The 51,925-nt window shown below is 39.5% G+C and overlaps 2 protein-coding genes across 2 annotated transcripts in view; one reads left to right on the forward strand and one right to left on the reverse strand.

Annotated features, from left to right (window-relative positions):
- Positions 1-8,543, forward strand: part of LOC115607758 (acyl-CoA (8-3)-desaturase-like) — a 13,013-nt gene extending 4,470 nt beyond the window's left edge. The window contains exons 3-12 of the mRNA XM_030485400.1: positions 823-1,020; positions 1,419-1,520; positions 1,692-1,820; positions 2,840-2,900; positions 4,712-4,788; positions 5,610-5,707; positions 6,339-6,435; positions 7,242-7,321; positions 8,068-8,193; positions 8,383-8,543. Of these exons, the coding sequence (XP_030341260.1) occupies positions 823-1,020; positions 1,419-1,520; positions 1,692-1,820; positions 2,840-2,900; positions 4,712-4,788; positions 5,610-5,707; positions 6,339-6,435; positions 7,242-7,321; positions 8,068-8,193; positions 8,383-8,434 (1,020 nt within the window). The 3' untranslated portion in view covers positions 8,435-8,543. The remainder of the gene's footprint in view (positions 1-822; positions 1,021-1,418; positions 1,521-1,691; positions 1,821-2,839; positions 2,901-4,711; positions 4,789-5,609; positions 5,708-6,338; positions 6,436-7,241; positions 7,322-8,067; positions 8,194-8,382) is intronic.
- Positions 8,544-17,247: 8,704 nt separating this feature from the next.
- CAT (catalase) lies at positions 17,248-37,849 on the reverse strand. Its single transcript, XM_030481461.1, has 13 exons — positions 37,554-37,849; positions 32,222-32,393; positions 30,743-30,853; positions 29,201-29,331; positions 28,189-28,293; positions 27,019-27,144; positions 25,480-25,671; positions 24,402-24,554; positions 23,783-23,921; positions 21,679-21,809; positions 20,765-20,872; positions 20,072-20,158; positions 17,248-19,612 (listed from the first exon to the last, which is right to left on the reverse strand). Exons 1-13 carry the CDS (start codon positions 37,617-37,619, stop codon positions 19,547-19,549), a joined length of 1,587 nt encoding a protein of 528 aa, XP_030337321.1. The 5' UTR covers positions 37,620-37,849; the 3' UTR covers positions 17,248-19,546.
- Positions 37,850-51,925: the final 14,076 nt, after the last annotated feature.

A 51,925-nucleotide genomic window follows, 5' to 3' on the forward strand; every position in this document is an offset into this window, starting at 1 on the left:
CATAACCCCGCACTGCACACTGAAGTAAGATGTAACTCAGACATTAGAAACACAATGCAGAGGAGTCTGGCTATCCCAGAATGGCACGGCCACACTTCCTGTGCAGCTTGGAACCTCATGAACCCTCTTACCTTGGCCATGCCCTGCCTATTTCTCAATTCTATAGCTGGCCTTCACTAGGGTCTGTGTGTGCCTTGCTCCATGGAAACCCAAAATGATTGGGAAAGCAAGCTGGCAAGCTCCTTTGTGGGTTGGGCTGTATGAAGACAGGAATTAGGCTTGGGAAGCATCTGCAGAGCTGACAAAGACAAAGATGGGTTGGTCAAGCACCTTTGCTGTGATCATTTCTTCTTCCTTGGTGCTCACTAGCCTGAGGCCAGCTGGGTTCTAAGTGTCATTTTCATACAGACACTTAACCCTGTTAATCTCAGGAAGGGTAAAGTGAAGACATACATTCATCTATTGGAACCGGTCCAGAAGAGGAAGAACTTCACACAAAAGAGCTACCACAAGGTGGCATGCTACGTGCACATGCAGTACAACTTCCACTAGGCACAACTTCCATCTGAGCCCTACCTGCCGAGATGATGGAAGAAGCACCAAAGACACAGTCTTAGGAGTCTGGGGTACAGACATTGTGCTCTGAGGTGGCTGCCTCTTGCTCTGCTCTTTGTAGACACAGAGAAGCTGTGATAAAGTTTACTAACGTGCAAGCCCAGATCCTTTGCCCTTTCTCCCCTCCGTTGAAGTGGTCCTTGGCTGTTGAGGCTGCAGTGCTACACACTAGAAACAGAGAACATGTAACACTGGTGCTTCCCACAGAAAGTGCTGGTGAAAGACTTCCGTGAATTGCGTGCTACTGTTGAGAAAATGGGACTTCTGGAGCCAAATCAACTCTTCTTCTTCCTGCTCCTCGCTCACATCCTCCTGTTGGATACTGCTGCTTGGCTCATCCTCTTCTACTTTGGGACATCATTAATGCCCTTTGTTGCCTCTCTGGTGGTGCTGACCATTTCCCAGGTAAGCAACTAAGTCCACAGCATGTGCACACGGACTTGCACCAACCTTCATACACACAGTACTATTGCAGATATCTAGTCCTCCATTTCCTTACCTGACATAGTTCTTTGCTATAAGAAGCCAAACATTATACGGCATGTGTATACAGAAGATATAAACAAGGAATTCTGCATATGGGGAGCTCCCATTAATCCTAGTCTGAGATTCCTTCAGCAAGATATGTTCGGGGGGAAAGCCTTAAGAGTATCAGGATTTCATAGTTCCTTTCCAATTGTGACTTTGGAGCAGTGTCTGAGAAAGAGATCTCAATATTTCAAAGCAGAGGATGGATGTGGAACTGTCCTCGTCTCAATTCCTGTTTTTTTTCCCCTCCTATTGTTTTCTTTTCCCTCTTCCAGGTCCAGGCTTCATGGTTACAACACGATTTAGGACATCTTTCAGTATTCAGGGAGACCAAGTGGAATCACTTGCTGCATAAGTTTGTGATGTGTCATTTAATTGTAAGTACCTGACCCTGGAAAGTCTCTTAGATTTGATGGCTTTCCCATAAAAGTGTGTGTTCTGAAGACTCTGTGGAGGACAGCGAATTTAGCATTGGGCAAAGAAGGAGAATGGGAGCAGCTGGCTCTGAAAGCATTGTGCTTTTCAGACTTTGCTCTTCACTCAAACAGGGGGCATCAGCCAAATGGTGGACTCTTCTGCACTCCCAGCACCATGCGAAACCCAACTGCTTCCAGAAAGATCCTGATATTGATATGCACCCTTTCCTGTTTACTTTGGGGAAGAAGTTATCTGTGGAGGTCAGTGTGTGTGTGTGCACTCATGTAGCAGGAACTGAAAAGAACACCCTGGTCAGCAAAAAGCTGTACCATAAAGATCTAAAACTAAGACGTGATGACAGGTTCTGAAAAGAGATTGTTTTAATCCAGGTCTACTTTCTTCAGCCTTTGTAAGCAGCTCACAATTCACATTAAGTTCCTTTAAAGATTTCTGGAACAGCTGACAAGTAGTTGCAAATGAGTTAGACATGATGTACATGCATCATATATAGGGTCAATGTCCATCAGTAAAGACTATTCATGGTTATAGCACCTTAATGACCTGGCAGAACAACTCAATGGCCTTTATCATCATGAAACTGTCACTTAAATGTACAGAATCAGAGAAGAAAGTAGGGGGGAAGAGGAAAAGTACATATGACTATTTTTGACCAATAATACAACTTAGCCTTGAAATATCTAATATTTCACAAAATGAACTATGAAAGTGTTAAAAACACAAACCCAAGGAAATTCACCAGTTAAAATTCCCTCTATCCACCATCAAGATACCTATCATAACTTACAGGTCACACTGTTCTTTCATGGATGAAAGGTTCTGGCATAGTTTTCACTGCATCATTCTGTTCCAACCCAGGCAATAGCGGTATCTGTGACAGCAGTTTCCTTCCTACCACATATCAATATAGGATTTCCTTATGGGTTGCTATCTCTGTTCTGGCTTGTCATAAGTACATCTAGAACTACTTTTCAGCAACCATTTATTTTCTCTTACTGGAGAAAAATCTGATGCTTGCTTAACAGTTCATCTTTAGACTTTACAAAGCTGTAAGCCTTACATTAATGGAATGAGGGCTTATAGTAAAGGTGTATTATGTATGTAATCTAATAGGACAGGTACAAAGAGGGAACAGTAGGAATGAGGGTTGTAGGAAGTGTGCAAGAAGAGTGCCTCTCGGGAAGAAAGAATGGAAACCAGCAGGTTACCTGTGCAGTTTGCTTAGTTTCCACTCTAATTTTTTTGATGTTTCTTTCCACAGCTTGGGATCAAAAAGAAAAAATACATGCCATACAATCACCAACACAAATACTTCTTCATCAGTGAGTATCTTCATTCTCCTGAAGTACCATAAGGGATACTAATGGGGCTTGTAGGTCTTATTGTAGGACTTAAGCAGAACTAAGGTGTCCACATTAAGGAACATAATAATCTATTATTTCCATCTAATTTTTGGAGAAGTTGAAGACCTGAATGGATAAAACCCTGAGTAACCTGGTCTGACCAGTGCATAGCTGCTGTGCTCTGAGATCCTGAGCTTCTTTCCAGCCTGTGTTACCATATAAGCCTATGTGAGAACATGTTTCTGTGCCCTTTCTAACTTGAAACACATTATTTTGGTTTGGGAATTCCTAACCAAATAGTCTAAGATTGTTCCAGTGTAGAAAAAGTAGTGGGATAAGATTACCCCAGGTCATCTTAAAACTGGGGTGCCTTGCAAAGAGAAGTCTACATCTATTTGGATAGAGAAAATGGGAAAGACTCTTAACTTAGTAGTTAAGGAAGTTGGGAGAGTGAGAGGAAGGCTGCAGGGACTGTTGATGTGAGCTGGATAACTTATGGCTAATAAAGTGCATGGCTAATATATGGCTAATGAAAGCAACATTCACAATTTCTCCACCATCAGTGCCCTGATCTCCAGGCTCACCCCTGCCCTCTTTTTCCCACCTTAGCAAAGCTTTATTCCACTGGCAAAGCAGCGCAGCACAAGGCAATGTCACCTCATGTCTCCAGAATAGCCTGAAGTCTGCTGCTTAGGATGCTTGCCTGAAAAGTGGATAGTGTGACTTGAACCATAAAACCCAGCAGAAATGGGCACTTCCAAGGTGTGATTCATTCAACCTATTTTTGCCCTTGACCTGTGAAGATGGTAGGAACTGCATTCCAGCAGTGCTATTCTCTCAAGTCACTAGGCAGATCTATCATGGTTAGTTCAGATGTGCATATCTCAGATGTACAACTCAGAGATGCCTTGTTAAGGAAGGTGATCCTATCTCAGATCTTCCATGTCCTCCACAGTGGCTCTGAAAGATGTGGTATGACATTGGAACTCAGTAGTGATCAAATTTATATAATAGTCTGTGAGTTTTCGTTTGGTTTTAAGTATAAGTGAGATGTCCACTTGGAAGGTTGAGTTTGCGTTTGAGTTCTCACAACCTAAAAATCCATGGGAGGCAAGGGATTTCGTAGGTATTCCTATTGTTCCTCTCCTTTGACCAACAAATGGGGAGCCAAATAACCTTTCCGAAGCCTCTTCTCAAAATACTCCTCTGTGGCTGTCCATCAGTTAAAAGCCTAAAATGAAATCTCAGGTTTGTAACCACTATCAGGTTAATGGACAGACCTAGAAATGTTTAGAGATACTAAAGCAGCATTCTAGCCAGTATCAGTCAGTTGCTCTCTTGCGAAGTTGTTTACTGTGATACTCAAAAGGATTATTAAGTTTCTGGGGTCTTGTCCTCCTTATTTCTCAGGAATCTAAACACTCCTTTTTGTTTTCATTCTTCTCTGAAAGAAGCAGTGGTCATAGCTCTCCCTGAGGAAACAGAAGGCCATGTATTGAGAGGTGACATGAGCAGTAGCAAGCTGTCCTGCTGAAGAGCAGGAACTGTCCTCAATCAAGCTTCCGAGAGCTTCTTGTCTTACCTTCGTTTTACCTCTTGAGGTCAGCAGGCTCCCAAATTGCTCACTGATGCTCTGCAGTGGTGCATACTGGTACCATCCAGAAAATTCTACAGCCCTAAAAATTCTTGGGATATTCTCCATATTGAGTAACCATTGAAGGATCCTTTGCTTCCAGTTTATCTGTCATTCAGTCCATTACATTACCAATTATATGAATTCTCCCTTACAGCTCTGCCTCCACTCCTGTTTCCCACCTACTTCCACTACCACACGTTTTATATCGCATACACAAAAAGGTACTGGGCGGTGAGTATTGCTGCTTGTGCAACCAAGAAGGGGTCAGTTGTGGGCCTTCAACCCTTCCTCTGAACATGGAGCCAGTTTCTGCCCAGAGGTCAGCCCCTGCTGTGTGCCATTCAGTTAAGCCTGACAGTCCAGTCAGTTTTGTGCAGGGTTTTCAGTGGCTCTGCATACTTTCTGCTACAACCATTATGTTCCCAGCTCAAATACAGAGTCCTGAAAACAAACAGGCTGTTTTGGCTTTTACTGCTTTGCCTCATTTGCAGAACCATGGAGTGTACTGTCTCGTTTGGTTTGGGAAGCAAAATGGAAGGTCCATAGTGGTCAGGAACAGCAGGATGTGGATTTATAGCAACTGTTGTCCTTGATTTGTTAGCAGTATCCATATACTTGGCATTACTTCCTATGCAGGCACACAGAATTAGTGCTTTGTTCTTCCTTCTCTTATGTGTGTTATGCATGCAGGAGGACAGCAAATTCCAGCCACAATGAGATCATTGTTGGGCTACCACTTAACTCACTGTGGAGTCCTGGGCAATGATTTGAGACAAGTCTTCGAATCATGTTCCTGAATGCATAGTCATTTGCTAATATGTCAATCTACTTACTAGGCATAAATACTCACATTCATCTCTATTATAGCAAGCTGTGAAGAAGTACTACCAGCTTGTGTTAAATTGGATTGCTCTGGTTACAGTTTTACTCATTCAATTCAGCAAAAACCTGTAAAAGCTGAATGTAGATTGTTTTCTTGTGCGTATAACATGAAGCTTAGAAAAAGATTTAAGCAAATATAATTATTTTCTTGTTGTCTCTGGTTTTGGTAGGACTTGGCCTGGATGCTGACCTTCTACATCAGATTCTTTTTTATTTATGGATCATTATTAGAAATAAAGAGTCTCGTGGCATATTATTTTATATTCAGGTAATATGTCTTTAGAAGGTTCTTCAGTCTTTCTCTACATATTCTTTCCATTTGTGCCTGCCTTTCTCTGCCCTATCTTTCCACATTCTCCTCTACCATCTCATTTTCTGCTTAGTTCTTTAATTCTGAGTCTTCTGCTCAATTGCCAGTTCAAGTTTTATGTCACCTCATTGGCTCTGGAGCAAAGAGACTTCACTGTGTGCTGACCAAACTGAGAAATACCTGAAGTAATTCAGTGCTTTGGGTGTTGGGTCTGCTGCGGGTTAGATAAAAAGATCATTTAACGGGAACAGCTTAGTCTGGGCTTGCAAGTTCTCAGGCAGCACTGGACTTGTATGGACACTATGCTCTCCACTTGGATCATTTTACTGATACTGATCAGGTTGGTCCTTGGCTACAGACAAAATAAGATGAATACCAGGCTCCGCCAGTTTTATAACAAAACATTCAATAATCATGAGTTTCATAAGAAGTGTGAAACTTCCAGGTTTTGGAAGTTCTTGCAGGTGCTGAATTAGCAAGGCTGATGTTCAGCCATGTGTTTGTATGTCTAGCTATGCTGCTATTTCAGTGGCTTATCATTGACTTGGTTACCTGTTACTGAATTCTGGCCTCTTGTCTGATTGCACAGGATGATGGAGAGCAGCTGGTTTGTCTGGGTTTCACAGATGAACCATATCCCTATGGATATTTATTATGACAAGAATTTGGACTGGATGTCTACTCAGGTAAAACATTTACCATTCTTAAGAGTTGTGACCATACAGGTACAAATTCCAACCATAAGACAAGGAAGTCCTATTGCATTAAGGGTGAAAACCTGCCAGGAAGTGGGAAGTGAAGGTTAATAGGATAATGGTATTCAGCTATGGTAATTGCTATCCTCCTTTAGGATGACAGCAATGAGATGGTCATGGGCAATCTAAAATCAAAGCTAGGTCCCAGCTCTATTAAGGTGTCCCTGTGCATGGCAAGGGGAATGGAACTAGATGATCTTTAATGTCCTTTACAACCCAAACCATTCTATGATTCCATTTCCGAAATATACCCACCTCCTCGCTTATTGCATCATTCTGTCTTGGACCTTGTCCACTTACATGGAGATGGAAGTTTGTGTCCTGCTCTTGCTGAGCAATTCACACTAGTAGAATGCCAGTGTGATGTCCCCTCTTTTCAGAGGGAATTACTGGAGCCCAGCAGAACAGTCTGATCACACAGAAGTACTCTGCCATCTCTGCTTTTTCTGCAGACACAGGTTTGAGAAGACCTAGGAGGAACTTTTGACCATTCCCATTCACTCACAGGAGCACTGAGCCAGTTCCTGGTTTTACCATGATCCATGTTAGCCAGTCTATCTACATCTGCTGGTCCACAAAGCTGAAGGAGGATTAGGAGCCCTGGCTTGAGGTAGTTCAGCTTAGGCTAAAAGAAAACAGCAGAATAGAGTAGCACAGCATACTGTGCTCTTTAGACAAATGAGAAAGGCTGCAGTCACCAAGCTGTGCTGACTTTGCTTTCCTTTCCGTTTCCCTAGCTCCAGGCCACATGCAATGTTGAGCAGTCCCTGTTCAATGACTGGTTTACTGGGCATCTGAACTTCCAGATTGAACATCAGTGAGTATGCACCCCAAGAGAGACTTTTATTCCCTATTTAAAAAAAATAATTCCTTCTCTTTTTCTCTTCCCTACTCTTTTTTGCTCTGAATTCTGCAAATAGTTGTGGGGTACCAATGAGTTTGTCTTTTAAAAGACTGAAAACCCTAAGCAGAATCATAATGCAGTTCAAAACCTTCACTAGACCCGCAGGAAGGTGAGAATGCCTAGTGAAAACTGAACATGGGCAGGACTTATGAAATCATACAGGCAGCAACAGGGTCTATCCAGACACTAGTAATGCTTACAAGTAGTAGCTTGTAAGCATTAGTGAAAGTGTACATGCTAAGGCACCCTGATTATAGCCTGACACTATAGCTTAAGTCTACCTGTACTAACTGCTTACGCTATTACTCTAGAGACTGAGATATGCAGCTGAAGGATGGGCTCATCTGCTTTTCTGTGCTATGGAGATGGTTACTTCTGGAGAAAAGAGAGTGGGGAAGTAATTTCTTCCTGTTTATGGCATCACTTAATCTGGAGAAATGTTACTTCAGAGATGCTAGAGACAAATGTGGATAATAACAGAGGGGGAAAGCTGGAAAGTCGTATGAGTTACTTGTGCTGAAAGCACACCAACGAGGAAGAAGAACCAGAAGCAGCTAAAGACCCTACTCAGTCTGGGAAGTAGTAAAGAATGTGAACATATACAAGGCAGTATTTCTTATGGAGCACTGGAAGAGAATTTATCTGTCTCCTGTTCACAGCCTGTTCCCCACAATGCCAAGACACAACTACTGGAAGGTGGCTCCTCTGGTGAAGTCCTTGTGTGCCAAACATGGCATAGAGTACCAATGCAAGCCATTGCTCACAGCTTTTGCAGACATTGTGCAGTAAGTACAACACAGTGGCCAAAAAATTGCAGAAGGATGTAGGGGAGACTAGAATACTAAGAACAACAGTTGGATTATTCTTCTCTTACAAACCAACACACAAACCCTCCTTTCAATTGCCCTCACCAACATTCTCCTAAGTAACCCTGCATAATGTGGCCTCTTGTGCTTTCTCTTTCTCTCTCACAGCTCTCTGAAGAGCTCAGGAGAGCTCTGGCTTGATGCCTACCTACACAAATAAAAAGACAAGGCTTGATGGTACCAATCACAGCCTGCCACATCTTTGCATTCCCAGCAAGTTGAGGACCAGGGACCACAAGGGACTCTATGGCAGAAGAAAATGGATAAGAACTGAAGGATATGATTCCAATAGATATGAAGTTACTTGGATTTTACTTCTGGTCTTGCCTGGTGTTTTGGTTCAGATGTCTTGAGAGTGCCTCTTAGATGGCTCTGGGTGATGCCTGGACAAACCCAAAGCACTGACAAAGCCATTGTGCACATCAGAGGGCTCTCACAGACCACTGCAGGTCAATTAGTTCTAGGGTTAGTGTTGAGGTAAGGATTAGAGTAACAGCTAAATTTAGAGTAAGGTTTCAGAGTTAGTGTGGGGCATTGGCTTAGCCGGAACCCAGGTCCAAAACAGACACCCATTGACTAGGGTTCCCTCACAGGAGCAGCCAGGAAGGTATAAAACATCAGCTTACCCAAAGAGCTTTTGAAGCAGATCCAACAGCAGCTGGACTGCTGAGGCTTTTGTGCTTCCTGTTGTGATACAGGGAACATCCACTCCGTGATGGAGGAGGAAGGATGAGCACTCACTGCCAGCTGAGGAACTTATTTATCGGGTTTTTTGCTCATAGGTATATGAGTTATGGGTTAGAAGTTATGAAATCTTATGACCCGAGTGGTGGATAAGTGGATTCACATGGTAGAGCAGTCTAGGCAACAGGGGATTGAGCTCCTGCTTGCCTTGGGTTTTTGTCATATTTCTTAATGAGCTCATGAAATAAAATTTAAATCACAGAACAGATTGTCCTGTAACTTTGACAGATCCAAATGAACTGTGACAGTCACTGACCCTGACCCAAAACCCAATAGGTCTGAACCCAAACCCAATGGCCCTAACCTTCAACCTAACTCTAATAGGCCCTAACATTAAACTAAGCCTAACTGTAATGGCCCTAACCATAACCCTAACCCTGTTAGGCCCTGACCCTAACAGTAACTCAAACCCAAATAGGCCCTAACCACAACACTAACCCTAAATCTAACCCTTTCCTTAATGGCCCTAACCCAAACACCAATAGGTCCTTAACCTTACCTTAACCCTATCTCTGATGGCCCTAACTGTAAACATAACACTAACAGGGTGTAACATTAAGCATAACTCTAACCCTAACGACCCTAACCTTAACCCCAACCCCTAGCAATTATAGGCACTAACTCCAAACCCTGACAGTCCCTAACCCTAAAATCAACACTAATAGGCCCTTACCCCAACCCTAATAGGCCCTAACCTAAATCTAACCTTAATGGCTCTAATATTAAACCTAATCCTAATATATTCAGACAGATTTGAGATTTTTTTTTTTTTAACTAAATGAAGTAAAATAAATGTTTTACTTCCTATGCCTTAATACATACGGAGGAGTTTATGCTATAATATTTGGAGCTCATTCCTGCTGTAGTTACAGAAAATCACAGCATGTTTATAAGCATCCTAGGAAGTTTTGGGGGGCAGCAAGCTTCCTTGCTTCCCAGTGAGGTTTACATCTCTGGAAATGAACCTGAGAGTTGGGATCACAAATAAAATCAGGTGAGAAAGGTGGGACGAGAAAACAGGGAAAAGGGTAGAGCTGGATAGTTGCTTAGACAAGCTTGGCTTGCAGGAACAACAGTCATGTGAACTCATTATGATGCAAAGCTTCTTGCTCCAGGCTACGTCCTGGCTACCTTTTGAATCAGCATCACACAAGGTTGAGTGCTGGCGATTTGGACTCAAGCAAGGCCTTAAACTGCAAGGGAACCAGAGTACAGGATCCAGACTCAAGGTTTTAAGTGAGACACAAACTTTTGTCTGTCAAAGCTTACTAAGACAAGGCTTATTAAGCTCAAGCTTATCAAGGCAGTTTTGAGAGTTGAAAAGTAAACTGAATTAGCTGAGTGGTCTCAGATTTTGGCTCTGCCAGGCAGAAGGTGAGTCAGAGAAAGAGGCTAATCTGGGTGCTTTGAATCACCCTTGAAAGGAGGCAATATCTTTTCAGTAAACAGTAAGAGACCATGTTCTTTATCTGAAGTGAGTACGATGGGGAGTACATACTCAGACCCTGAAAGAGAAGACTGACTTTGGGAAAGGGGACTTTGGGAACACAAAAATTCATTTGAGCATAAGCAGTTAAGACTTTCTTACAATAATGAAAGTGATAAGGTTAATAAATAGAGATCTTTCCTGGTAAAAAAACAAAATATGAGAAAGCCTCTGATTAGATAATGAATGGACTTTGCATTGTTTGTGCAAGAATTGAATTACACGTGTCATGCTCAGCACTGACTTTTACTTAAAACCTTTAACCCAGTACAGTCAGACAGAACATGTAGAAGATTTGTTATTAAACCACTTTCTGCCTTGGAAAACATGCAATTCTGTTTAGAGGTTAACAGCACAAAGTACAATTCCCAAACCAGGAGAGTAAAAGAAGCGATTCCTGAAAACTTTGTGGGACTAAAGAAGGACTCGAATTGCTATCAGTTATTCACAAACACATTTCCACTATTTTAAAAAGCCTTTTAAAATTACCTTGAGTAATTGAAAATCATTTATGTGGGTAGATGAGAGGCCTGATTTTGAAGACCAGTATTTGATTTTTGGACCTTCAACATTATTTGGCTTCTCGTGCAATCTGCAGTCAGGACCTCTGTGAGTCAAAACGCAATTAGAAAAACAAAGAGCTGCAAATGTTTTCATCAACTGAGGACTCGACAGCGTGCAAATGAGGAAAAGTGTGCAAGAAGGTTGAGCAAGATTGAGATGAAGGGCTAAGTGGATAAATGCAAAATAAAGCCTAAGCAATATGGATCAACACCAGAGCAAATAGTTGTCGAATTTTCCCCAGATATCTTCAACCAATCTTATCAGTATGGTCAATAGTACAGGTTTAGATGAAAGGCTGCCTATATTACCTCAGGATGATATTTAATAACTTGGTGAGATTTTACAAGGAAGATATCACTGAGAGAACCAAGGAAGGAAACATACACAAACACATTACACAACCCAATAGAAAAGCATAAAACCAAAATGACTCTTACATAAGGTTATGGTACATGAAAACAGAGTGGAAGTAAAATTAGCAGCACCCCTGGATTATCTTTTCTAAATGTGAAGTTAAAACTAAAACAGGAGATGTTCGGGTTAGATATAAGGAAGAAGTTCTGTGAGACACTGGAACAGGTTGCCCAAAGAATTAGTAAATGCTCCATCCCTGGCGGTGTTCAAGGCCAGGTTGGACAGAGCCTTGGGTGACATGGGCTAGGGTGAGGCATCCCTGCCCATGGCAAGGTGGTTGGAACTCAATGATCTTAAGGTCTTTTCCAACCCAAACCATTCTATGGTTCTATGATTCTATATCAACTGGCTTATTCCGAAATACAGCCTTAATTCCTGCAACTCTGAAATGCAAATTCCATTAGTTTCCGACAATCATCTTGAAATCAGTGGTCTACAGTAGACAGTTTCCACTGAGAATAACACTGAGAGTTTGAATGTAAAATGAAGCATTTTTCCAATAAGTTCTCTCTGGAAAAGGGTATATTTTAAGAAATATCAGTGTCCATGACAAACTTCTTTTTATATATGGCACCTCATATTAATAACTAGATATTAAGTTAATGAAATACGCATATTCATTTTTGTCTGTATTATAAAGTTGAATGGTAAATAATAAAACCCCCTTAATTTTTAAACAAATGCTGTATCTATTAAAATGCTGACAGATCTTAGCCAAACTTATTACAGTATAATCACACCGTTTATTTCATGGAAGCGTTGAAAGTATGCCTCAGTCTTCAGAATCACAGAATCATAGAATCAACTAGGTTGGAAAAGACCTTTAAGATCAAGTCCAACCATTACCCCAGGACTGCCAACTTGTGCATATGCACTTATCAGATGCGGAACTTCACCAAAACACACTTGCAATTTACTTGTTTTAAATCTAAAGAAAGAGCAGCATTTAGGAAAAGTAATAGGGGTCCAAAGCAGTTTGGTCTCTGCACATATGTAATAAGCAGGGAAAAATGAGGAGTGATTTCTTCATTCTTGCTTTTCCAACTTCCTTCCACAAAGTTTAGGCATTGTCCAGACTCTGAAGACAAGAAGAGAGCTGTGATTAGGCAGAGGTACATGCTTTCATCTCCTTTGTATGTGCCAATTTTGATTTCCCCCTCTCATCCTGAGCTACACAAAAGGCAACACCAGGCTTATTGCCTTATTTAACTGGATTTAACAGAAAGATTAGAAGAAAAACATGCAAGTGAGGCAAAACATGTTAGGCTTCTGTTAAAGATTATGCCTTTAGGCAGAGCAAGTATTGTGTAATTTAAAGCAGCACTGGTTTAGCCAGCTTGCTTGCCAGGGTCTAGGCTCCTTCCACTTGAGCAAAGGCAGCTGGAACAGGTCATGCAGACCTCTGCTCAGGCAGGGGGTCAGCCATGCACCATTTGGGCAGACATTGGCTAAAGCACGCAACAAAAGATGGTGTTTGGTCAAACAGGCAATTTACTCATCATATTCTCCTTTGATCTATTATATCAAGACAATGCTAATGTGAAGAAACAATATGTTTAATTGAGTTGTTTTCTAAAAGTGAGCAGGAACCAAAAAGAAGGCTGGATGTGATCAACCAGGGTGAAGTAAGTGCAGAGGACTGAATAAAGCAAGCTGAACGGAAGGCAAGAGATGGGGGTTTGGGTTCAGGTCTCTCAGCGGTCTCTGCCTCCTGGACACCCTCACCCCCTCACAATCTTACAGACCACCACGGTATAAAAAAACAGGAGATACCAACTTCCACAATAACCCAGCTACCTGCTTCTTCACATACTTCCAGTGGCAACCCCAGCAGCATCTGAGAGTGAAAGCCAGGCTTTAAGCTGAAGACTCACCTAGCTACCACCGCAGGGAAGGCTGCCTTAAGGCTTTTGTATTTTCATTCTCTTTGGGGAGTGTTGCAACTGCAGCTTAGTCTGTAAACAGTATCTCCCATCATCCTTATTCCTCTAGAATTCTTACAACATCTACGCACAAGGTCAAAGATATATTCCTGAGACTTAAGGGAGGAAAACTGGAAAGAGATTATCCTTCTCCAGCTATTTATTTATAGAAGAGTGTATCCACTTGTATGTCAGTGCTGCTGCTGTCAACCCTGAATCAACAATCACTGTGAGACAAGGGTTTATTGCACTGGGGAGGGAGGGCAATCAATAAGAAATAACAAAGATTCCAATATTGGTCAAAGTTTTAAAATGGTGAAATCAGAAGCATGAACAAAGAACAAACACTGAAATTAACAGACACAGCAAATCTACATAAAACATTTGTGATTTATCACATACTACCAAACAGGAAATTAAGTTTTCCTTCTGACTTGTTCCATTATAGCTTTACAGTATTTGAGTTGAATCGAACTTTGATTACAGCAACCAACCTGCAATCAAAGTGCCTTTTATAGTCTTGTAATGATTTGAACGAGGTGGATGAAAATCAAGGTGAACATTTCTGAGGCTTTCAAGAAACTGCGAAGGCATTGTCTGCATGTTCTTCTGAAAACAAATGCAAAGTAACTGGTGCCTAATGTTTTCTTTCAAGGTAAAGAATCATAGAATCATAGAGCAATGAATGATACATTGCAAAGAGCAATGTATCATCATTTAATGTAACAGTTCAGGCTGCAACAACTAGGATGAAAAATGTCACAATATGTAGCAGTACAAGACCTCATTGCTTTGGTAAGCAGTATGCAAAAGTATTTCATTATTACTATTAAAACAAATACAACTATCAGTTTGCCTAGCTACAGTGTGTGACCTGAAAACAAATTGCAGTCCATCTCCTGAGGGCCTGTTTACTCTCAGACTGCACTGCAGTGAGATTGCCAAATGCACTGGGGTTAAAGTTTAACTTTGGGTGCAACCTCACCCTGACAAAGTTCAAGTTTTTCATCACACAACCAAATCATACAGGCTCTATCCAGGCTGTAAAAGTGTCACTGTTACCAGTGAACGGAGTATCAAGCTACTTCACTTGTTATTTTTACACCAGTGCTTTGTCATTTAGCCTGGATTAGCTTTCCTAGGGTGCATAAACATGGAAACATTGACAACCTTGTGCAAACACATGCTTTTTCAGGAATCTTCTTCAGTCTAAATGATCCATCCCCACAGCTGAAATCCTCCTGAACTAGAAGAGGACCTCAGAACATCTCATATGAGAGAAGTTTTCAAAGGAAAATTATATTGATACTTTCTTAATGTGTCAGAAGAGAAAGATGCTTTGCAGGTACCTTGAACAGCTATATGTAAGATGACAGTACAACACAGATTGCTGAAGTCTTTAGCTCCTAGTCCAGATTCAAGAGCTAAGTGAGAATTTAGCAATTGCTGACAGTGAAACCGCAAATCTGGCAAAACTGCCTTAATTTGATTTACAATCATCAAAACAGAGCCTTAGTTGTTTTCCTAGTTCTGCCCAAAATAGCCTTATGCAACTCAAGTTACACCCTCAACTTTAGCTGAGTCAAGGCTATGCTCAAGTCCAGCTTTGCATGTCATGATCACACAACTCTGAGTCCAAACAACAGTTCAGATCGAATCCTGTAATATTGCCTAGGAGGAAAGATCAAGCTTTAGCATTCACTGCATATCTTCACGTAACCAACCGTCAGTAAGAGATAGGAACATGCAACTTCTCACCTCTGCAATAGTGGTTTGAATCCTCAAACCCCACAAGAAACAAAACTCAATTAACATTTAACTTCCAGATAAAAATGGAACGGTTTAAAATGAAAGATTAAGGAGCCTCAACTAAAAAGATACATGGGTTCTCAGGCTTAAGACTAGCTTAACAGACCACAACCACCTCCTCCTGTGGTATTAGGTGAGGAAAGAACTCTTGCTTTCCTATAATTCTGTGGGAAAATGGTGACTCACATGCCTATCTAAAAAATCACATACCAGATCTCCAAATGATAGCTTTCACCACGCAATAAGCTAGCTGGGTTTGAGACAGAAAGTCAGGGCTTACTTTTTCCAACATGCTTAAAAGCAGTAACTATCTGATCCAAACCTACCTCACCCTTTTTCCCTGAAGAAGATTTAGAATCCCATACATTCATCTCTTGACACAGCCCTCTTCAACAAATGTCCACTGAAATTCTGGAATCTGCTCATGTTTTTTTGGCTACTCCAGTCCAAGTATTTTGGAAAAGGGAAAACAAACCTAGGAATAAAGGGGAATAGCCTATGAGAAGGAGAGGTGTTCCTGGAGAAGCTATAATTTCCAAACCATAAGTTTCAAATCAATTCCCAATTCCACTGTTACAGATGTACATCTAAATAGCAAGATGTTGAGCAATTCTCCTTTACATGTAACTGAAAATTGTATTGCAGCAACCTATCAAAGGAATATTTGATTTTACTTGAACAAAACACGAAGTGAAAAAACAAATGAGGTTGTGTCATGTCATGTAAACCTTCTTTTTCTTCTCACAGTAAGTAGCTGCAAATGGATTTATCATTTTGTTTATTAGAAGTAAGAGCATTATTGTTCTTCCAGTGCAGCCTAACCCTCTCAGCGCCCTTTGAAAAGGCAGAGTTTTACTGTATAACACTTGTCACGGGCAGTTTAACAGCACAGGCCATAGGTCAGTCCTTTAAACCCAACTACACTGAAATTGGGAGGTTTCAAAACAAAGGCAGCTGCAGAAGGTACATATGACCCACCTCACGCATTCTGTCTTCTCAGCATCACTGCACAAGATGTTTCCTCTCTCTTCCTCACTCCCTAGTGCTTGATTTTCTTTTCTGACATGACACCATCTAAATTTTAGCCTAACCTGTACTCTAAACTGGTATAAACTATAGTGAAATTTCTTAGTGACAATCATGTATGGGAATGGTCAGATAAAAGCCACTTGGACAAAGTTTATAAATAGCCGCCCATGTTAAACACTCTACTGAAACCTCCACATGTTCATGTCATGGTGTCGTCTCCACCTTGGGGTCAGTAGATGCACTTATCCACTATTTTGTAAAGGTTACCTTACAGTGAGTACACGGGTCCTTACCTGTGAAACAAGAAGTAGGGATTTAGGAACAAAGTAACTGCAGTAAGAAAAGCAGAACTGAACAGAACTGGTGGAATAAATCTCCACACTGACAGCTTTTAGCAAGGTAGCTTTGAGACCCTTCAAGGGCTGTATTTCAACTCCACATACTCTGTTCAACTATTAAGAACTGTCCTCCACTAAAATCTGGATGAACTGCAAAGAAAAACTTGGATAACCTTGTGACCATTCTGTAAATTGCCACCAAAGCGTTTAAATCAAAAATAACAAACGGTTCTTCAGTAAACAGGTGCTTCAGTAAAGCATCATCAACCAAATCCACAATAAAGCAAGACAGCAACTTTTTCCCATTCATATAGTACACACAATCATAGATGCTGCTGTACCACAGACATGAGCAGCATTCCCTTTTCTGAAGGCTTAAGAAATTAAAGAGAAGGTTCCTAACAAGTAATTTCACATATCAGAGCTGAGCAGGTTTTAGTGCTTGGACTCTACACGTGAATTCCAAGCATCAGCCTTGAGTTCAAGGCCTTTGCTGGCAGTCAGGGCCTGTGCAGGCCAGAAAATTCAGTTCTGAAACAGATACCAATTACCCAGGACTTCAACAGCTTCTGCAAAACCTCCAAAATAACAGATGAAACCATCAACTTCCTACATTAATATAAACTGTTTGAAAACATTCACACAGAAAACAGACATGCTGCCAAGAGATTTTTAAATTCAGTTTTATTTCAGAAATAAAAGAGGAAGACAACATAATTCATTTAGCAGACACAACCAAAATTAGATTCAGCCTTGCTCATTCTCTTACAAATCTCATTAGTATTCTATGTTCCAGGGACAAATATTCCCACCCATTCATGTGGCTCTTCCAGCTCCCACCTGCCTGATCAGGTAAAACCCAGTTGAACCCCAGAACAGTGTAGGCTATCAGTTCATATTATTTTACTGCATCTATATCACAGATAATTTTTCACAATAGGTTAGTAGATAAATGAGTTGAAGTAGCAGTTTTCTACAACTTAAAGTAACACCACTTTAGTAACTATTCTTTACTTATCTGCCATCACCTCTTGGAATACCACTTCACACTTAAATGCCAAATTAGGAAGCACTCCTATTCAAAATACAACTCAAGACAGATCCAGAAGTGTACTGTATATTAAAAAAGAACTGCTATGGTTTGAAACTTGTATAACACTTGCTTAAGAGCTAGTAGCTGGGCTCTGAAATCCTTTGTTATCATCATTCATGCTTTTTCCAATCCAAACGCTAATGACACAGTATCAGCAGGCCAACAGGGAAAGCAAATATTTCAAATGAGGGGTACTGATGCGCAACAAGGATCTGGCCTAATTACATACACTGATCTTTCTCTTTGACAAGGTTAAGAGGAAGAAGGAAGAGGCAGTGTCCTTATTATAACTTGCCAGGCTTTCAGAAGCATGGTGAATTGCCTGATCCTACCGAGCACACTTCTGAAACTCTTTTAGTCTTGACAGACCAACTTTCAACAATTATGACAAGGGGTTTTTTATTCAAAGCTCCAAGTCAGTTTGGACACTAGTTCCCCCATAACTAGATAACACTTCCCAAAGAATTATCTAAAGAAAAAATACTAGGTGGGATTTTGACCCTTATAAGGTTTAAGCCTTGGTTTTGTTGTATCTTTGTAAAGCACTTGGATGCTGACAACGTGCTTTTTAGGCAACCACTACTCAGATTCAAACAAGCTAGTGTCCAGGAATTCCAGCATTTAACTACTGCACTAAGTTATCAAATATAAACATCTCTATTTTATGACAGTTACACCTATTTAAAGATTTTACTCCAAAACTAAACACAAGAGATATTACTAAGCTAAACTCTGTTGGATCTAAGCAATACTAATGGAGAATGCTTTTCAATCCAGAGGGTTCCAAAATCCTTTGCACTGATTAAATTGCAAATACTAGGCAACATTATAATATGGTTAAAATCAGGCTTCATACATATATCTAGCTATAGATACCAACATTCAGACAGACATACCACTTCAATTAAAGTTTAACTCTGAAAACTAGCTCTGGCTTGATCAATATATAGCAATATCTGATGATGGCAGTAAAATAACAGAATTTCAGGAACCACTGGGAAGAGTTTTGAAAGTGCTTGATCTTAAATTTGGCCAAGATAAAAATATTCAAGCATCTGGAGGTTAATTTCTCAGACACTTGGAGCATTAGTATTTTCCTATTTAAATTCTTACAGATTAGAAAGAACAATTCCCCTTCGCCTAAAGAACTGTAAGATATAATTGATTTAGTTGTAAAGTGTATGCAAAAAGAAAATATCCTTTCCTATCTCTCTTAGGTCATTTATATCCCAACCTAGTGTTAGTATGCAAAGATTATCTTAAAATATATATTGGGAATACAATTTACCTATATTCAGATTAAACTTCGTCATTAGTTTAATTTTGATCATAAGGAATGAGACGCAACTAATATTTTAGTCAAAATATTGCTTATTATTTTACTTCTGAAAGGCCAAAAATGAAATTCAAAGGAAGTGCCTACAAATACATACAGATATTTTATTAGACATATTGAGCAACAGCAACTTTTCAATATGAAGAAGTTTATCCATAAGGATAATCACAGTGTCATTATAGAAGTTCTATTGTGTGATTTAGCAAGGTAAAGTTTTACAATAAAAAAAAATGAGACAGTGTTTTTATTACACTTATGTTTGCTTCTAGAAATGAAGAGGATTTTTAATCATGAATTTCCTTAAAAACACCATATGTTGTCAACAAGCAGTAAAGCACTAGTGTTGAAAGGCACTAGGATTGTTAGCTTGTGTTACTTAGTTTCAATACAGATACAGGCACTTGAAAGCTTAAGAAATTGAGCCTGTAAAACAATTCTGTATTTGTGCAGAAGTTGCTACATTCATTAATCTCTTCCACAGGTTGTCCTGCAGTTGTAAGGACGCAAAATTGACAGAGTGAATCTCTGCAGCACGCTTTACAAGTTGGATCTCTCTTTGGCAGACATACGAGACGTGGACTGCGTGTATGTCCTGATAACATCCTAAAAATAACACAAAAGAAATATTCAGAGCAGGTTCCATTAAAAGTAATTAGGGGAACTTCAGAAAAAAGTGAGTACTTGAAGCAATAATGTTGTTATTCTGCTTAGCAAGCACTGAACCCAGAAGAGGCTTGTGGAAATGTTTCATTACCATTACAAAGAGTGTGTAAACATTTGGTCTGTCTGTAGAATCAACCTGAACACACCGCACAGCACATAGTTATCTTCCAGCAACCTCACAAAAACCCAACTAAAACAAAGTAATTGTACATCGTTGGTTAATCAACATATAATTAAATGTAATTAGAGTGATGTTTCCTCGGTCTGTAATTCTGCATGCACTGACTTCTGCCATTTAAACCAAATGTGAATCAAGACCTACTTCTCACCTTGTTTTAGAAAAGACGCCAAGCTAATTCAGAGTCAGTCAAAATTCAACTACAGAAATCATTAGCGTACCTTCTTCCCACTGTCAGCATTGTATTTGTCCAGAAAAGCCTGAATACGAGCACCATAGTCAGGATGAACATCAGTGAAGTTTTTCACCTAAACAGGAAGACAGAACAGATTCTCTAATAAGAGGCAACAGAACTTTTTCCTCCATTTCAAATGTATCCTTTAACACATTTTCTGCTCTGTGCTCTACAAGCACTACATATCATAAGGAAGAAGTGGATGAAAACTCCTTTCTAAATAATTTAATTCTGACCAGCCAGAAAGGAGCTATGAAGATCTTCAAACACAATTTCTATTACCTCACATAGAGGTTTTTCCTAATATAAACGAAGTTCCACTGGGAAGGATAAAGATCCAATCCCTCCCTAGTCCTTGCTGCCTTATCCTTTAGAGCCAAAACATTACACTGGTAGCCACCCTATTTTTGAAACACATGATGACATCCTTGATGTTCAATGTCAATAGCATTCTTCCTATCAGGAAAAAAGTTACTTCAACAAGTTATTTATGTTATAAATATGTGCCTATTTACATAAGTGTTCTGTATTGATAATTCCCATACAAGAAAAACCCAGAAGTTGTCTTCTCAGTGAAGAATTCCTGATCTTCCTTTCCATAAGCAAACTGCCCAAGTTACTAGACTGCAAGAAAACCCGGAATAAAAAGCAAAGGCTAAAACCCAAACAGGCCACTTACAGCTCTCTTCTGAATGAAGAGTTGCGCATCCTTAAGATGATCAGCAATGTTCTTGCACAGCCTTTGGCGCTCATCCTCCTTCAGCACTTTGGTATAGAAGTCTCGCACCTTAAGATTGGAAACAAAGTTTTATCTTGAAATTCCCAAAAGCAGGGTAATCAGGCATTGGAACAGGCTTCCCAGGAAACTGTCCCTGGAAGCATTCAAAATCTATGTAGATTGAAGCCCTCAGTGATATGCTTTAGTGGTGGTCTTGGCAGTCCTGAGGTAATGATTTGACTTGATGATCTTAAAGGTCTTTTCCAACCTAGTTGATTCTATGATTCTACCTGTAGCGGTCAACAATACTTACTAGACTTTTGAGATTCATTACTACTGAAAAAGGAATAGCTTTCACTTACTGGTCAGGCAACAATTCAAACACTCCAAATACTTAAATTCAAAAGGCAACCAATCTGTGGTAGGGATTTGTTTGTTTTGCTTTGGCAAATCTACTAACAACTCCTTCCAATTCTAGCTTGAAATAACTGTTGCTTACTGAATTAATGAGAACAAATACAGCTGTTGTGGTCCAATTCAGGAATTGACTATCATGCCACTACATGTATACTTTAGTTTGCTTATCTGCAGACACTAATCTCAAGATGACAGGCACAGCCTCTAGATACTGGTGCCCAGAATATGGATGGCAAAGGTCTGTAAGATTTCACTAACTGTCCTGTCAGCAAAATAAATCAGTTATGAAATTAAACTGTATGGAGATCATCTAAGCTCTCATTAAATGAACTTCAGGTTAGCCCAGATGCTTCAGAGAGGAGCCATGGCTGAATGATTCTTATTATTGTTCTCTAAAGCCATCCTATAAACTCAGCTAATGTAAAATAGGCAATATAAAGCCTTTTCATACTTTATACCTGAGTCACATTATCTTCATTTGCACTGTTGAAGCGCTGCACATCTCCTGAAACAGACACGCGGCTCTCCTTCCACACAGGCTGATCTTCTGGACCAGTAAAACTGTTTGGGTAATAGTTTGGGGCACCACCTGAAAACAAAACCCCACAAAACCAAAACAATGAGATACCAGCTCAGATTAAGTCAGAAGACAAAAAATGTTTTTTGCCTAGAAGAGGCATAGCTAAAGTATATCCTTGTTTACTCTCAGGTGTAAAACAGTCACTATTGGGCAAACGCTGACATAACCTGCTGAATAGAGGCAAAGTTTAAAGCTTTAGTTCTGCCTTTCACAACCTCTTGGAAATCAGACAGCAAAGCAGTTTAACAACATGGACTGAGCATATGGAAGTCAATCTTTAAATGCAGAAATGCAGATACAGATTTCTCAAAGACATTTAGGCCATTTCTATTACTTTTAGAATAGATTTTTTTTTTTTTTTTGCCTAGAAGTAGAAACAAAGTTGTAGCAATTAACTTCTGTGAAACCATTTCTCTGGCATATTTCTTCATTTTAAATAGTTAATCTTGTAGAACTTCCAGTAAGTCCCCTGTAACAAGCACATTTCTAGAAGTCTTTAAAGGAATATAAACTAGGGACATTAGTGAATTCATTTGACTGGAGGTGTTCTCCTGCAACCCCCCTTTCTCCTTACAGTCCTATTTGTAAGTTTTTAAACACATCTTAAGCTTCACTTGTTTTTTATATCCCCATCCCAATTCTCTCCTGGATTAATAGAAGAGATACATACCCATTCTAAACAAGTACGTAAAGATGACAAACATTCTACTTTCCAGGAACCAAAGACTTCCCCATTTTTTACAAAATTAAAAGTGATTCTATTTGTAGCAAATAGATGTTACATACATCAAACTGAAAAACACTTATAGTTAAGAGACTATCAACTACTTTAAACAAGACTGAAGTTGTATAAGGAACATCCATGTGCTTCTTTTAAAGTCTTAAAAAATTATGTAGATAATGTATTCTGTAATCTACATGAGCAAGCTTGTGTTTTAGAGCAAAGTTTTGATTCTCCATACTTGTACAAGACTGATGAAATGTCCAGTAGATACATAAATAAGTGATGAAGGCAATACAGCATATTCAGCTTTAAGAATACTTTCAACAAGATCCCTCAAACAGGAGATAACAGGATAAGAGTCAGTACCTTGACAATTAGAATCATAGAATAGTAAGGGTTGGAAAGGACCTTAGCATCATATCAAGAACATAGGGAACAGAGGAATAGAAGTTCACTTTTTGTAGGAAGAAGAATTAATCAGATCCTTAAGGAGGACCAATCTATGTGAGGACTAGTACTATTCGTCATATTCATAAAGTTACTTGAAAAGGGGGCAAATAAATTGACAGCTTAGCCTCTGTGAACTTTACCTCAGTTAAAAATCAAAGCTAGCTATTTATACTGACACAATATGTGTCATGATACCAAAACAGTGGATGAAAATTGCTTTTCTGAAAACAATTTTATTTGCTATGTAATTCACATGGAGAACAGAAATGCATACAACTTTATATACGCACAACTATGGGTTCCAAGATATGTCATTACCTATCACAAAACAGATCTTGAATTCATTTGGATGGGTTGAAGTAAATTGCTTTGATTGCTGGTGAGCGCTGAGTTAAAGAGAGTATTAGGAATGGCACATGGACAAACTTAGGGCGCTCTACAGGAAAGGGCATATGGCAGATTTGTCACAACTGTAGGCAAGGCCAAGTCGTCTCAAAAAGGATCTGGTAATATAAGGAAAGGTACTAAAAGGTTGACAAAGATTATGAGAAGTAAAGAACAGTTTTCACATAAGAGATACAAAACAGACTGGGAAGTCTGAAGTCCAGGAAGTTACAGTGATGTTTGAGCTGGGGAAAAAGTCAAGAGACACTGAATGGTGGAGGAGACAAAAAGTAGCATTTCTTACAGTATAAGAAGTTAGTAATATCAAAACCCCCCCTGTGTTAATCAAGTATCTTAAACCCCCTGTGAGCAGAAAAGAATTCTACAAGGACATGCATAAGCCTAAAGATATTTTCATTAGTACCTTGGTTGTCAGAAATACACATTGGTCCATCTCTCTGGTAATTGGCCACACGAGCTCTGAAGGGGCAGTTCACAGGAATTTGTAGATAGTTGGGTCCCAGACGGTGTCTATGAGTGTCAGGATACGAAAAGAGACGACCCTAAAACATTTATCACAAACATTAACTACTACTTGCTGAAAGAGATCACTCGAGTGATGTATATGCCAACTCTGAGCACTATACATATGTGCTCCGTTATTTACTGAACTGAATCTGAAGCTGTTCTAGTGACATCTGGATGCCAAGACAACAGACTTATTCTGGCCATGAAGTTTGTGGGAGCAAAAAGAGGCAAAACAAAAGAACCGCATGACAGTTCACAAAATTATCCTGTTAAACTGTTAAAATACCTTCTTATTTCCATGGATATCATTCTCTTTTTTATTTCCATTTTGGATGAGCACATCGAATGGTGATTTAACAAACATTAAAAAACAACCACCAAAAAAAAAAAAGTTAGAAAATCAGTTTCTTTCCACAGGTCAGGTTTACTGCTACTACATAAACAGGGGTTGCTTTATAAACAGCAACGCAAATGTAACTCTTTTCAGGTGAAATCTTACAGGCATTGTAGTTTACCTGCAGCATTTTGTCAGGGCTGGGTTCAATACCAGGTGGCATGTTGCTAGGATCAAATGCCATCTGTTCTACATCTACAAAGTAATTGACAGGATTCCTGTTCAGGACAAGTTTTCCCACAGGAATGAGGGGGTAGTCCCCATGTGGCCAGATCTGCAAGACATAACACACATATTAATATCAACACTATAATAGTACTATACAGCTTAATTACTGGGCAGCATTTACCCAATTTAAGTCTTAAGAAAATACATTACTAAAGAAATTAATTTTTTTGTTAACCTTGAGAAATGTCTTATTTTAAGAAGTCTTTTGCAATTAACACAAAATACTAACGCAACTTATTTCATCATCCCAGCATAATCTCAGCTGCACTTGACTACTTAAATGAAATACCCAAAGGCACTTGAAAACCAGCCTAGGAATGCAATATCGTAGGTGGAACTGGTAGCATGATTGTTTCCAGCTACTTCCAAATGCAACCAGCTTAACAAGCCTTTTCTTTGCCATCTTAACTTGTACTTTCAAGTATAAAAGTCTTTAGCCATTTTGGGAGGGGAATATCAGAGGGGGAAAAAAAAAAAAAAAAAGAGTAATACAAGTTGACCTTGGTATCTTTCACCAAGGCATTCCTTGGAACAGTAATTCAAACTTGGACAAAATCAGACCAACAATCACAAGCAACATTAACAACACTTAAAAACTAGAGAGGTCAGGATGTGACTATATGATCAGAGATCACGCTTCTGAAGCACAATGCAGTTGTAATCTACAGGCCTGGAATCAAGCTCTATCCATATTTCACTGAGGAAGAGTAACATCAGATATATATAATCCATATAATTTCATCTTCACAATTTCTGATTCATGATGACCCCATAATAAAGAGCACACTTAAAAACAGAACGGAAGAAAAAAAAAAAGGACAGATTAACTTTATTGATAGGAACTAGTAAGAAAACAGTGCTACTCCATGGAAACTGCTACTCTTACTAGATAAGTTTAGTTCTGGCATTTTGATCTTATAACCTTTTTTAAACTAGCTAAAATAGAATATTCACAACCATCTCCAAGATACCTTAGTTAAATCAAAAGGATTAAATGGAAACTTCTCCGCTTCTTCAAATGTCATAACTTGTATGTAGAAAGACCATGATGGATAGTCCCCCTTGGCAATGGCATTGTAAAGATCACGTATTCCATAATCGGGATCAGTAGAAGCCAGTCTTCCTGCTTCTTCAACGGGAAGGTTTTTGATGCCCTGATCAGTCTAAAAAGCAATAAAAGCAGTAGCACCAGTTACAGCATGCAGAATTATTTCAGAAATCATTAACAGGAATATACTCTAACAAGACTTATAAACCAAGAATGCAACTGTTCATATTCCAATATCCAATAATTTGAGTTGCAAATAGTAGTACATTCAACAGCTGCCTTCCAGATAAAAAGTATTTCTTTGATAAAAGTGAAATAAATATGTAATGTTATACTGCAGAACACAAGACATCAAACTTGAAGGTCTGTTCCCTGCAGCACACCAAGCAAAGAGCTTTCCCCTCACCCCTTACGGGACAGAGTGTTCCTTTACTGTCCCATCATCCCACCCTTTCCTACATATCACGTTCCAAACAAGTGATAAAACGGTTACAACCCTCAGGGCTGAAAGTTCTGGATTCTATATGAATCTCCATTTCTCACCTTCCACCCCCATTCCTGTGACATCTTTAGCACTAACTAAAATCTCATTTTAAAAAGCTTTTGACAAGCTGAAGGCTAAAAGCTGCTATACAATCCCTCTTAGTTTAACATATAGGTTCAGATGAAGTCTTGCTTCAAAGGTAGATTCCAGCCTCCACCAATGTCTAATGATGTAAGAAACTGGACGGCCTTTAAAACTTTGAAGGGAAGTTGTTTTCAAGTGAGATATGCTGATGACTGCTTTCTCAGAAAAGGGTGGAAGTTCTGTAAGGTTCTGAGAGCCTCAGCTGCAGAGCTCTTGTAAAACAGAGTTTTTATATTTCAGTATACAGTCAAGTCCACGTTAAAAATACTAGATCAATGTGGCTCACATCCAGAAAATAAATGGGAACAAACCCTATATCCAGACTGAGAGAACTTCTACTTGAAGAAGCTGCACCTGAACTACTGTGTAGCCATGAACATTTAACAGGAACATACCACACTCTGAGTAGAACACAGTTCCAAAGGACTAGAGGATTCGTGCATGTGCACCGAATGATAGCAAGGGAGTCTGACAGGAAGTTCTTGCTCAGCCTCACACCCAAAACATCTAGTTGAGAGCTCAGCACACAAGTAGACAGAGTTCTTCAATAACAAGAGATAACTCCCCAAAGAAAAGCTCTGTAGAGTCTAGTAAATACCTACTGTGTCATAGCAGGAACACTGACACCCACTGTATTTGTTAAAGGCATGCAATTGATAGAAAATATCCCACAGACCTTTTTGTTTGAGTCTATGCACTAACAAGTCTCTTCTGGCTTAAACTTGACAAGTCACAAAACATCTTTAGACAATCTATTTAACCTGTTTTGTTGATTTTATAATTTAGCCAATGTGATGTATACTTCCAATAGATAACTGGAAAAAATATCGATACCTTCGCATGGAATTTGCAGTAAACTGCTCTTCCACTAGCATTAACCAGTTTAAAAGTATGTGATCCATATCCATTCATATGACGATAACCATCTGGAATACCACGGTCACTAAACAAGAAAGACACCTAAAGAGAAGAATCAAACAGTATTAAGGGACTCACCAGATCAAGGATAAAGTGCCCATTCAAGACAGAATTTGTTTCTTGCATTAATCTGCATTGCTGGAAGCTATCTTAACATATGAATTCCCTAAGGAATTTCTAGTTTAAGAGTATTAAATAAGACTGCTTTGGTTTTGCACAAAGAACCATTGTGAATTAAACCTATGTGAGGTTTTATGCCCACACAAAATATTCGGTCAAGTACAAGGCATTAACCTAGTGATAATGTCACCAATTCCCCTGCAAGCATGCAGCAGGTAAGCATGGATAATTTGAGTTATAAACATAAATGACGTTTCTTTGCAGGTTAAAGACAAAAATCTGAAAGTTGAAGTCTTTGACAACTCCAAAGTCTTCAAGCTGTAAAAATACCACCATGCAAACATATTCAAAGTGCTGATTTTCTTTAGATTTATGATCACAAACAATGCTTGTGGTACTACATCTGTACTGGAAGGCTTCTGTTCGAACCCATTTTCTTTAAAATAAATACATAGAACTGCATTTTTAATTATATATTAGCTTTTTTTGGATAACATTTAGGTACAAATACACCTCTGAACAATTAGAATTCACTGTGAATTCTAGTAATTTTTTGAGTTGATCTTATGAGCAACACAATACACAGCTTTAAATAAACCGCTATGTTATAGCATGACTTTCCCAGTCCTTTACTGTTCTCTAACATTAACAGTTTGTCATCAGCAGTTTGTCATGAGTATCCCTGCTGCTTCAGTGATAGAAAACTTACCAACTTCCCCTTCATCCCCACATAAAATATGAAAATGGAAAAATCCCACCCATTTCATAGTCATTAAAAGAAGAAAGCCGAGATACACGTACTAATAGCCTTAAGTTACTGTTGGCCTTTCACCTTTATACTGTTCCTAGAACGTTACACAGACATCTATATAAAACACAGAAACATGGAAAAGAGATTAAAAAAAAATATGTTGTCATAACACAATTTTCTTAATCATACAAGAAGTCGTCAAAGGAGAAGCTTACTTGATGCAAAGACTCAGGGCGAAGACTCCAGAAGTCCCACACCATGTCTGGATCCTTCAGGTGAGTCTGAGGGTTCCTCTTTTGGCTATGGATGAAGGATGGAAACTAATTTGTCCAGAGAGGAGGAAGGGGGGAAAAAGAAGTTCTTTAAGACCTCCAAATTAAATGGGGTATAGTAAGCAACTTCTGGTACAGAACAAGACAACCAGTTTTTTCATTACACTTAACTGTGAAAGGAACAGCACACAAAGATGAGACAAAGTTGTAAGATCACTGAAAATATCTTCTACTGTCATACCTCTCCTGTAACCAAATTCATTCACAGACCAGTAAAAATGGGGTGAAGTGAAACATTCACAGTTAGGATAAACAGACTGTCCAAAGCTAAAGAATGCTTTCATTTTGTGACCGATGAAGAGAGGTAAATCTTTCCAAATCTGGATATCTGAACTCTACTGAATATCTGACTTGTAAATGAATACATAGATACTATAAAATATCCTTGCAGAACTCTTCCACCCAAGGAAAGTCCCATTACTTATAAAGTGCTGTTAAACTTACACTAAAAGACAAAAAAAGTCAGATTTAATAAAAAGAATTTGCAAGAAGTTTGTAAAGTGAAAAGTTTTCCCCTCCTGCAATAGCCTCTGAATGAAAAAACTGTCTACAGAGCAAAACAGCCAGTTTGAACACCAGTAAAACTGGTCAGATCTGAAGTTAAAACCATGGTAGCATACTTATTTACCGGCTGTTCTGTGACATAGGCACTAGCAAACACAACTAAATGTATGTGCTATTTGCAGTATGAAACACATAAGTAATTAAGCATTAGTTCTTAAATTCATTTTATTTAAGTAACATCTTTTCAAGTAAAAACCATTCAGACTATCTAGCAAACAACAAAGTTAAAGTGTGTCAAAACAACATGTTTTGCTTCTCAGTGAAGCAAGAACAAGATAGGAATGAACTTTTGGACTCTTTCAAAGGACCTTCCTCTTTCATGCTTACTCACCAACATTGCATCCCGAATAAAGAAGATGGGAGTATTATTCCCCACAAGATCCCAGTTACCCTCTTCTGTGTAGAATTTCATTGCAAAGCCTCGAGGGTCACGAACTGTATCAGCTGACCCAGATTCTCCAGCTTGAAGAAACACATGAATACAGAAGTGTTATGATAGGAAACACATACAGATTGTAAGCCTAAAACCACAGAACTTGAGGATATGCCATAAAATCCTAAAAGGGTGGGGTTTATCAATTTACATCTTCAATATATTAAGGAATTTTTGGCATATTTTCAGTAATACTTCAGGCATTGAAAGTTTCCAAAGTGAACAGACACCCACCCAAGCATTTGGGTCACAGTTAAAAGGGAAAAAAAAAACCCAAACAAACAACAAGTATATCCATTTGAATCAATTCAGAGTGGAATTTGCATTATCAAACAGAAAACATTAGATTGTAAGGCTGAAACATTAGTTTCTGTGCTTCAAATGCCCGTGTGAAAGCTCTCACATTTGGAAGGTAGCAATCTAAATAACGTGCCTAATAAAAAGGGAACTTCATATAGAAGAGCTGCAACCCTTTGAATTCCCCTCCTGCTTTATCCAAACCAGTCTTTTCAATGGGTAACTTTATACCAGAGCAGAAGTGCCTACCACAATACCTGAGCAAAAGTGTCCCAGAAATATCCAGGAACAGCTAATGCTAAACATAGTGATGAAATAACAAGGACACTGATTCTCTCCTTAAAATAATTGTGTAGTACAGTAGAGCTAGGAAGAAACACATCAAAACAGAACAGGGAAAGGGAAGGTAATGATGCAATAATCCACTGCAGCACACACAGGTCAAAATCAGCTGCATATCTTTCCCCTGGTATAAAATTCCATGACCCCTTCAGTTTTGGTGACACAGAGAAAAGCTGGTAGGCTAAAACCAGCAGCTCCTTAAGCCTTGTTGAACAACAACTCTCTCTGCAATACTACTTCCAGAACTGAATCCTCCTTAAGACTTTTAAATGAAGTAGTAACATATATTTTGAGAGATCTTTTTTTACCAAACAAGATATGGATCTTAATGTGTGTTTTAATGAATATAATTTAAGATTTTGCTAGTTTATGTATTCAGCTCTAAGAAAAAAGAGTTTATTTATGGAAGATTGTTTATTTTTTCTTGCCTCATACTTGCTTTACAGCATTCATCCCCAAAACATTCCCACAGCATAAGAGGTTATAGGTATTAAACTTTCAAGTGTTAAACTGCAGTATGCAACGGCTGATTATGATCCATCCAGACTAGCTTTCTGCCAGAAAAACTAGCTCAGGGTATCCTTTCTCCCACACTCCATACAGAAAAGTATCTGCACAGAGCTCTGACAGAAAGATGCAGAAGCTGCTTAAGAACTTATAATTTAAGTGAAATCCACAGAAGAGGAATTGGTTGGCAGAAAGTATTGCAAATTACTTTAAGTACTCAATAATAATGTAAGTATTGCCATGAGTATAACTGGTACACATGTAAGAAGATACACAATAGCTTTAGAGCCTTACCAACAGTAGAGAACCGGATAGCAATCGGAGTTCTTTTTCCAATGTGTTCAAACACTTTTGCCTTGCAATACTGGGTAATATCATGAGTGACTTCAAAATAACCAAAGGCTCCTGAAGGAAAATAAGTTCAGGATATCAGATCTAGATACCTTCTTTCCACTCACAGCGGATCTGCTATTCTATTGTGGTCCCACATACTTAAAGTCAACAGGAAACATGGAAATACACCAGGTTAAATACAGTTTCTATTTTTGCACTAAAACACTATTTTCACAAAATAGGATTTACTTAACACAATCTACTATCTGCGAAGTGCTCACTCTCCCTCCTTAACTGATCATTAACAGTTCCCAACAGCAATACAAACTATACTTCTACTGTGCAAAATAACAAGTTAGCTTTTTGGATACTCTTCTGCCAAGATTTGCATACTTATCTCAGAGCAAGACAAGTATTTCTTTAATGCTGGTACATGTTGCAGAATTTTGGTGCACCTGGAAGCTGTATGAAGCAACAAAATTCTTCCCACCCCACAGACGTATTTTTCCCACGTACATTTGCATTATAAATTCAGTAACATATTTTCTTCTTACAGGACAATACACAATAATAAAATCAGAGGTGCCAGTTCTACCTTATTAAGATCAATAACAAATTTTAAAATTGGTTGGTTCAGTTTAATTTAAATATTAGATCATCATCTTGCTTTAGCAGACACATTAGAATCATAGAATAGTTAGGGTTGGAAAGGACCCTAAGATTATCTAGTTCCAACCCCCCTGCCATGGGCAGGGACACGTCGCACTAGACCATGTCACCCAAGGCTCTGTCCAGCCTGGCCTTGAACACTGCCAGGGATGGAGCATTTACCACTTCCTTGGGCAACCCATTCCAGTGCCTCACCACCCTCACAGTAAAGAGCTTCTTCCTTATAGCTAATCTAAACTTCCCCTGTTTAAGTTTGAACCCATTATCCCTTGTCCTACCACTCCAGTCCCTAACAAAGAGTCCCTCTCCAGCATCCTTGTAGGCCCCGTTCAGATACTGGAAGGCTGCTATGAGGTCTCCACGCAGCCTTCTCTTCTGCAGGCTGAACAGCCCCAACATTGGATGATAAAGACAAGAATCCCTACCAAATAACATGAAAACAGATATTAAAATAGAATTGGGCAAGTCTTCCCTTCCAGAGGAATAGGGTACTATGGAGGAACAGATAGAGGAGGCAGAGATTACAATAAATACAGCAAAAATCTAAGGGCTATAACTATGGGGGTTTTAATCATTTTTTCAGTGGTTTGAGTTTTGGCATTGAGCTCTTTTAAACCAGGCCTTACCACTGTTGTTGATACAGAATTATTTCTTATAATACTAAATTATAGAGAATATAATGCAATTTATCTGTCACAATCTACATATTAACTCAAAAGCTTTTCAAAGTCTAATTCTACACCAAGAAAAAGTATGTGTTTTGAAACATACCTGCCCCTTTTGCATGCACAACTCTTTCAGGAATCCTCTCTCTGTCAAAATGAGCCATCTCATCAGTGAAAACAACATCTTGAACAAGAAGAGGGCCACGTGGCCCTAATGTCAGGAGATTAAGCTTATCCCCTATGGGGTTCCCAGCACCAGTGGTCAAGACATCAGGTTTCTGAAAGGGAGAGAGAGTCAATATTTCAACAGCAGAAATTAAAACTCCTCTATATTTAAGCCACACAATGCGCATGCCTGTTCAACCACTACATGTCACAAGACATTAACAAGTATATAGCAAAATGACAAAAGGTTCTGGAACTAGTTACAAAGAATACAGATGTCTAGCTACATCAAAGTATTATGTCTGGGGCTATTTAACAAGGTGAGTCCAAGTCACGTATCATCCAAAGATGTTTTCATGGTTCAGAAGCATTACTTAAGACTATCTATCTTGCTTCAAGAAAAATATAAGATGTCAACCTTAAAATGGTTAAGGTTCAGCCTGCCCTCGCCTCAACAGGAAAGGATAGGGAGAGCTAGAAAAGGAGTAGGTGCTGGAAAGTAATAAGGAACAAAGGAGAGGAAGAAGGTAATGTCACTACAGGGATAGATGCATAGAGAAAGAGCTATAGTCACACAGCAGGAGGACTAAAAGGGGATACCCATGATTACTGTTGGTCTGGAAGAGCTGTGGAAAATACAAGACCACCTGAGGAATCATCATTCTAGACTCCTAACCCATGGAAGGACTAAGATTAACAAAAGCCCTAAGCAGCCCTACTGCCAACAAATGTCCTGTCAAAAGGATGAAAAACTATCCTTTTGATGTTTTTTTCCCCCCAACATCATTATTTCCTTTAAAGAAACTGCCTGAGACATCCTTTCTGCCTCCCTTTCACACCAAATTTCAGTTAACTCTTCTCATAGGCAACTTAGAGCTGCAGCATCTTGTACTGTAGGAGCGACCCGGTCCAAAACAATTTCAAAGAACACTTTTTGGAACTCTGTAGCACTATAATCAAGTGTAATTCCACTTTCTTAAAACAAATTGCAGTAGAAAAGACTTTATCTCAATCACATATAGGATCATACGCTCCCCTAAGGCGACAGTCCTGTTTTACTGTAGAAAATGTAGCAAGAAGAGTACATCAGCTCCAGAGACCCAGTGGTCACAGGTGTCAGCCTTTCCTGGACTACATACATTGTTAAGAGCCAGGGCAATGCTCACAAACTACTTCGAACAGAAGTTAGTACAAAGGAAAAAGAAACAAAAGGTTTGCAACAGGGTGAGCTCAAATATCCGGGTCACAGATAATGACCAGTTAACATTAAATCCATGGTCACAGGTTGCACTAAACTGACATCCATCCACATGGGCTCTCTATCCATACCATCCTACCCTCTTCTGCCAGCAGCATCCATGTACCTGAATCATGGGAAATACAAGAGGGAACCCACAGAGGCAGGGAAAAAAAACAATTATTCACATCCACAGCCAGAATTCTGGATGAGGCAGTGTATACAGGGAGAAGTACATACACCTTTATTTAACTCATGTACGTGAATAACCACATAAAAGACATTTGATAGGATGTCAATGTGTTCCTACTAATATGCAATACACACTACTCCAGCTGGCTTGAATTCCCAAAATATCTAGGTGCTTTATTCTTCATTCACCACTTTGTTAGCATAAAGCTATAAGAATAAACTCAACTCCTTCAGGATGCCTGAAATCCTAGCCAGCAATGAAATTTGTACAAACAATTAAAAGAAACAACATATATCCAGGTACGAACAGGAACACCATGTTCAGAAAATCACAGGGAAGTTACCACTTTAGCTTTATTTCAAGTATTTTAAAGGAACATCTGCTTAAATCAAAACATCCACTAATTTGCCAAAGGAAATATGCAAGAGCAGAAACTGTTCTCCATATTCTTTCCACTGCTTATATATCACATGCTTCCTACCTGATATTTTGCTTGGCTTTAAATGAGCCAAAGGAAACTATTCCACTGCTCACTTTGAGAAATCACCTAGTTAGACCACATGGGAAATTCTCCCATCCCTTATATTTGTATGCATTATGATGTGTGCTTTATTACGTTTTAGCTATCATCTTAAACTAGAAATGGCTTAAAAATTGCCATTACAAATTAACTTTCTGAATTAGAATTTAATTTCGTATATTAAAGTAAGTAGGACACCATCACATTCAAGGAACTTTAGGAAAATGCTCATTCATCCATTCCATGATTCAGTCTGGTAAGTATAAAATAGTCTGCTTTGAGATAATCACCCAACACAAAGTAATATTACCAGCTAATTCCAACTGATATTAATTTGTATTAATAATAATAATGATACAAATATTATCAGCTCATTATCCTGAGCCATTTACTGTACTGAAGTATGAAAGCTATGAACAACCAATCCTGAAACCTATTCTGAGCCTCTGCTTTGAAAAGCCCTTTCTTAGAACACAGCAGTCTGCAGATGCTGAGCCTATAAAATGCTCACAAAGAATCATAGAATCAAGCAGGTTGGAAAAGACCTTTAAGATCATCAAGTCCAACATCACAACAGTTTTAATTAAACGTTTCAGTCAAGAAATTTTTTCAGAGTTTGCTTAGGGAGAACTACTTTATTTTTAACCCAGCTTCCAGCATTGCCAATATTTTTCTTTTATTTTCATTACTTTTGCTGACTAAAAAGCTCCAAGTTTCTCACAGATAAAACCCAATGTATTAGGTTTTTTAACCATTACTTGATTTTTTTCATATTTATGACTGTCATACTCATTTAAGACAGGTGAGTTCACTGTAACCTAATGAAAAAGAACAGCTCCTACCAATGGCATCCTAAACTTCTGCATTTTCCTCTCCAAGCTCCTTGTGTTCATTACAGACATTTCTATCCTTCCCACATGTTCTATGCACACAGACACCTCCATTTCATCCTCACTCTAAGGCAGCCTGTGACAAAACCCCTGTGTACAGCTTCAGCACTATTTATGAATTCTTACTACTGTAATTCCAAGAACAGCAAACCTGGGGACTGGTGACACTTTTTTAACATGAAAAATAGCTCTTATGACTCTTCCAGTCCACACAATGATTTTTTTTAAGTCACTAAATACTTATCTCATCTTAAGGCAGTGACCAAGTTTCACTCAGCCAACTGAAAAACACAAAAGTTATGTTGAATTAGAGTCCTGTTTATCCTGGAGTTCTCCATAAGCAGCCCAGTAGGTTTAACCAGACAGTGGTAGGACTGTAATGCATATGCCTACACCTTCTCCTTTACAAAGGCCTTACAAAAGCCTGGTAGAAGACAGGAGGAGGGGAAGTGTATCCATAATCTTCAGGAAACTTTGAGTCCCGATTCATCTATGCCTTTATAATACCTATGGTGTGACCACCTCAAGGGTAGAAAAAACTCTGCACACTAGTTGTAAACTACGCATGCAACAAAAAGTTTTATAGAGATACCACAGCCCTTCTCAAACCAACAGGCTATACTGTTGCCTAAAAACCACTTTTTACAATGCTAACATTTAAGACTACTAAAAATAGTAGCTAAAACCACAACTTTTTGAAACTAAGCATATCAAAGAAACCCTACAGCTTTGTGGTTGTTCAGTCTCTTTTGTGTAGGTAGACTTTTGAACACAAAATTTTGGGGTTTTTTAAATGGTAAGATATAGTCACTTTAGTTTCAGTATAATGGTATGTAGGACACACAAAATAAGTTCCATCAGTGTAAAGGGAGAGGGGAAAAAAATAAAAAGACAGTTTTAAGAGGAATTCTCATGCTGCTTCTGGACTTGAGTTTGTTTGATGCTTGTATTTTCATACAGTTGGGAGCTGCATACAGTCAAAACCTTAAAAGATAAGAACTTTTGAGTCTGCGTGTGTATTGCATTACAGCACTAACCTGTCATGACAGAAAGAAGGGAAACAAAGCCAGGAGAATTTTAGTCACAGCTGTTGTAAACACCATACATCAAAGTACATACTTCCAGGCATTACTGATACCTTGTACCTTAATACAAGTCACTTTAAAATTCTAATAAGTCCTCCCTACTCTCTATCTTAAGGTCTCATGACTCCTTATGCAACACAGACTTTGGGTTGCCTCCCAACCTTCAAATTAACTTTGGCCTGTATTCAAACACTGCTTTGTTACAGAAAAGCCACCATCTATACAAAAAAAAAAAAAAAAAGTATTACTCATAGTACAAAAAGAAAATATTATGACACATGCTAGAATAGCATGAAGTTGCAATTCATCACTGGAAGGTAGTTTTCACACAGTACCTTTTACAAGCAAGGAGAAAAAAAAACACAGTCAAGATGACTAAGCAACTATGAAGAGTGGGAACGGAGGCATCCACTTGTGTCTTGTAAGACTGCTGCTTGTATAACCAGCAGAAAAACTATTTCATGCCAAATACATACTTCTGTCAGAAAACACATAGTAGACACTGTCACAGTGACTTGACAAAGAAGGGAGATCAACTCTTGCAGCATTTGTACATTTACACAAATATTTTGGGGTATATTCTGTATCTTCAGAAGATTCGAATGCCATGCTGTTGATTACATCTTCTTCTGAATTCAGTCGACCACTTGCCCCAAACCACTTCATCCCGGTCAACAAGTCTCCACGTATTGCTGAATGCACTTTAGCTTTTATCTCATTCCCTAGTTACATTTTCACTGGCTTCTACCAATACGACAGAAGAATCGAAAACATGAATAGGTGTTTTGAGACGGAAAAGATAAAAAAAAACATATCGCTGCCTAGGGACCTGCCCGCTGAGGCTTAGACAAATCCCGTTCCTGCCCAAAGGAGAGGCTGCGGCCGAGCAGAACCGCCGAAGTGGCCCTGCCAGTAGCGCTGGCCGTCCCTGCCGCTCCCGGCCAGCTGCCAGCAGCCAATCCCTCCGCGCCCGGTTCTCCTGGGCACGGCACCAAGCCCAGAGCTCCGCGTTAGGGCCGAGGGCGCCTCGTCCTCCGTCGCTGCCCCGCGGGACAACCCGAGCCCGGCTCCTCCGCACTGCGCTCCGTCCCAGGCCGGAGGAACCCCCCGGCTCTGCACCCTCCAACACCGGGGCTCACCCGCTCCCCTCAGCACCCGTGAGGGAGGCAGCCCCGCCCGCCGCCCCACTGTTTCCCCACCGTCCCCCTCGCCGCAGGCCGGACCGTTACCGCCCAGTGAGGCGAGCCGGCCTGGCAGGACAGCGGGCCGAGCAGCGAGCGGGGTGCCGTCCCTCACACCTCACCGGGGAAGGAAAGCAACACCCGCCCCGCGGAGCCTCGCCAGGTACCTGCGAGCCCCGCTGGCTCCGCCACTGCTTCAGCTGGTCGGAGGCGTCGTCCCGGTTGTCAGCCATTTTGCAAGCTTAGGAGACCCCAAAGACAGGAAGGGCAGTGCGGAGAGGAGTGAGCGTGGAACAACCAGCGGGACTGTGCTCGCCACCAGCGAGGAGGCAGCGCCAGAGAGGTCACCCTGGGGAGAACCACCGCCGCCACCACCGCGCCCTGCAGCACCAGCGGGTAGCGGGAGATACCGCTCCTACAGCCTCTACCACAGCACCTCGCCCTCCCCGCGCTACCTCCTCAGCCAATAGCTCTGCTCCCAGCTGGCAGCGAGAGCTGTGATTGGGTGAAGGGAACGTCAATCAAGCTGTGTGAGGCGGTGCCCGCCGCCTCAGGCTGAGGGGGATGGCGGAAGGCGGGCTTGGGGTTGTGGTGTTCTCTTGTTGCTCGCTTTTTTGTGTAGTTAGCTAGCATGGAGGTGTATAAGTAACTTAATTTTTGGTGTGTGTTTTCAGTTTTGAGATGTTGGAACACAGCTGTTGGTGTGGGAGAGGTTAATCGTTGGCGTAGGAAATTACAGGGTTAGGGCATCGTGAAAACTGCAATTACTTACGGAGTTTCGGAGGCAGGGTTTGTTTCAGAGGGAAAAAAAAAAACCGTTTTAAATTGCAAAATCAAAGTTACCAAATGTAGAGTTAAGTGTTCGTTCTCGTACTGTACCTCAGATGAGGCACAGGTGATATATTAAACAGTGGTCATAATTCATATGTGCCCAATTGTAAACAGTATTTCTTTAGAGGCCTGAATTTGTTACCTTAAAAAAAACAAAAACAAACCAAAACCACTTCTGATTTAATAAGAACACTCCCTAGGTTATAGTTACAAATTATGAGATAAATACAATTCTCCCGTTGGGCAGCTGTAGCACTACAGGTGACAGAAGTAGTTTACAGGCAGTTGTTTTTCCTATTTCTGAGGTAAAAGCCTTCAGCAACATGAATAATCTATCTGGAACTGTTAGGCTGCGTGACATTGGGCACTGGAAAGATGGACGAGGATCTCTATCTACCAGTTATTCTGTGGATTTGCATTTCAGTGTGTATTTCTATACGGCATTCCTGGCCCCAGACAGGTGGATAAGACTACATATATATGCTAGAAAACTAAAATACGCAAACCTTTCCCCTTATTAGCTCTTTCCTAACGACAATGATTGGGGGTAATCATAGCAGACCTGTCCAAACAAAGAGAAATTACCCAAATGTGGTTTGCAGAAGTACTGGTTTATAAAAGCGACTGAGCCAGCAAGTTGTGTGTGTGTGTGGTGGTTTGTTTCCTTCCCCCCCCCCCCCCCCCGCCATTCTTTATCAAGAATCCCAGTATGGTTCTTTACAGAATGCATAGTACAACAGTGAAGCAGTGTAGCTCTGTTTACCCACAGCCTGTAAGAAAGAAATGAAAAGGGGAAAAATGCTTATGTGCCAGACTATGACTACATTTTTTTCTCTTAACAGACACAAAAAATAGTGTAGCAGACAATTAATTCATCTAGTATGTGTTGTTATGCATTAGAAGGCTATACCCATGTATGTATACCACTAATGGTATTCCTTTGCCTCAGTGGTAAGAACTCCCTTTTTTCTGCTTTAGCTTTATTTGAGACATTTCTTTCACGTCTCCAAGTCTCATAATCTTTTCTTCCGCAACATGATAACCAACATTACAAAGAACAAGAAAGATAGATTGCCTGTGTTTCTAATATTTTTATGTTAAATATATATCATCAGACTACATCTACTGCAACTTCTGTGCAACCACTGATCACTTCCACTGCATCCAGACAATCCTTGGAAAAGATAAGCAGAAGTTGAACTTCAGTTAACTATAGTTCGGCTTGGATTTCCGCAAAAATCTAACCAGTTTCTTGGTACATTGTACAGACCAAGAAACCCTCTATAGTATCAGCCAAAGAAAAAAGTATCCAAGCTTCACAACAACGTCTTAAGCCACAGAAAACTTTGGTTTCAAGATGTTAGCTCCCACATTGCAAACTAAGTTTGTAGGCCTCACTGTTAGCTGTTTCTGAGAACATTTCGGGTACTCATTCAGACTTATGTGGTGGTGTTCTATGCAGCCTTTATGTTTTAAGATGACTTTTACAAAAAAATGGTCTTTTCTTAAGGAAAGACTGATTGACTGGTCCTGTAGACTTACTATTAAGAGTGCATACGCGCACTTTTTAAATCAAATATAGTTGATATTTCAGTTTGCTTAAACAGCAAAATGAGGGCAATGTGGACATTTTCATGAAGAGTTACTGTTTGCTTTTCCTTTAAAGTTTAACACCTCCTGTCAACAAATGTGTGTAAACTTACTTGTCACAAATTCATTTCAAAGTAAGAGTAACTTGCAAAAACTGCTTCTCTTTCATTTTCCACAAACCCTTATTATAACTGTAAGGCTAGAGGAAAGGATATATGTGTATATACTTATGTGTATATGCATAAAAAACAAGAAGAGATTAAATACTGGCTAAGAAAATATGCCAAAAAAAATCCAAGGAAAAGCAGGTGGCAATATCAATGGCATCAGAAATGTTTACACTTTAGCTATACTAAAACCAAGCAACTACATTTGGTAAGGGCATATACAAAACTAAGTATGAAAAGAAGAGGAAAATTTTCTGTACTCTCAACTTAATCTTCTATCTTTTCAGTGAAGAAAGCACTGAATGCTGCTTGAAATTCATAGAATCATAGAACAGTTTGGGTTGGAAAGGACCTTGAGATCACCTAGTTCCAACCCCCTGCCATGGGCAGGGACACCTCACACTAGACCAGGTTGCTCCAAGCCCCTGTGTCCAACCTGGCCTTGAACACTGCCAGGGATGGGGCAGCCACAGCTTCTCTGGGCAACCTATGCCAGTGCCTCACCACCTTCACAGTAAAGAACTTCTCCTTATATCTAACCTGAACTTCCCCTGTTTCAGTTTGAACCCATCACCCCTTGTCCTATCACTACAGTCCCTGATGAAGAGTCCCTCTCCAGCATCCTTGTAGCCCCCTTCAGATACTGGAAGGCTGCTATGAGGTCTCCATGCAGCTTCTCTTCTCCAGGCTGAACAGCCTCATCTTTCTTAGCCTGTCTTTATACGTGAGGTGCTCCAGCCGCCAATGCTTTGCTGTGAGTATCTTTATTTATTTTCTTCCCTCCCCCCCCCGCTTCTATTCTGATATTTGGTTCCTGCGGCATCTTATTTGCCTGCGTAAGCCTCCTGTTATATATGCATTAAGTCAACAAACTTCAAACAATTCCAAATTAGTCATCTTTATTTACCTGGGGAGACTGGTTCTATGTTGCTGCGTGTCTTTCTGAGGCATATTCCAAACCACACTTTACCCTTAAGTAAGATTTTGTGATTAAAAGTCAGAATACTTCGCATTCATATTTTGTTTTCCCTATTTAAAGTGAGTTTAATCACAAACTGCAAGGTCAGTTTCACTCACCCGCAAGCATGCACACAAAATCATGCCGAATACAAAGTTTACACATAGTTCAGTGGTTTACACCCAAGGGAATGATGTAGAATTAGCTGGGTGGAAGGTCAACAGGATCTATTGCTTTGCTAATCAAGTTACATAGGCACCTAAAGCTTTCATGCTACGTATATCAACCATCTCAGCTGGCTGAGTTGGTACCTACCTCCTGCTTGTGATTAAATCAGATTCATAAATGTTCCCATGTTCTCTACAACATCTGTTGAGTAGGTATGCTCAGAGTACTTCTACTACATAGCCAAAGCATTTAACTTCAGCACAGAGCATTGAAGCATGACATTTATTCTAAAAGACCAGAAAAGAGAAAAATAAGACAGAAAGTGCTCATTTTTAATTAAACTGATTATCGCTGAGACCACATCACAGGATTGGGAGTCTTCATTTTTAACCCTTCTACTAAAGATGTTCAAACTTTTATCTTCCACAGTATCCAAACCGTATCTAGAGATGAGGCCTGGATATATTTTCTACCTATGCCCCAAGGAATAAGGTCAGAAAGAAAAAAATAAAGACATTGGTTTACGTGGTAAAGGCTCAAGTAATAAAAATATAATTGATATCACTGAATGTATTTTCAATCATGGAAAAAAATGCATCTACTGCCCCTACTCCAAATATGAAGTAATATAATGAAACTATTCTCAAGGCATGAAAGAATAATTGGCCTTGTGACAAATATCCAACCTTGGGATATTTACAGTACCTCAGGAACCTTTTCAATTGACTTTTCTGACGATCCTTTTGCTGTCACAGCTGATGTGATCATCAGGGCACGGAAAAAACACTGAACAAGGAATATATACTACTATTAACTGTTCACTTACATGACAGGGGATTGAAGGTATGGCAAGTACACTCAGAAGAAAAACAGAGAAGCATTAATAGAACAGATTAATGTTCATTGTAATACAGTAAATGGAACACATTGGCTGTCTTGATTCCAAAGTGGAAATACACACCCAAACCAATTTTATTTGTCAAACATGCAATTAGGTGGACATAAAGTCCATGCTATTAAGAGCCAGCCAACATCTGGGTGACAGGTGTCAACATGTTAGACATAGTATATGGTGAGAAGAAGAGATGGAATATGAGATATGTAATGATCTGTGGAGCTCTGTATATACTCTGTAAGTATTGTCTGCTTAATAAGTTTATCATTCAGTAACTTGCATTATTTATAGCCTTTTTACTTTTGCATTTTCAGTCATCAAATCCAATGGAAAACACTGTGAAATAAAACATCTTCAGAAGAGGTGGACTTTGAGGGATGATGGAGGGAGCAACATTAGTGGAAAAGGTAAGCAGCATGAATTAAAGCTGGGTTTTATGGGAAATAGCTCGTCACTTGGGCTGTCAGTTGACAGAATGAGATACTGAGAGGCACAGCAGAGAGAAAACTTCTGAGAAAACACACGTAGCAGAAAATCAGGAAAAGGCAGATTGGAAACCTCATTTTGTGTTTATAATTTCCACCATTCTCTGCTGTAGTTATTAGGGCAAGGTCTTAATTTAAACCACTAGAAAAAAAGACTAACCTCAGAGGTAGAAAAGCGTGTTAGAATAATAATAGTGTGTTTTTACACTAGAAAAACAATGTGGTTTTCTTTTCTCTCCTTCTTTCCTTTTCTATAGACAATAAAGACTTCAGTGATTCTGGAGCAGATGTGTTCACAGAATCACAGAATCATTAGGGTTGGAAGGGACCTCTGGGCATCATCTAGTCCAACTCTCAAAATTTAGCAGTGTGTGTGGTTAGTAAATGTCAATGGATACACTTGTCCTAGAGTAAAATAAATTTTGCAGTATTTTTACCAAAAGATGAATTTCATTCATCTTTATTAATGTTTTGCAATAATGTATGACATTTCATGAACAGTACTCCTCCTCATCATCATCAAGAATTTGTGTTTAATATTTGGTGCTGGCAAGACAGCTGCAATATATGTTTTGAGATAACTGAAAGAACAACAATAATAGGACAAGAAATGCAGTATTCAAACATGTATTTAACATTCTGGGTATGTGAAGTTTTGTATTTTTATTCCTAGAAACTACATTCTTAAAATTCACATCATATAAATACAATTTTCTTGTGTTAATGCATTTGCTTTTATTTGATTTTCTTTCAAGTTAGAGCACCCATAAGTAAGCTTATGAATGGTTTTCTGCATTTCTTCCCTGTATTATTAGCAGCATTGTCTGAAGCATTTACCTAATAGCAGTTGATAAACTCTCTATTTTGAAACATGATTTTGCTCATTAATGCTTCTGCATAAGAATTAAAGCTAGGCACAGCAATATTTTTTTCTGTTATTAGAATCAGAAGCTCTGAAGCTTTTAAATGGGTCAACCATCCAGTATGACTTAGTCACATGTGCTTTAAATTAGTCAAGTGTTTAATTGGCTTGCTGGATGTTTGCATGTATAAATATAGGTGCTTGATCCAAGAGATATCTTGATTCAATAGGTGTCATTTTATATGTTCTAATTTTGTATAAAGAAGAGAATAGTAAATGAACTGGTTTTTCAAGCCAATTGAATGTTCAGAAATGTAAAGGCAATTAAAAATGTTGGCTGCCTCACATGACTGGAAAATCAGGCTATTATTTCATTGTCAGTAAAAATTAGATACATGCTTCTGAAAATTTTGGATAGATTTCTGTAGCTGAATGCATCAGTACAGCTCTAGACTGGTATATAGGGTTTATTCATATAATTTATTAATATGCCAATAAAATGAACTAAACTGAAGCTGCTAGTTGGATATATGAACAGAATCTGTTTGCCCATTATATATGTTCTGTGATCCCTAAGTAGAAGAAAGCAGAGTTTGATGCTCTGCTGAAAAATATCAGTGTAATATATCAGATTAAAACATAGAATGGAGAGGCACACCAGACATATGCTGTGTTAGAGGCCTACAGAATGTGAACAAAAGAATTTGCACATCTATCTAACAATATCAACACTGCTTTATGATTTGGGCATTCCATTTTGAAAGAAAACCCCTGATTAGAGGCATTTTGAGTACATGACTGACACTTAGGTTGCAAGGTGTAGAACACTTGTAATGATGAATTTAGTACCAAAACTCAACTTTCATTTAGTTTTGGTACTAAAACACTGTTAAAATTTGTCATCTGATCACACATTGTTCTTTACAGCGGTGATTCCTGAATTTTCCTCTGAATATAGTATCAGTGCCATGACTGGAAGAGACAATAATGGAAGCTTATGGGGGAAAAAAACTCAAGCAAACCAGCCAGTGGAATGGCAAGAAACAAGATGGATTTGCTGTAACCACAGCAAATACAGACTCTGGGAAAAAAGGAAGGACAAAGGAGAAGGGATGTTGCATTTTTAAGGTATGAAAAGAGGAAATGTCACTATCTTCGAAACCAATGGGCAAGTAGCTGGAGATTTTCTGTACATGATCGAGTCACTAAGTCAAAACTGTTAAACCTGAGAGATTTAAGTTAGACATCTAAGTAATGTTTAGGTGTCTAAAGAAAGGCTGGCTTGATCTTTTTCTATTTAAGTAAGTTATGAAAGCTGTGGTGCTCTGCAGGCAGAGATACATCAAAGACTTACAATGCATGTGACAGTCATAATAGGTACACGTGATATTTGTATGCTGGAGTATAAGCAAGTATTTTACATGTATAATAATCCAGTGTGCTGACTTGATGGGTCAGTTTCCCATGGAATCACCTGGGAGTAATTGTTGCAAATTCACCCGCAGAGATTGCCTGCCAGGGTCCCATTAAGATAATATTTTCTAAGTTTAACATGTTTATAATCCACATGTAGTTTAATGTGTTTTGTCTTTCACCTTTACATTCCCAAAATACAAATATACTTTAAAACATTTCACAGAATCATAGAATGAACTAGGTTGGAAAAGAACTTGAAGATCATCAAGTCCAACCACTACCCCAAGAGTGCTGAGACCACCGCTAAACCATGTCACTGAGGGCCCCATCTACATATTTACACCTATTTAATGCAAGCTAACTTGTCACTGATTCATTTTCATTATCTCTAAACTAGCAGATTAACAGACACTGAATAACTGAATAAGATTTTTGAAGATAATTTTAATGAATTGTGAAATAAATGCAATTTTAAAAATCTGCTTTATTATAGAAGAATCGTGGCTGTCTCTTTAGTTGCCCAGTTTAAGAGGAATAACAGCAAAAGACATAAGACTTGAGGTTTGTCCCTTGAGGTGGTCACAAATAGAACCAAGGGAATAATTAATGCTGAGGTATTAGCACACTAATGAGTATTGTTTGAATTGATGGGAGTTGTAGGTCTCAGTACCTTTGAAAATTCTGCTTTTATTTTGGTGTGAATATTTTAGCCTTTTTTTCCCCCCCTTTAAATAGCTAGACTACCAAAAATTCCAGGGTCTTACGAGATTCAAAGAAGCAAGGAGCACACTCTGAGTGAAATACAGCACCGCTAGTAGCATATTAGATACATATAAAATAGTTCTTCCAGCCTGGAATAATTGCTCCACAACGGTGCCTGCCATATGGCCAGCAGCTTGCCCCAGCTGTCTGAGTAATGGCAGCATGTGAGTAGCTGTTCCAGTCCTTCTGATAAAGGCAATTTTTTACACTGACTAGTTATGTGTTATTATATGTTACAAAGGTGGCCATTATTTTGTTTAAGACTTATACAATTGCCAGGGGCTACTTGTGATTTCTGCTGAAGTAGAATAAAAAGCCTGGACTGTTTTTACCACAGGGACATGCATGGAAAAGAAACCAAGCAGAATTTCTTCTGCATGTTTAGGTATTCTTAAAGCCAAAGTTCTCTTCTGTACATTTGACCTCATTTTTCTAAAGTTTTCTGTTTCTACAGAATTCCTTGCTTCAAACAGGTAAGTTGAAATTTTAGAAGCACCTAATATACTTAAAAAAAAGGCAACATAATGCCATAACTACAGGAGTCTTCACAGCATTTAGTTAGACACTGGGATCAATTTTAGACATCCTAAAAATCCTGCTTTTTACATGTATGGAGGGCTACATTTCTAAAATGTGTGCCTGCTTTATAAAAGTTAGAAGAATTAATAGTTATTTTGACATATGAACATAGAAACAGAACTTGGCTGTTTCATGACACCCGAGAAGTGGTGAAACTTATCTGGAAACTGTAACAAAGTATTAGCTTGTTGTTCCCTTTTTTTTTTTAACCCCCTTGAGGTTGATATTAAGTTACCAGGGTAATTATATCGATACATTTCTTTCTAGCTATTAATTGACCTCTGAACCCTGGCTGACCATCTGCAAAACATTTACAAGAGGTTTACAAGCCATTTACATTGATGCAGGGATAAAAATGAAATACAGATCATAACTTACAAACCATCAAACTTATAAACATGCCGCAACCTTCTGAACAGATCACAGAATCATAGAATAATTTGAGTTGGAAAGGACCTTAAGATCATCTAGTTCCAACCCCCTGCCACCTACTGTGAACTATCAGCATTCCTAGCTGGCTTTGCTTGTATTTATGTCCTGGGTTTGTCAGTTAATATCAGTGTTTGTTCTGTGTTTGGGCAGCACAGTTGAGTCTTCATCCATAACATGGACGTCTAAACAATTTTAAGAGTTTACACATTTATCTTCTTTAAGAGAATACACATTTATCACTGAATATGTTGCCTTAATTTTTTTTAATACTTCTAGTCTAAAAATGTTTGATAAACGTTTACAGCTACAAGAAAGAGTTCTACATGATACCAACCATGTAAATTAGGCCAAGTTTTGATCACCAAATACTTTCAACTCACCAAGAGTGAAAACAGCTATTTTTCAATAGTCCTCTGGTTATCATAGTATTTGACTGAGAAGGTTGATACTTTTTCCTTTCCTTTTGTTGTTAGTATGGTAGGGGATTCTTTCTTTGTTTTTACAATGTGCTAATACCTTTTCTGTTTAGTATTGTTATCCGTACATTTTCCTGAAATCTGAAAGGAAGTTTCAAGACATGAAAGGTTGAGGTATCTTAATTTCCTGCCTGCCTGTCAGATTCCAGAGGCTTTCCACCATCTTCTTCTGTATTGATGGTTTTGCTCCTTTTCCTGCTTACCAGTCATGGCGATAGTAACCAATATACCCTATTCACAAGAGGCTCCATTGTAGCTGAAAGGTATCTGCCAACTACTATAGATTGGAGATAGGCCTTGGTCTTTCACCTTGTATTTTAATGCAGGTGTTTTTTGTTATGATCCGGTTCAATGACACCCCATGACATCCACCCACCATTCATCATTTAATTTTAATTCTTCTGTCAACCTCTGATACATCTCTGAATCATCATTTTGTTGAGCACTGATGGATCCTATACTTCATAATCCTGGCACCAGCCCCACTGCTACTGAATCATACGGACTATTCTTATATTTATTTCCAGGACCGGGTACTAAGATGTGCTATAGAACATTATATAGCACTGAGATACTTCCATTAGGATGGTGTGTCACAGGTACACCTGCCCAATGACGTAGGTGGAAAAAAAGGGAGTTGGTAATTTCCTACCCATTGCTTACAGTGTATGTTTCATCCTTAGTAGCAATAACAAATTGGCCTGTGTCAGTTGTCTCCCTGTTGGAAAAATATTCCTGGCCTCTGTGATAACAGGTAACCTTGTGTCATAACTGGAATTAGGTATAGAAGGAGGTGGATGGTGTTTCTGAAGGCCATGCATGTTGACTAGGTGGTTCTCAAGCCAATAGCGCTAATGAACAGCGCAGCTACATGTGCATGTACTGAACTGACAATGAGGTTTGGAACCTTATGTGATTTTTCTTCCCCTACTGTTTTTTGCATGATTTTACTTTTAGGGTTGGAAGTAGATGAGGCCTTAGAGATATGGTTTAGTGGTGGCCTTGACAGTGCTGGGGAATGGTTGGACATGATAATCTTAAAGGTCTTTTCCAACCAAAATGATTCTATGATTCTATGCATGCTCTTCCGCTGTAGCAAAACCATGGTGGTATACACATTCAGCATCTTCACAAGACAAGTGACGTGGTAAAATACTGTTCATTCACACAAAAACTGAAAAAGTATGAACAGTGTATTATGATGGTCCAAAAGTAGCATCATATAAACTCGGTTTTCATTAACTAGTACACTCCTCTGTGCAGTAAGTGTCAAGCTACAAATTCCTGCTCCAATATACCAAGATTAAGTGTTCTTGAAGAAAATTTCTTAATATGGGCAATATAATATGGTGATGAATACTAGAATACTAGTTACTATGCTGTTATGATGTTATATAGAGTAAAATGGTGCCTCTTAGTGTTACAAAGCTTTGTTTTCTGTTTGTTTTCATAAAAATGCCAACATCAATGGTCAGTGATATTTACAGGTGAGTTTTACAGCATTTTTCACACACGCCTTATAAAGTTTAGGTAAAATTTTAGTAACATTTCAGTCTCTTTTTTGGCAATCATTCATTCATTTACAAATTAGCATTATATGATATTGACTCTGAGGTATTTAAACAATATGAAATGTACCTCAAATCAAAACATTTATAAGATTCTATTCTAGTTTTATGTGCAGGTAGGCAAGGTTTCCTAGTGGAAATAACTAAAATCTCTGGAGTTTATCAGAGAAATCAAGGAAAATCAGGGGTCGCAAAGTAAAAAACATAGTGAAGAGAGAAATCTACAAGTGAAGACATTGTTTTGCTGTGGTATTTCCCCCTTATTCTAACATGTTTGACATTGTTTTATTAATTATTTTCTTGCTGGAAGTGTTCATTCACTGTAGTTTTTCCCACAAATGTGATAGAACTTTTCCCTCCTACCTTCCAGATGAGTGCTGTGGTGATAGCACTGCAGCAGTCTGCTTGTCTCTCTTGCTTGCCCTTTGCTGCTATACTGGCTCAATACGTTACTATTGTTTCACTAGCAAACCAGAACAGCAAACAGTAGGTGTCTAAGAGAGTTTCATGGAGTATGGGAAGAATCAAGTTCAAATGCTAAATTTAGATGAGACTTAAAATGAGCCATGTGTGGCAGATGACTATTCTGACTACTAGGTGCTTTGTGGTGCTGAGGATTTCCTGGATACATCTGCACTGTCCCTTGGCACTGTGCTCTCACTCCTCAGCCCAGGCCTCTATGGTCTAAGCTGTATACTTAGTTCATTCCTGAGGTCTCTATGATGGAATGTACTAGGTTTCTTGCTGATGAAGCACTGGTGGATCTGAAAGAATAGTTAAAATACAATTGTAAAGACAGCATAGAGGGCTGCCTCCTCCTGACTGTCCTTCAATGCCATCCCAGAACACATCATACTCATGGCTTTAAACTGAAAGAGGAGAGATTGAGATGAGCTCTTAGGCAGAAGTTCTTCCCTGTCAGGGCAGTGGAGTGCTGGCACAGGTTGCCCAGAGAAGCTGTGGCTGCCCCATCCCTGGCAGTGTTCAAGGCCAGGTTGGACACAGGGGCTTGGAGCAACCTGCTCTAGTGGAAGGTGTCCCTGCCCCTGGCAGGGGGTTGAAATTGAATGAGCTTTAAGGTCCTTTCCAACCCAAGCCATTCTGTGATACTCTTGTGTGCTTCATATCCTGCCTTATTCCATGCTGAAGTATACCACACCCAGCCTAAGCAGTATGGTTTCTGGAGGGTTGCCAAGTAACTTTGCCAAGTAAATTTGTCACTGCTCAGGATAACCTGAAAAACAACCCAGTAATTGTGAACATAAAACTATCAAGGGTTTATAGTGTTTTGGCTTGGGTTCATGAGAAGACTTGGGCATAGCCCTGTTATACCCAGATATGGCCTAGACTGGAGGTGCCAATTCCAGTTCCATCAGCCTCACACACTGCCAGCAGGTCTGGTGGCAGCTTGGCGCTCCTGAATCCTGTCAACAGTGGTGAGCAGGGGCATTTTAAATTTCAGAAAATGAAAGAAGAATATATGTGAAGGAGAGCATGTGACTGCATTGAATGCATAAAATGCATCTCCTGGCGAGAAATGGCTCTGACAAAAGCTGCACACCCAGGAGTTAGCCAACAGCTAGCACAGGAGGCCTGGTAGGACACTGTAGTAGAAACATGCCATGGAGATGGATGGCATAGCATATACCACAGCAACCAGGAATGTACTCTGCTAATCATCTCAAAGGCGTATTTCAACACAATGTGAGGCACCCGATGCATGATCAGGGTTTTGGTTCACTCCTCACTGAGAGCAGGTTAGAAAAACACAGCAGTGAAGTTACACTATAGTGTTGCACTTCTCATAGAATCATAGAATGGTTTGGGTTGAAAAGGACCTTAAGATCACCCAGTTCCAACCCCCCTGCAACCAGCAGGGACACCTCACCTTAGACCATGTTGCCCAAGGTTCTGCCCAACCTGGCCTTGAACACTGCCAGGGATGGAGCATTTACCACTTCTTTGAACAACCCGTTCCAGTGCCTCAGCACTCTCACAGTAAAGAACTTCTTCCTTATATCTAACCTGAACTTCCCCTGTGTAAGTTTGAACCCATTATCCCTTTGTCCTATTTCTACAGTTTTCTCGTCCCTGTCTCACTTGCTTTTTTCTTCCTTTTTCTTATAGTTGCATCTCATTGCTCAGGAACATGTTACTGCACAGAGAGATGCCTATGTCAGTAGGCATGACACTTTGCCATGACAGGCCACCTCATCAGGCACTGCTCTGGGAACATGATCTGTAAATGAGTAAGTTTAAACCTCTTCCTCATGCAGGTTTTGTCTTTGTGAAGCAGGTGTCTGTAACAGTGCACTGTGCTGTGTCCATCTCGCCAATATATTGTGGCCAGAAACGGATACTGCCTTTTCCAGAGGTTTTGTGCTAGGGATACGGAAAGAAAGCAGAGTCTTGTCAATAAAAAGTCAGTGGCTTCACTGGCCATGCAGTTCAGATGTTATTCTGGGCAATCCTGTAACTATTCTAAGCAGTTCCTAACACAAGGCGTTGTGCACTTGATCTCTCTGTGAGGGTAGACACCTTGTGGTGAGAGTACCATACTGTAGGACGTGATCTGTTAGAAACTGTGTCACGCATGCAATCCCTCAGTTCATCTGCACCCCCATTCCACGAGGTGTGTCAAGCAACAGTTGTTCACACAGTAATGGGAAAGCTGGTGCGCGTCTTTTCGCTGAGTATTCTTCATTTTGCAGTGAGTTGAATTACTACACATTCAGTAAACGTCCTGGAGTAGATTAAGCACAATGTTGTGGTATTTCCACACAGCCAGCCTCAAGAGGGAGTCAGCGGGTTCCTGTAATACAGCGAAGCTGCCTAATCCTACAAAGTTTGGTATTCCTTGGGAAAATGAATCTCTGACCGAACACATCCAGGGGGAAGGAGAATATGTGCACATGGCCTGTAGAGGTTATGCTCGAGTATTAGCACTTGTGAGGGCTGGTAAGAATCTTCTGGAATGAGATCCTGCATCAGCTGGGAAGCTGTTGCTAGACTGATTTATGGCAGTACCACAATATATACTGCAGCTGTTATCCTAAGGTTATAAATGATTCCCGACAAGGTAGAAGAGATTTTTAAGACCTGAATTGTGCCTTTGCATTTCCCCTATCGTTTGTCTTCAATTCTTTTCAGCATTGTTTGCCATTGTATATAACCACTATTCTCACCATGGACCAATAATGCTCTAGGGCATCCACTTTATAGTGTTGTTAGAGGGTAATACCTTACCTGACAGTTTCCTGACTGTTAGGGATTGTGAAAAATACTATATTTAACTATAAATGTCTGTCTGTATGGCTATTCTTTCTATTGGTTCTGTGATCATGGTGGTT

Source organism: Strigops habroptila, chromosome 4 (assembly GCF_004027225.2).
Source record: "Strigops habroptila isolate Jane chromosome 4, bStrHab1.2.pri, whole genome shotgun sequence".
Taxonomy (NCBI): domain Eukaryota; kingdom Metazoa; phylum Chordata; class Aves; order Psittaciformes; family Psittacidae; genus Strigops; species Strigops habroptila.

Coding starts and splice junctions, on each gene's coding strand:
- CAT (XM_030481461.1), bottom strand. CDS start 37,619: ATGGCTGACAACCGGGACGACGCCTCCGACCAGCTGAAGCAGTGGCGG. Junction 29,332..30,742: donor TATCCGGTTCTCTACTGTTG/GTAAGGCTCTAA, acceptor TGTTTCTTCAAG/CTGGAGAATCTGGGTCAGCT. Junction 21,810..23,782: donor GTGTATTTCTGACAACCAAG/GTACTAATGAAA, acceptor TTTTGTTTTCAG/GTGGTGCCCCAAACTATTAC.